This window comes from Schistocerca nitens, chromosome 2, assembly GCF_023898315.1.
Source record: "Schistocerca nitens isolate TAMUIC-IGC-003100 chromosome 2, iqSchNite1.1, whole genome shotgun sequence".
NCBI lineage: Eukaryota > Metazoa > Arthropoda > Insecta > Orthoptera > Acrididae > Schistocerca > Schistocerca nitens.
In genome coordinates this window covers 660,109,249-660,181,337 of record NC_064615.1, presented here as the reverse complement: position 1 = coordinate 660,181,337, position 72,089 = coordinate 660,109,249, and positions in this window count along the sequence as shown.

The following is a 72,089-nucleotide window of genomic DNA, read 5'->3' as shown; positions in this document are numbered from 1 at the left end:
CTCTTACATTCAAAACTTCACAGAAGCACTTCTGCGAACCTGGAAGAGCTTCTGTGAAGTTTGGAAGGCAGGAGACGGGGTAATGGCAGAATTGAAGCTCTGAGGCTGTGAGGACGGGTCGTGAGTCGTGCTTGGGTAGCTCAGATGGTGGAGCACTTGCCCGCAAAAGGCAAAGGACCCGAGTACGAGTCTCGGCTGGCACATAGTTTTAATCTGCTAGGAAGTCTCAAATCATAATGGTTTTAATAGTTTCGACGTTGTCAAAGGCCACACTGGTGTAGATTATTTGCACCAGGCTTAAATTCTATGTACCACAAATACGAGGATAGTTCAGTAAGTACTGCAGATAGACCATGTGCCCGCGAAAGGAAATGGTCGTGAGATCGAGTAACGGTAAAGTACACAGTCTTAAAGTGCCAGGAAATTTCAAATCAGTGCGCACTCCACTGCAGAGTGAAATTTCGTTCCGGAGTACTGTAATACGTTAGTATTTGGAAATAAGCAATATCGTATTCAGGGTGAAAAGTATTTAAACCGACAAACTCTGGGAGGATGTAGGGGACATCAAAACAAATATTTTTCCCTAATGTCATTTTTTCCTATGAGGATTATTTAAACCGGTGGAGGCCGTATTACGCTCTTCAGTTGTTAGAGGGCGTGTTAGCTCTTCAGTTGTAGGCAACTGCTGTCCACCAGTGCAGTAGTGCATTGTCTCTGTTTACTAATGTAGCGATACACCTGGAGTGAGTACACTGATATGGTTAGTGCGTACTACATAGCGCACCACAACGGACGTGCTGCACAGCGGGTTTATCAACAACAATATCCTAATCGCCGTATCACGCATCATACGACCTTTGCTGCTGTGTAACAACGTCTGTGTGAGACCGGGTCATTTAGCAGATTACCTGGACATGGACACCGTCGCACGGTAAGTACGCTGAAAGTTGAGGAAGGTGTCTTGCAGCATGTGGAGTGGGATCCCTCAATCAGCACTCGTGCAATTGTACGTAACATGGGGACGAATCAGACGAATATAAGAACAGTCCTTCGAGAGCAATCGTTACGTCCATTTCACTTACAGCGTGTCCACAACCTGGAACCAGTTGATTATCCACCCAGAGCACATTTCTGCCTCTGTTTTGTTTATCGATGAAGCAATGTTCGGGGGTGATGGAGTCTTCAACATGCACAATTGGCATGATTGGAGTGAGGATAACAGACATGCCACAGTTACTAGCGCTCATCAAGTGCGGTTCTTCGTTAATGTGTGGGTCGGTGTTGTTGGGGGCTGTTTAATTGGGCTGTATCTGCTATCTAGTTGTTGTCACTTGGTCATAAAAAATGGAAAAGTGTTGGTTGGTTTAATTAATTTGCCGCCAGAGAAATCTTCCTCTACCGGTTTAAATACTCCTCATAGGACAAACCACTTTAGGAGAAAATAATTGTTTTGATGTCCCCTACAACCTGCCAGAGTTTGTCGGTTTAAATACTTTTCACACTGTATAGCGCCTAATGATCAATTGCTATACATGGTGGACAATAATAAAACCAACAAATTGCAGGGTCCGGTTCCTGACTGGAAATGGAGAACAAAAGGTCCTGTTAACATTTGTTTGGAAATGCACCGTGGCCTCAGTAGAAGTCACTGACGAATGACAGTTCATCTGACCACGTGCTGTGTGTTCCTTCTGTGTTACAGGCTGTATGACTGACGCAGAATACAGTAAGCAGCATTATGGTCCGGTATTCACATCGGGAACAAGCCGAGACGGTGTTTCTCTACAGATGAAAACGGTCGAGAAGCTGCACGGCTCTACCAAAACAAGTACCCTCATACACAGCATCCACGTCACAGGAAATTCCAAGCCCTTTCTGCGTGTTTATGTGCGATCACGGGACCTCTCACACGGAAGAAAATGTAAGGAGACGGCGGGCTATGTGTGCACCAGATCTGGTGGACCGGGATCTGTTACAGGATATTGAGAGGACGCTCCAGGCAAGTGGCTTGGCGACGTGGTGAAAGCTAAACTACGATTACGTGCATCCTACATGATAAGCGCTACAATCCCTATCACCTGCCGTCCCATACAGGCCACTCTGAACATCTATTGTGTCTTGGATTCGATGCAGTTCTGTAGTGTTTCCCAGGACGATTTGTTATTGTTGCACGCACACTGTCCATATCCAAACACATGTTCATAGGACCTTTTTTCCTCCATGTCTAGTCAGGCATCCGTCCCTACAGTTTGACAGTTTTATTAGTGGTTAACCTGTATAATAATTTATTACACCGTAACTCGTTTCGGCAAATTATTGCCTCCTTCAGATGCAGCTAATACACTAATAACTTCGTCTTGCTATTTTTACCTTGTCCACTCACACTGATCTGACCGCCAGTCAAAAGCCTGAATAACCAGCTTCTGCAGCACGGCCCACTGTGGGACATGCAGGAAGAGAGGCAGTGAGTTTCTGGAAGATACCGTGGCGACTCCAGTGCCGTGGCTGCCTGAGCTATATGTAATGGTTGAGGATCAAGGATGCGAACAGTGCGTTCACGGCGGTCCCACAGGTTCTAGATTGGGGGGGGGGGGTACCTTGGTGGGCAGTGGAGTGCTGCAAATGCATCCTGGTTCTCTTCGAACAACGCGCTTACACCGCGAGGTGCGACACGTTGCATCGTCCTGCTGCACCCTTCCGACGATTGTTGCAGAGTGTTTGCTTTCCGTCCGATGGAACATAAGACTTGATTCATCCGAAAATGGGACTCAGTGGATGTCCAATTGCACTATTAGGTTACAAAGGCCAGCCTTTGTCTCCAGTGAACAGTAGTAGGATGGGTGCGTGAACCAGGTAGCTGCTGCAGAGACCCATACGCAGCAAACATCGCTGACGAGTCGTTCAAGACACTGCTGGTCTCTCTGTTCATTTCGTTAGCTGCTCAACAGTTGAACGTCTCTTCGCCCCTACTCCTCCTCGCAGCCGTCTTTGCCTCGGTGTCAGTTTTGGAACGCGCCATTTTTCCGTGCGCGGTATACTTCAACGACGGCGGTATGCCAACAGTTTACAAATTTAGGCGTTTCGGAAATGCTTTCAGCCTTTCCCAAAAAACAATGAACATACTCATTTGGATTTAAGGTGAAACATTCCGTTGCGGCAGTTTTTACTGCTTCTCCCTAACATGCTTTGTATACCCCAATGATGCTACCTATCGTCTGTGAGTGGTTAACGCACGTTGACTTCGAACATAGGCGGTGGGTACATTTATGTGACTTGATCGTGTATATTACGTGACGGAACTGTTAGTGGATTAATCGAAACTGAAGACAGCACTAAACTGCGTAATCCGGTAACGAGAAACTGTAGTTATCAAGCGATCTTAACGTAGTAAATTACTGTATAACATTTATTAGGTCGCATACTTCTGTTTCACAATATGTTATTTCTTAAATAATTATCTACTGTTCTTCAGAAATTCAGAGATTCTCAGCGCTAATGCTTCCGACAAAATAACGCTGGAAATAACTGAAAATTGCAAGACACAAGTACACTGTGTACGTCTCATAGTTAATAAGATTATACGATGTTTTATAGATCAGTTTCACTATTGCTGTTGGGTACTGGATTCGTTATTGTCATATTACGTAAATCATTTGCATGAGTGCTATCGTAATTATATGGCACGCGTTAGTTTACAAGCTGCGAAACATTATTTGTTTCTGTATGTGACAACAGGCTGTCCGTGTACGGAATACCCTATAGCGCATCGGCTTTTATTTAATAACAAGAATTAAGATATTAGTGTTTGGCAAAGGAAACAGAACGCTACCAGTGACCAACAGAAAAATGTACTTTTCCGAACATCTCTTAATTTTTTATCAATGGTCCATATGATAGTGGCCATGTACAGTGCCTGCGCCTTCTACCTATTGGAATTTCAGTTGTTTCACCTCGTAACCAAAGAATTTAGGCGGTTCTGGCAATTCGAACTCCATCTTAACGATGGGAGACCGTGTACTTTACGGAAGCAGTGTTAAATTATTTATACGCCTGAGGATGCGATTAAATCATCCCGAAACCGGTTGAACGACATCCTGTAATAAAAGAACTGTTAATAGGTAATGCGAGTACCAAAAATATTTTTAGAAGATTTTAATAGATTTAGACAAATGCAATGCATATCACTTTCAACATTGGCTTCGTAGTGTTGTGGGGTTGGATGCACAATTGGCGACTCAGTCTCAATTTAACAGAATTGCAGGGGGGTCACTCGTACAATGTATCATGCCATGAAATAGAAATCACGATGCACAATTGAATTCCGGCCGGTCTCGCCGCAACAGAGGGCGCATTTGTAGGCAAAATGAGGTAGGCTGCGCCACGCGAAGCCGTGCTGAGGTGCCACAAAACAGCTGTTGACTACCTGTCGATACGACACGAAGGTGACTACATCCTGAAACCTGCCCCGGGCCCGATAGCCAGCAGCATTGTACAGGACCTTGCATGCAGTACTGTTCCATGCAACGTGTGCCGCTGGGTCCTGTTTTATCCTCAGGCTGGAGATTTGCTGCCTGACGTCTGTAGCAGCTGGACATTAAGTCTGCAGTACGGAGCGGAATTATCGATATCATCTTGAGTCATCTTTTAGGGGTTGGGGTGGAAGACGGAGGAGAGGCGTTCTCGGTACTAGCGGACACGCCTTGTGCTTAGCTCCGGCTTGTGATCGTCTTTGCTATGGGCGTGACTGGCTACAGAGTTACACTGGAGTCATCATTGGAATAGTGACTTTACGCCGGAGAAAAGAGACATACTTTGGAGAAGAGCACATTGTGTGGAGGCAGCAGACGAATGGGACTTAATATGTCAACACGGAAGTTACATGGGCATCGTTTGGCTGTAGCAGACAGTACTTCCAAAAGTTAAGGTATCTGGCAGCCATGAAGGAATAGCGGGAAGAGTTTCTATTACGACGATTCAAAAGCGGTGCATAAGAGTAATTTGCGTCCTTGAGTATGCAGCCGGCCGTGGTGGCCAAGCGGTTAAAGGCGCTACAGTCTGGAACCGCGTGACCGCTACGGTCGCAGGTTGGAATCCTGCCTCGGGCATGGATGTGTGTGATGTTCTTAGGTTAGTTAGGTTTAAGTAGTTCTAAGTTCTAGGGGACTGATGACCTTAGAAGTTAAGTCCCATAGTGCTCAGAGCCATTTGAACCATTTGAGTATGCCCCCAACTGCATGTGTGGTCGCATTAGATAGTGACAACAATTTCCATTTTCATAAGGAAGCGGGCACGTGTTGCGTGTGTATTGGTACAACTGTGCTTATATAACGGTAATTGAATTACAAGAACACGCTGAGGCCGTGGTGTGGTCTGATTGTATTGTAGTTCTAATTGAAGTGACGAGGCACAGCCTGGCTGGTGGAGTGTGTGTAATTGCGTTACAGAGATAAGATTTGTACATCTACAGGTTGTTACAAAAAGGTACGCCCAAACTTTCAGGAAACATTCCTCACACACAAATAGAGAAAAGATGTTATGTGGACATGTGTCCGGAAACGCTTAATTTCCATGATAGAGCTCATATTAGTTTCGTCAGTATGTACTGTACTTCCTCGATTCACCACCAGTTGGCCCAATTGAAGGAAGGTAATGTTGACTTCGGTGCTTGTGTTGAGATGCGACTCGTTGCTCTACAGTACTAGCACCAAGCACATCAGTATGTAGCATGAACAGGTTAGTGTTCATCACGAACGTGGTTTTGCAGTCAGTGCAATGTTTACAAATGCGGAGTTGGCAGATGCCCATTTGATGTATGGATTAGCACGGGGCAATAACCGTGGCGCGGTACGTTTGTATCGCGACAGATGTCCAGAACGAAGGTGTCCCGACAGGAAGACGTTCGAAGCAATTGATCGGTGTCTTAGGGAGCACGGAACATTCCAGCCTATGACTCGCGACTGGGAAAGACCTAAAACGACGAGGACACCTGCAATGGACGAGGCAATTCTTCGTGCAGTTGACGATAACCCTAATGCCAGCGTCAGAGAAGTTGCTGCTGTACAAGGTAACGTTGACCACGTCACTGTATGGAGAGTACTACGGGAGAACCAGTTGTTTCCGTACCATGTGCAGCTGATTGGCCTCCACGGGTACACTTCTGCGAATGGTTCATCTAACAATGTGTTAATCCTCATTTCAGTGCAAATGTTCGCTTTACGGGTGAGGCTTCATTCCAACGTGATCAAATTGTAAATTTTCACAATCAACATGTGTGGGCTGACAAGAATCCGCACGCAAATTGTGCAATCACGTCATCAACACAGATTTTCTGTGAACGTTTGGGCAGGCATTGTTGGTGATGTCTTGATTGGGCCCCATGTTCTTCCACCACTGCTTAATGGAGCACGTTATCATGATTTCATACGGGATACTCTACCTACGCTGCTAGAACATGTGCCTTTACAAGTACGACACAACATGTGGTTCATGCACAATGGAGCTTCTGCTCATTTCAGTCGAAGTGTTCGTACGCTTCTGAACAGCAGATTCGGTGACCGATGGATTGGTAGAGGCGGACCAATTCCATGGCCTCCACGCTCTCCTGACCTCAACCCTCTTGACTTTCATTTATGGGGGCTTTTGAAAGCTCTTGTCTACGCAACCCCGGTACCAAATGTAGAGACTCTTCGTGCTCGTATTGTGGACGGCTGTGATACAATACGCCATTCTCCAGGGCTGCATCAGCGCTTCAGGGATTCCATGCGACGGAGGGTGGATGCATGTATCCTCGCTAACGGAGGACATTTCGAACATTTCCTGTAACAAAGCGTTTGAAGTCACGCTGGATCGTTCTGTTGCTATATGTTTCCATTCCATGATTAATGTGATTTGAAGAGAAGTAATAAAATGAGCTCTAACATGGAAAGTAAGCGTTTCCGGACACATGTCCACATAACATATTTTCTTTCTTTGTGTGTGAGGAATGTTGGTTGGTTGGTTGGTTTGGGGAAGGAGACCAGACAGCGAGGTCATCGGTCTCATCGGATTAAAGAAGGACGGGGCAGTAAGTCGGCCGTGCCCTTTGAAAGGAACCATCCCGGCATTTGCCTGGAGCAATTTAGGGAAATCACGGAAAACTGAAATCAGGATGGCCGGACGCGGGATCGAACAGTCGTCCTCCCGAATGCGAGTCCAGTGAGGAATGTTTCCTGAAAGTTTGTCCGTACCTTTTTGTAACACCCTGTATAACCAGTTTGTGCTTGATTGTTATTTAGCTTGTTGGGTAATTGTAGACTGTGGCGTCAGGGTATGTTGTCTGTCTGGTGTGTAGATAAGGTGTTGGTTGCAGATGAGTGTTGTTGAATTTTCTGATATGTTGGAGTTGTTTTACAGTATTCCGTCAGTGTCTCTAGTAAGTTTAAATTATGTGGGCCAAAAAACAATTTCTCAGCCATGAGTTGTATACATGTGTCTTAGGTTCAGTCAATTTAGTAATCTTAGTGCTCCCATTGAAGCCATAATTATTTCTGTTTAAATTTTAATTGTAGTTTGAATATAAGTTAGTTAATCTGAAAATCGATAGGAAGTAGTGCTTGCCTTGTTCATTTATGTAAGCGATCTGGCACTGTAATTGTTGTTAATAAAGCGAAACATTTGGTCAAAAGCCCACGCTTACACAATGCCCAGCAGTATCCACGCCCACTGAAATTCTGTAATGCAGCGTATAAGTTCGCAGACATATGTGTACGCTCAGCATCTTAAAATAAGCGACTGTTCTTATTAGTTTCTCTTAATGCACTTTCATTTCTGTTGCACTACTGGTTTATTAGTTAACATACTGAGCTTCTTTTCCTGAGTTCCAACAAGTCTTACGTGATAGATACAAACTCTCACTCAGAATAGTTATAAATAGTAAAGGGTTGTATGAACTGCTCCAAAACGTTTTAGCTGCACGTGCGTCTCTAGGAACATAGGTGAACCGAGACTCAAAGGCGCAGAAAATGAAAAATTATCCCATGAACTTAACAACAAGTAGTTTTCATAGTAAAATAAGTGCGCGGGCTAGGCGCACGGTGTAGTCGCCTTGTCATGGTTCGCGCGGATCTCTCAATCGGAGGTTCGAGTACTCCCTAGGGCATGGGTGTGTGTGTGTTGTCCTTAGCGTAAATTTGTTTAATTAGTGTGTAACCTTAGGGACCGATTACCTCAGCAGTTTGGTCCCATAGAACTTACCACCATTGTATAATGAAACATAAAATCCTAAATTCAGACAGTGTGTTCGAGAGGCCACCTTTTTTACTGAAGTTCTGGTCTATTGCTGCTTAACATCCAGTAGCACTTTCCTCCATGCCTGTTGTGAAAACTGCTTGGCATGTGGTCCGTCGGGTGGTGGTACACTCTTCGACGGTGGTTCTGTTGATGTTTATGAGAGTTACAGTGACACTGAAATGTAAGATTTAAAAGTTCCCTAACATGCTGAATCGGTTTAACGCCTGCAGACACCACAGGCCATTCGCTTCGGTTGATTCCTGTCCCATAGTTGAAAGTGGTCACTATAAGGAAGCTCTCTTTTTGTAGGTTGGTATCTTGAAGAAGCCAGTGACAAATGTTGACTATCGAACTGTACGTGTTGACGATCCGGTCACGGTACTGCAGAGGCCTCGGATTACCATGAGTAGTGTTGAGAGGCGTCTGACATTAATAAATGATACTAGCCCAGAACAACATGGCATCATCTCCCCTTTGAACTATGCGACATGCATTTGTACGTGTGTAACCTCAACTTCACTTGTCGACCTTAATGAAAGTGGAAAATTAAACCGCGTGCACCTAATGGAAATTTGGGAAAAGCAATCGTCACCGAAGTTAATTTGTCGGTAAAGAGGGAGGAAAGGGTTACATATAAATGAAAGGAAAAATGCAAATGAAATTGGTGGAAATTAATTTTGAGAAAATGGTAAAATTAATAAAGAAAGTAAATGTGCGGTCGTTACATTAACAATTAATTGGCGTTAATTACATATTTGAGATTTGGGAAAAATTACGGTCGCCAGTCCTATGGACAACTACTATAATAACTGAAAATGAAACATTAATGCACATACAATTAGCACTAAAAGTGTGGCAATTGAAGGTTGACACGTGTTGTGTGAAAACTGAATGTTTGTCAGAAGTAATAAATTTCGCTACACTATGACTTAATTTAGCAAAAGAATTAATAAAACAGGAAAATTGAAAGTTAATTTAGTGACTGATATTAATAGTGAACTTTGTTTCTGAAGCACTATGAAATTCATTAAAATAAGGTTAGTCTTGGGCTACCTCAACAATCATTTCAAAACCTACTTGAATCTACGCAATTTAGAAATAAGAGAGTTAACTTTGAACTTGAATTAAATGATTATGAACAATAAACAATAGTAAAATTTAGTACGTACCAGGCTGAGCTGCAGTCACAGGTAAGCTAAAATATGGTAACAAAGCTCGCACTCTTAATTTGTGCTTGTGTAATCTAAATATTGTAGCCAGCTGTGAATACTTTAACTGAACTTTGAAATTAAAGCAGTGAAATGGAATGATATTACTTTAATGCTGGCGTTTGAATGTCAACGACACTTGGGTTCCTTCCGGAAAACGAAGGGACCCTGTTTGGTAATGCAATTGGGACAATGAGCAACAAAGGTTCATGCTACGTTGCTGTAATTTTGTGAGGCACATTGAACAGTTTGAAAAGCTGAGGTCTGCCATACAGTTCTAAAACTTTACGTGCTTCGAGTCTTCCTTGTTGGTCACACAACACACCTGATCCACCGCCCTATTCCAGCCAGATCCCCTCTGCCGCGCTTCTTGTGGCAGAGTTAACACTCCCAAAGATCCTAAATACTTTTGTTCTCCACACGACCTATCGATGTAATCGTTCGATAGCATAGTTTTCCCTAGGCCAGACCCAGTGTAAAAATACAAATAATATTTACAAAACAAACCAATTATACATCCACACACACACACACACACACACACACACACACACAAACACACACACACACACACACACACACACACACACACACACACACACACACACACACACACATATATATATATATATATATATATATATATATATATATATATATATATATATATATATATATATAGTTACAATACATAAAGACACAGAAACGACATATCTTCAGGTAACAAAATAAGGAAAATAATTTATACTACAATAGATGGAAATAGGAGGATATGCATTTCCGTTGTTACACGTGGGTACCCTCACACATATCTATGGACAAAGTCTACTAGTCTGAATATATAGTCAGTAGACATGCATTTTTGTTGTGAAACGCGGGAAACTATTAGAAGAAAAATAAGAAAGATATTCACTGGTTTGTGTCTCATGGCGTTGGTAGAAATTTGCAGTGACGCTGTGACACATTCCAGTACCGCGCTGATCGTAGCATTTCTATTCACTTCTCCAGGTGTAGTGACTTTTAAATAACATACGAAAACTGCATCGTTCTGTTCGCAATTGAAATGGTTCAAATGGCTCTGAGCACTATGGGACTTGACTTCTGAGGTCATCAGTCACCTAGAACGTAGAACTACTTAAACCTAACTAACCTAAGGACATTACACACATCCATGCCCGAGGCAGGATTCGAGCCTGCGACCGTAGCGGTCGCGCAGTTCCAGACTGTAGCGCCTAGAACCGCTCGGCCACTCGGGCCGGCCGCAATTGAAAGCAGCGTTTTTCACAGAGCAGCTTTGAGAAAGGAGACTTACCTTTAATACCAATACATAATTGTCTGTATTTAACTAACTTTGCTACGGACAACAGGGGGTCTAAAAGAAGTTTCCTGTCAAAAATGCACGAACTACGTGAGCCTTGACAGTGGTGAAACATTTTTAACTATAAATGTAAAAGCAAATATTTACTGTTGGCCGTTAAACTGACAGCGCTGTGATGATGACATACGGGAAATTTAAAACTGGCGTGTAGTGTAATACAAGCAAACGATCAGCAGTGTAGTCTTACAAAGCACGTATAAGTAAGCCGTCCTGTTCATTTTAGAACGAAATATTGCACAGTAGATTTCTCATTCAGGTATCGAATATGAATGTTGATTAATTGTGAAAAGTTTGAGTGAGACCTCTTGTGAGAAGGATGAACGTCTAGCAGCAAGTGTGGCAGTCGCCTATCGATACTGTGGTTTATCGTTTTGCTATACTGCTGCTTGCGCTGGCTGGACGCCTACGACTATCAAGGGAATATGGATGCTTCAAATGGCTCTGAGCACTATGGGACTTAACATCTGAGGTCATCAGTCCCCTAGAACGTAGAACTACTTAAACCTAACTAACCTAAGGGCATCACACACGTCCATGCCCGAGGCCGGATTCGAACCTGCGACTGTTGCAGTCGCGCGGTTGTGGACTGAAGCGCCTAGAACCGCTCGGCCCCCGTGGCCGTCGAGAACATGTAGTTGAAGAGTCCAGGATGGTAACCATGCGGGATCGTAACAGACGACAGATTCCTGGACAATTTCCGTTATAACTTTTCATAGTATAGTCGTAAGGACCATTGTTTTTTATAATATGTTTGTGTCATGTAAAGTGCATACTCAAACGGAATCGGTGGTAACATGTTGCTATTATGTAATAGCGTACAGCTAAGACTCACTTTGGAGGAGCTGATGAGGAACCTCCACTGATCACTTTTATAGTCAATGCCCAAAGGTGCTATGGGCCCTGTACATTACTACAAACTGTGAAGTTCTTTTCACTTTCGAAAAATGGAACATGTCGCTTAGGATCGCACAGATATTTATAGTCAAGTGTTGTAGTTTTGACGCCAACAGTTAAGCTTCACCAATTTGCTACTCCAGATATCTCACTAGATCACTAGGTTCATACTGTGTTACATTGTGAATCTCTGTAGACTCATAGTTGCACATAAAATCAGGATCTTTCGAAGAACCAGGTTATGAAGGTGCAGCACTAGTATCACTACCGCCCTCGTAACCATCATAGTCAGATGGGATAGGAACAGGCAGCTTTGTGAGGCATTACTCGCATGGCCTATGGTTTGTTAGGATGTCTTCCTTCTTGCAAATGCCGTCTATTAGAGAAATTGCCTTACAAAAGTGATAATCATTTACATGCTTTGATGATTCTCGCAGATCATGGATATAGCAAAGCGTTATCCTGTTCCCATTTTCACAGCCAAAGTACAGTCTGTACACGCTCCTAATATGAGGTGTTATTGGCCGCCTTTGCTATTTCACTGTAGCCTGGATGCAAATGTACCAAAAATTGTCAGCACTGTTTACGTATTTTCGAGACGCATTTTAGAGGTACACTGAATCACAGGAATTACAGTAACCACACGGATCGACTAAACATCAGTAATAGCAACGAGCAGAAAATAGGTTGTAACAGACTGAAACTATGCATAAATTAAACATCCCCCGCTCCTAACTTCCTCTTTCCCTTCTCCTTCCCCTTGTTGCTATGAGACCATAGCAACACAGTACATACATTTGCTGTTGCCTGAAACTTCATTTTTCTGTCTACTATCAGCAGGGTTTAGGAGCCCATATGGAAAGGGATTGAAAATGCATGCTAATAAAATATATTTATAATTAAATGCACCCTGCACCCTTTAAATTTCAAACGAGAGCTAAATCGAAGTTTTCATTGTCGCTTCGTTATGAGTGTGGTCGATATGGTTAACAAACATTTATTTAATCCAATTTACATTTTCACTGTGTGCTAGTGTACTCGTACTCCCAACGACAACACTGGACACTTCAGTGCTATCAAGTCGTCCTTTCATGCGATTCCCGCTTCTGTGTACAGCATCACAATGCGCTAATCAATGAATGGAGGCTACGAGAAGAGCGGACACTGTCAAATTTCATCATCAAATGCTCCCAAAATTTGGCGTCATGGGATGGGATGCCATTGGGTATGTCTTGGTAACCTGGTTATTAATGTGGGTAGCAGTCGTTACATTTATGGTGTTTTAATGACCGTGCAAGTCTTATTTCGAGGTCAATGCGACGTTGTCTTTCGACAAGATAACGCAAGACTGCATTTTGCCCGTGGTGTGCTGACCTAGCTCCAAATGGAGGGTGTACGATGTTACAGTAACCAGCTTGATCTCCAGCTCTCTCTCATCCACTGAAAGTATCTGTTCATGTGTTACTGAGAGACTGGCACCCACTAAAAGGGATCTGTTACAATCAGTGACGTACTCTAGCACAGATTTCAAGCAACTTGGGAAGACAACTCTACATATGTTATCCTAGCTGATTTATTTTCTATTTCAGCAGCGTTAGAAACACTATTGCTGTCAGTGATAATGTAAGGACTAAATTTCGCATGCTCTATCCCCCTAATAAATACCTACAAATTCAATAATACACTGATGGAAAAGAGAACTTGTAGCACCAAGAAGAAGCGGTGCAACGTAAACGAAAGTTGGAGGGCGTCTTTCTAAATCATAATGTCTACCCAAATTTAGCACCAGTCCCTTAAAGAGGATGCAAATCTGGTTTGCCTTTACACGTTCGCTGCCGTCGGCGCAGGAGCGCGCCCGGCCGATACTGGTGCACATGCCGTGGACGTGGGTGACTGCGCGGAAAGAGACTGAACTGTTGCGAGGCACCACGGTTTAGTCGGGTGCGGTTCGAAATTTTTCCCTACAGTTTTTCTCTGTTGTGGGACTGAAAATGGAAAAAAAAATTCTTGACACGGCGTGCCCTTCAGAACCGAAGAAATGCAAAATACGGGACACAATAAAAGTACAAAAACTAACGTATGCTGAATTATTACGAATATTAGAAGAATGCGATTCGGAAACGGAATTGGCCAGTGGAGACGACGGGTGGGAATCCAGTGAAGAGTCTGAAGGAGCCGAGTTTGCTTTAGATGACATTGTAGAAATGGCTGTGAATCCAAGCGACAGGGAAAGGGCAGAAGGAGTGGCAACAAGTGGTAACGCAGCTGATACAAGTCTTACATGGGAAAGCGAGCCAGTTGGAATGGTAAATTGCCCGTTTATAAAAAAATGAGAGACTGCAAATTCAACCAATGGGAAACACCCCCGTAGATAATTTTCGTCTTTTGCTGACGGACGAATCTCTATTGAGAGTTGTAGAAGGAACAAATTGAAACGCAGTTGAATTATTCCTTTCTGTGGGAACCAAAGAACAATCACGAATAAATTGTTGTAAAGATGTGATGGTTGGCAAATTGTTAGTGTTCTTGGGAGTTTTCCTGCACATGGGAAATGTAAAGATGAGGAAGTTGCAGGACTATTAGAGAAAGGACCCTTTATTTCACGTGAAAGGAACTGCCAATAGTGTTTCACGAAATCGTTTTCTGGGAATACTACGTGCATTGAATTTTTCTGAAAATCCAAAACAGTGCCAACCAAAACCATCCGGCAGGTTGTATAAAATACGTCCAGTCGTCAATTTTTTTCAATGAAAGGATGCGTCAAGTATACTGCCCTGGCCGGGGACTGTCACTAGAAGAATCAATGATCCTTTCGCGTGGATGATTACTTTTCCGCGCCGGCCGAAGTGGCCGAGCGGCTCTAGGCGGTTCAGTCTGGAACCGCGCGACCGCTACGGTAGCAGGTTCGAATCCTGCCTCGGACATGGATGAGTGTATCGTCCTTAGGTTAGTTAGGTTTAAGTAGTTTTAAGTTATAGGGGACTGATGACCTCAGATGTTAAGTCCCGTAGTGCTCAGAGACATTTGAACCATTACTTTTCCGCCAATGTGTCAAAAATAAAAAGCAGAAATATGGTATAAAGCTATATATTTTGGCAACTCCCACTGCAGTGGTCCTGAAATTCGCGGTATACACTGGCATGGTGGACGATTTAGAGAAGAGGCCATGCGCAAAAAATTGTTCTTCAGTTACTGAATGAAAAGTTGAATGCTGGTCACCACGTGTACATAGAGAATTACTATAACAGCTTCGCATTGGCTAAGTTGCTCCTGGATAAGAAGACTCACTGCACGGGGACTCTGAGGGCGAATAGGAATGATACCCCGAAGGAAATACAGAAGGCAAAATTACGAAAAGGAGAAAGCGTTGCCAGATTTGCGGAAGGCGTTATGATAGGTAAGTGGCGTGGTAAGAGGGAGGATTGCTTCATTCCTAATGCATTTACAAATGAAATGGTTGAGGTTGAAAACAAAAAAAAGAGAAGAAATGTAAGCCCTTGGACATTGTAAACTACAATAAATTTAGGTCGGGAGTAGATCGGTACGATCAGATGTTATCATATTACCTCTCGGAACGTAAAACCATACGCTGGTACAAGAAACCTTTTATCCACGTTACGGAAATGATGCTGACAAACGCACAAGGCCTACACAATAAATATTCTGGCACAAAAATGTCCCTCCAAGAATTCAGACTCAGTATTATAAGAGCACTATTGCCACAAAAGCAGGTAGAACGGCCAGTCAGAAATCCCCACAGTTTGTGGTTAAACGAGAATCAACTGTAAAATCAAAAACACCGAGAAAAATGTGCAGATCATGCGCCAGCCGAGGACAACGAACAGACACGATTTACGAGTGCCCATATTGCCCAAGTAAAACAGGGTATGGTTTGAATTGTTATGTTATTCACCACCTCTAAAAGCAGATAGCACTCTCATTGTTCTTTCATTTTTAGACAGTTATGTGTAAGTACTATTCTTGTACTACGTATTAATTTTATTTGTTAGAGTGTAATCGGTATTGTTTTTGATTCTACCTTTTCTGAGATTTGACATACAGTGTATTTCGGAAATTTGTTCAAGATGTTGTGTTTCTTTTTGAATGCAGTTTCTAATATATTTTTGGTTCAATAAATATGTTGTTTGTCAGAATGATGTCTCATTTTATTTTTTAATATAAAACAAACATGTAGTACTAGTACTCTAAAATGTCATAATTTTCTGGGAAAGTAAACGAGACGCACTAGCGCGTCCATGGCCACTCGCTACAGAATATGGCGTTATATGCCACTGACGCCTTAGTGCGCACAAAAAAAAAATTGTTTTAGGACAGTAAATTTTATCTTTTACTTATGAAATAAATACATTTTATATTACTCTTAGCAATACAGTTTGAGGTTCTATTACAAAAATAATTGGTTACGTGGCAACGCCAGGGGAATTACAGCGTCAGCGAACGTATTAAACAAACGCTATAACAGTCGAGAGCATTAGTTGCGTTTGAAATTGGACGTGGTGAGTTGATAGTAATGCCTTTAAGGCGACAAGGACGCTGTTATCAACACCTCACTGAGCTTCAAAGGGGTTGAGAGAGGTTGAGTGATATGGCTACGAGAAGCTGGATGTTCCTTATAAGATACTGCAGATAGTTATGTTACGAATGTAGCCACTGTATGTGACTGCTGGAAACTGTGGTCGTTTGAATGTACAGACGGAACAAGACCACGTTCCAGACGGCCACATGGCACTATCGAGGGGGAAGATACATAACTTTATCTGCAACAGCAACCTGAGTAGCAACTGGCTCCAGAGTCACACAACGAAGTTAAAAATCGGCTGCCTGTAGGACAGCACCGAAGCAGACGCCCTGTAGCTCACATTCTGCAGAGCCAAAACCAGCGCCATTTGCGACTACAGTAGTGGCAAGTGGGAGTTCATTGGAGGGCAGGGTGTGCGTCCGTTGTGTTTTGTATTGAAAGGTGGTTCTGCCTCGGTGACAGTGATGGTCGTGTGTTAGTTACGAGGGCATGCAATCATGCTTCCTGCATGCTGTACACACTGAACCTACACCTGAAATTTTGATCTGGGATGCAATTTCTTATGGCAGCAGGAGCACTCTCGCGGTCATCCCACAAATTCTGACTGCAAAACTGTACGTCAATCAGATAATTCGACCTGTTGTGCAGCATTCCAGGGTGTGTTTTCCAACAGAGTAACGCTCGCCCACATGCCGCTGTCATCAACCAACATATTATACAGAATATTCACAGGTTGCTGTAGCCTTCTCGATCAGCTGATTTGTCTTCAATCGAGCGGATACGGGACATCATCGCAAGGCAAATCCAGCGTCATACCCGTATTGACTGAACAAGTGTAACAGGCATGTAAATCCATCCCACCAACTGACATTCAGTACCTTTGCAGCCTGTATTCAATATTCTGGCGGCTACACCGGTTATTAATGTGCCACAATTTCACATTATCAGTGGTCTATCTTGTGTTTGCATTAACCTGTGTTCTTGCGAGATCAATCACACACATATGTCACATAGACAAATGTATCCCCATAATTTCGTTACTGAACATTAATTATTTTCTTGGTTTTAGTGATTTTCTCGTCATCGTACATAGCGCCTTTCAATACTATTTTGCTTTCTCCCTCTCGCCTTGTGTTGTACTTTTAATGGCTAGCAGTGTCTGCGATTAGAGTCACCCTTACATTAAGTATAAGTGTGGGTGTTAAAGCTATGCAACGTAAACAAATGGTAGTGTCCTCACAAAAGAGCTCTTTTCGCAAATGCAAAATGAGTACCTAAGTTACCATATTAATCGTAATGTCACATACCAGAAACGTTTGATAGGACATACATGCGTATGTTCATTGCACGTGTCAAAGACAGACACCAAAGCAGCGTGCGTATTGAGCTATTACTGACAAGGCTTTAGACACGACACCTAACACGCACAGGCGATAGCCAGCGCCCCGGTGGCGTCACTGCTCGCATTCAGCCGGTCGGGTCCGCTATACAGCGGGCCGGCGGACTGGCCGTCCCGCTCCACATGCACGCACTCACACTGAGACGTACACTCACACTAGAACACACATCGATTAGTCGACGGGCCGCGGAAAGAGGACACCGCCTCTGATAAGGGCAGGAGCTGCAGCCCGCAGTGCAACCGACAGCAAGCTGTGCGTCGCTGGATTGCCTCTGCATAAGGGGACAGCTAATAAGGCCACGTTTGCAACAGTGCGTTTAGTAACTTAAGACGTAGATAATACGAAGAAACTTGGGTAACATTGATTTAGTAGGTAGATTCCATAAGGACAGACAGTGCTCAGCGTTTGATTTTATCAAAAGTAGAGATAGAGTCAGCAGTTGGTCGCTAATAATCTAATTGTGGCAGATCTAGATTTCAACTTTTGTGTGACTATCATCAGTGCTAAAAACATATGGGAATAGAGTACTATATGATAAGTGCATGAATCTAAAAATATTATTCAGCAATTGTACACGTGCTGAAAAGTAGTGACCACGATTAATTTATACGAAAACTCTTAAAGCTTCCTAATAAAACAGACAATATTAACATGTTACATCTTTATTCTTAATGTCTGAAGATTCGCAGACCTCTGCCGCTAGAGGGCTACAGACTACAGAGTGTAAATATCGGTATGTAACTTAATTACCTCGGTGAGTGGTCCAATCGAGTTTCGAATTCGAAGAATTCGTTCACACATAGAGCACCGTCTCCTTCAGCTTCACAATTCCAGAGTATACACGAGAACTGCGACATCTGCTGCAATCCTCTACACATTCCTGACTTGGGCTCATCCGATTTTCATCTGTTTCCAAAACTTTAAGATCTTCCACGATTACTCCATAATATTGATAAAGCATGAAAGTTACATGTTCATATAATTTTTTTTTATGTTGGCTATTGACCTATTGATTCCGCTGTTGCGTGCATACGCAAACTCTGAGTCTGCAATATTATTGTCACCAGTAGTGGCGAGTGAACAGTTGTTGAAAGTTGTCGGAGGCAACCTGGTGTGAAGCCACGCGTTAGGAGAGATCACATCCTGCCATGACTGTGCTAGTGACGCCACAGCCGATTTTAATATTACTCGAGGATATTTGGTAACTTGTCTTCTTACAACTAGTAGTTGTTGCTCGCTTGCGCACTGTAGGGAATTTTTCTGATTTGTGTTTGCATAGATAGTAAAATTTGTATATTTGTTGTGTACAGATACGTGTTTATAGATTAGAGACGTCGAGGAATAATTAAAGTTTTTTTCTGACAAAACTATCCTATGAAAGAAGTTTTGAGCAAAGACTTTCAGTGTGTGAATCGTCAAATTTCGGAATACAGTAAATAAAAAGTTTTTATTGATTCCTTTCATTTTTTACACCTTAAGGCTTGTTCACTAAACTCCTCCTGCTCATGTAATATCTACAAAAAAGGAAAACGGGAGTTGTAGCATCAATAGTTGTGACCAGGCATTGCACTCAGCGTGGAACGCTGTATTTTTTTAAATTATTTTAGCAAATCGCAGAATATTATTGCAGTTGTAGTGGCGAGACGAGGTAAGCTGTCTGTTGGATGCAGGAGCATTGCACTATAACTGTTAAGAGACGTCAGAGAAAGTTTAAAAAAAATTGTTTGCTGTCAGAATACTGACATGTTCGATAGTAAGAAGTTCCAGAAAATGTTTGAATACTGACATATCGGAATAAGGGTTTTTATAGAAGAAGATATTCGGCTACATATCAGATTATTATTTATGTAATTAAATTTCAGTACATTGCCTAGCAATTTTTAGAGGAAAAGGATATATATTGATAATAATAATCTGGAATAATATGGGATAAGTTCACAAATATGTGAATGGGTCGAAGACTTCTCAAATAATAGAACCAGTGTTTTCGATGGCATTTGTTCATCAAAGAGAAAGGGATCGTCAGGATTGCCCTAGGGAAGTGTACAAAGACTACTGTTGTTAGTTGGCGGTGGCGTGTTTGTTGCTGTTAGAGGTAGATTATCTTGGAATGAAATTGAAGCAGGTAGTTCCTGTGAGTTAGTATGGGCAGAGGTCATTCTTAGCAACCGGAATAAAATAATAACTGAATTCTTTTACTGAACTCCCAACACAGATGATACAATTGCTGAGATGTTCAAAGAAAACTTTAGCTTAATATCAAAAACGTAACATCCTCAAACAATTATAGTTGGTGGTGACTTTAACTTAGCCTCAATATGTTTGCGAAAATATATATTTAAATCCTGAGGTACACATAAAACATCATCCAAAATTGTGTTACATGCATCCTCTGAAATTCTATATGGCTAGTTCTCTACTTGTTTCAGTCACAGATTGCTTGTTTATAAACTTTGGATTGAATTTAGTCCCTCTTTACCAAATACTTTTCTACCTGACATGAATTCATAAGGAGTTCACTAGCAAACATTTCTTCACTGTCCTCTGAATCAAAGAAATTACTATTTTCATAGAAAATGATCTTTCTGTCAATAATTTTTTATCAGTGAGCACAATAGACAAACTATGGATCCTGTTGCACTGGTAATAAGCACTTTCAACACGTATGAGGATCAAGAATATAGCAAGTATAGGTATATAACATTCAATAGAGACAGTTTTTAACTATTACTGCAATGAGACACAAATTGACATAGTTATAAAACAATGACTTACCTTTTTGAACTATTTCAACAGACTGCACAATAATTGTTTACTAAGAAGAAGCCAAACTTTAGTAATATTAATTTTGGAACTAACCTCAAGTGGTTTATTGTCTGTCTTTCTTATCACAGTCTTTTACTTTAAACTCAATGATTAAATAGGTAACTTTGAATGTCCACAAAAGTTTAGATTGTATTCTTTCAATAACTGGGAGGGTTTCACAAAGCTACCTTTACTACCTCCTACAATTTTTACAAAATCCACACTAAATATGAATACTCCCATCTTACCAAATATCAAACAACATTACGTAATTAAATGTTTGGCTTTCACACTCATTTTTACGCAATAAAGACACTCGGTACTCATAGTTCAAACGAGGAGGAAACTGAGAGGTGTTGTGATAAGGAAAAAATCAAGATCGGTACATACATTCAGGTATGATTTACCTTATATTTCAGCATCCTAAAACATCCCACGAACAGATCCTTCACTTTACATATCTACGATTGCTCCACTCCGTTACAGTGATTGAGCAATGTGGTGGCAAGTATATCTTGGCAGGTGGATCAGCAGTTGATAAAGTTTTGTCATTTGTATGTGGCGATGAAAGATACCTCTTCCAAAATAGAGCTAGCTTACAAATCCATCCATCCGAGGCTCTGGCACACCAGCACAGTCCACTGCTGTTACATGAGCTGTTGGCGGTTCAGTAGGTTGTGTCCGACTGACTCGTTGTCCCACCTCTTCCTTCATGCCAACCACAATTTTCGCGCACTGCACAATTCCGTTTCCCAGGGGAACCACAACACCTTTTATACATGTAAAGAACTAAGAATCATAAGTGAGGATCAGCAATTACATAACAGCAACCGAACATACTAAATAAAACTGCACATTTGAACACATTGACTTTTCTACAACAAAATAATTTACACAAATTCCAGTTATATATGAGAAGTTTTGTCTCCTTCCAATTGAGGCACAGTGTTTAACTAATAAAGACAATACATTGCATGTGTTTTTACCAGGACATCAAAGTTTTTACAAAGGAAAAAGCGAACACTCTAGTGTTATCGATATAATCAAACAATATTTACAACAGTTTAGCTACAGAATGTTACATAAAACACAAACGGGCAAAGCAAATTGATAGTACCTTAGAGCTATGGTGTTACAGGGTACAATAATTATCATGTTGGAAATCACAATGGACGCACTAATTTTGGTAATGCTGATTACTTCTGTAATGAACGTGATATGTTTGCCGGACACAATGACTTGAATGCGAATTATGGTATGAGACAAAACCCATCCATTCAGGGAAACGATTAATTTGATTACAAACATTGTCTCACAGATAGGAACTTCCCAGATTTTCGCAATCGAAGCAGTGAAATTCACCCAAGGGAGTGGTTACAACAATTTCACTATTATTTGTCACCAACGTTGCAAGTTGACCCAAAACTTGAATTCATTTGCAGTTATCTCGAAGGAGATCTTGCGACGAGAATGAGCTCGATTGCACGTGGATTTTACACCTATGGTGATTTTTATCAAGCTTTCTTGTCCGCTTAGTAGTCCGAAAAAACTCAATATCGTGTGAAACATAACATTATCATGACACAGAATTATGAACAATCGAATTTCACAAACCTGTGCAGTACTTTGAAAACATAATGCGCATGCACAGATATTAACTAATAAGTATAGACCGTCGGAATTAATCAGCATTAGTTGAATAAATTACCAATTAGATTACGTCACGCAGTTCTGGCATGACGTTGTAAAGATAACGTGGAAGCTTTCCAAGCTCTTTTGCAAGAACTTGAATGAGGCAATAATGATCTCACACACAGACTTAATAGTAATCAGTATTGGAAACGTTACTGGCTGCGGCGTAAATCAATGGAATTGGCGTGAAGGGAATAATGATGGATTCGACAAAGACAAAGAAGATGTGACACATCAGCTCTACAGAACAGATTACGGACGCTCGAGAAATGATTCTCGTAACCATCGGAATTATCAGTACTGGAATACAGGTCGCGGATCTCCTGAACATAAACGTTATGGCAATGAAGACAATTTAAGACGCAATGACAACAAGTAAATCATAACGAATCCAACTCCCGTTGTTCAATTTTCTACTGCTACTGATGTTACGCAATAATAGTTTGACGGGAAATTCACGCCTTCTTTTCATTTCACTTCACTGACCCCCATTATACCTTCACTGAGCCTTAGGATATCTTTTATCAGGTTTTCTCGGTTTCTTACCACGTTCAAATTTCTGAAATTCTGTTCCCTGACTCGTAGATAGTTATCCAATCGTTAGTTATTCAATCTTTTTCTTCACGGTTACCTCCCCTGGGCAGTCCCTTCCGGAGGTTCGAATAGGCGATTAGTCAGGAATATTTGGCCAATGGAGAGAGCATGATAACACTTATTCAGTTACTGGCCTCATGTCGTGTTGATACTCTTTATGTCTTCAATGCAGTGATTTCCATTGACTTTTGCATCCTCATGCCGTTGATCATTGTTCATTCTCCCGCCTTTAGGGTCCGTTTCCCTGAAGCTCTGTCACCTCCTCTGCCCTCTTTGACAAGACCACTGCCAGATTTTGTAGTCAAAAGCTATGTATTAAAATGTACGTAATATCTTCATCTACATCTACGCCTATGTTCTGCAAGCCACTGTAAACTTTTTTGCAGAGGGTACGTCTCACTGTACAGTCATTAGGGTTTTTTCCCACTATATTCACATACGTAACGCGGGAAGAATGATAGCTTAAATGCCTCCGTGGGTGTGTAAGCAATCTAATCTAGTCCTCAGAATCCCTACGGGAGCGATACATAGGAGATCGTAGTATATTTCTAGTGTCATTATTTACTGTCCCTGCCTGAGGCCTTATTAATAGGCTTTCTGCAGGTTGTTTACCGCTGTCTTCAAGGGTCTGTCAGTCCAGTTTCTTCAGTATAACTGTGACACACTCCCACGGTTAAAGAGAACCTGTGACTATTCGTGCTTCACATCTCTGTGCACGTTCAGTATCTCCTGTTTGTCACTGTATTTGGTTCGCTTCCACAGACTTGAGCAAGAGTTTACGATCGGTTGCGTGAATGATTTGTAAGCAGTCTCATTCGCAGACTTATTTTTCTACCTCTGGAGTGACCTATTGAGACGAACATTCAAGGAACAATAAGTTATAATACGTAAGACAACCCTACCGTCACTTGGTCAACTCCAACATCGATAGCAGACAAATGAAAAACCCGATGCGGTTTTTTACCGTACGCGTGGCATTACTCCTCTCCCCTGCCCTGACAATCAGTTGTGAATTTTAATCAAAGCCGTGATGTACATTTATTCTATACCATTTAGTTACGGAAACATAATCCAGAAATAAAACATAGAACACAATAGTTCCAGACGATGATTAAAATAATATTTATAATAATTTCTGGATGACAGAGGAATTATTTAATAGTAAATACGTAGCAACAAGTGGAAAACATTTAACTGTAAAAAAATTATGAATGTCAAAATTATCTCTGAAACTTCTTACTGTATTCACTCCTTCCGTGTTGTGACATGCACATGATTGTGTGTGTATGTTTGTGATTGAGTGAGCATATGAAAAAAGGAGGACTATAAGAGCAGTCATCTATAATATAAGCGTTTGACATATTACAAAACTGGAAAACAGGAGGAACTGAAGAAAAATCACTTGTCGTGCCAGACAGTGCAGACGTCATAGCAAAAATGCGATTTCCTAAACTGCTTTTCTATACTCGTCCTTTCCATATCTCCAAAGATGCAAACTTAGTCTATGAAGCAGAGTAACTCTCGTACTCTCTCTCTCTCTCTCTCTCTCTCTCTCACACACACACACACACACACACACACACACACACGCACACACACACAATTGCGCGAGAGCTAAATTCTGTGCCCCGATTTACATAAACTGACAAAATTTATTCTGTACTTTACGGTATTTTATATAAAAAAATCTACGGAGAAACTAAAGTACCCCAGGTACTGCTGAGAGCCCATATAGACTCAGAACAGCCGAAACGAGAGTACGTATGTAAGAATGTGCCAGCTTAAGAAAACAATGCACTTCATTTAAGGAAAATCTTGCTGATAGTAGCCCTTGATCCGCAGAACCCTGAAACAAGATTTCTGTAGCATAATGTGGATATCTCAAGAAATAGAACTAAGCTGCCGATATTCGCAGAACTCACGGTGCAGATCCTAAGAAAATCTTTAAAATGTTCTAACCTAGTGCATGGAACGTATTACGACCAAATAAAATTTTTCTTGGTAGCATTTTACTTGCTCCAGTGTATTGAATGACTTACAATTGTTTCAGCACTAAAATGCTTATAACATTGACATTTAACTCCTTTCTCTGAACGCTGTCAGCCGGCCGAAGTGGGCGAGCGGTTCTAGGGGCTATAGTCTGGAACCGCGCGACCGCTACGGTCGCAGGTTCGAATCCTGCCTCGGGCATGGATGTGTGTGATGTCCTTAGGTTAGTTAGGTTTAAGTAGTTCTAAGTCCTAGGGGACTGATGACCTCAGATGTTAAGTCCCATAGTGCTCAGAGCCATTTTTTCTGAACGCTGTCATTCTTATTCCAATGATGTGCACATCACTGTAGAAAGTGTTAAAGCTTGGTTGTACTGCGCAATTTGTCTTTCATTGGTTACCTTGAAGCACCGAAGGACATTCTATATGACATTAGTAAATTTAATAATAGCATACTGATCATAATTGAATGTGTGTCCAGAACTACGGAACTGCTACAGCTACAGTGCCACAAAAGACAGTGTGTGTGTAAAGAGTGTGTTCCTCATTAAACAATAGCAAGGACTTGTGTTTGTTCATCCTCATGGAGATTATTAACACGTAGCTCACAGTCAGTTGAATAATTTTCTGGGAGATTGCTACCCCTTCTTCGGTAGATACGATGACTATAAAATAAATGAACATTATGATTATACATCATACCTATGGAAGTGGAACACACATGCGGCAAGTTTTGAACTGACACTTGGTGGAGGGGTTTGCTGATCGTCAGTAGCAAATATTTGACTGATGAGTTTACACTACAGTTCGGTCCCTGTTTATGGAGTGACAACAGTAATTACGAGTATGTTTGACTGGTGGCAGCAATAAGGCAATATTTGGTGTCGTCTCAGGGGAATCAATTACATTAATATGCAAACTGTTTTTGTGGCGCGTCGTGCAAGGAATCTGGTCACTAAATCAGCCATGCAGACCGATCAACCGAAATTAATTACTTGTCACGAATGTAGCTGTGTCAGACGTTACCTGGCGGCCATATTCAAACGATCAGGAGATACAAAAAATTCTTCTTCCTTATAGTGTCACTGGGATCTGCTTGTTGTGCATCGTCGACAATGTCTCTAAACCGCAAAAACAGTGTATGTAAAGCTCATGACGCTTATAATTAAATTACCGCTACTTGAGCCAGTGTACAAGGAAAATTATTTACCATATGGGTAGCCAACTTTATAGGAACGATGTTTAGACTGAGCTCCAGGCCTTGCACGCTAAGTAGTGTTAGTGTCATGACTTGTCGTTAGGAGACGTTAATGGTACGGTGGCGTAGCAATGAAACACAAGCATCAGTGTTTATTACCGATGCTGACAGTTAGCAGGGCTTCATTCGTAAAGCAAATGCATCAAAATAATTGCATCAAAAGAAGAGAAATAGTGCTGTTGCTCCTCTCGAGTATACGAAGGTTCTCTTTCTGTATCGGAGTTGAATAATATGATAGGGATATTCGAATTAACAAGCAACTTGAGAATTGCTTCTGAGAGAGGTCGACGGCCAGTTTCGGTACAAATTGTGGAAGACATTGCTACTGTCATGGCTGAGAATGTGGTCGCAATGTACGATGTTAAAACAGTGCACGAGCTATGCCACGACAGCTGAACTTTCCGTGTTCCGCCATTGGGAAAGTACTGCGAACAACTGTGAAATGGTATCCGGACAAACTTCAAGTTACTCACCCTCTTTTGCGATGTGTAACAGACATTCGAATAGACTTTGTTCTCTCTTATCTTGCAAGGGTTGATTTGGACGACACGTAGCTTTGGAACATTTTGTGGAGTAATGAAGCGTTGTTTCAGGTTATCGTGGATGCATATGGTCATCATACCGACCAATGTTTTTTATGTGGACGGTCAACATGCTACACAATTAACAAATGTTACTGCATCATGTAGGAACCACTATGTGTTCCTGTCGATGGTTCATTCTTTATATGTCTTCGGTACATCGTTACAAGTTTTTCCACAAAGTCTCATTGCCCTTCTGGGGATCCTTTCAAGTGAGGAAAGTTTAATTATAACCGCCCTGTATAATTCGTAATTATGTGCAGTCACTTTACGTAAATCCTTCTTAACGTTCCCTGAAGTACCGGAATCAACTTAAAACGGTGTCCATGACTACGTGCTATACTGTTTGCATATTTTGTGGCGTACCTGTGGCTTTAGTCAAACACTGAAAACAATTTTAAGTACTAATGATTCTAATGATTTTACGAATTTACAGCATGCTGAAATAATTGTAGGTCCCGAACTTCTGTTAATCAAGACAAGGAAAAATCAACCAAAGTCTCAAATTTCACTTTTTTTATACACTCGATGACTTGTTTCAGGTCGGGACCCATTTTCAAACTATCGTAACAGTCAAGTTCGCATTTCCGAAAATGCCAAAGACCATGTTATCTGTATGCGCCGTAAATGTTCATTTGAACATTTTTTTACAAGTATGTTGCGTTTTCGGAAATAGCAATATCATTATCGGTTACGATGATCTGAAAATGTGTCCCGTACCGAAATTACTCATCGAGTGAATAATAACAAAGTGACATTTGCAACTTTGGCTGGTTTTTAGTTGAACTGGCTAATGATTTTGTTGTACACCATACTGCAGTCTAATAATGTGGTGACGGATTTATTACACAGTCCAGCTTGGGATGTAAATATATAGCAACAGTGTCTATTCATTACGAAAATTGTACTTGAACGTGGAATTTGCAATCAGTATCTAATAAAATAATTACGTCCACTATAGGAATTTGCTTTTTATTCCCACAAAAATAATTATTTGATGGATGACAGGTAAAGTATTTACAGTTACACCTTGCAAAATCTATTCCGGAACAATGAAAGACATCCGACTGCGTTCTAAGATTAAAAGGAGAATAATAGGTCCATTATTTTAATTACTATCCCATGGGTATGTTCCTGGAAGTTGGTCACTTTGAGACAAACAAAGTACAGGAAGGTGAGGTATTTGTGTACTAGCGTCTTTCATTACCAGGCGGTTCATGATGGCGTACTGGAAATATCTAAGTCGACAGTATTACGTTTCCGCTGTTGATCATGTAAGGCTGCCAGTGCATAATCTGGCCACCACATTTGTGTGTATGTTTGAAGGCCAGGTACAGCCCCTGCCTCATACAGGAGGTTATTTTTAAAAAGAAGAGGCAAGATAGTGAGTACAGCGAAGCCGCCAGCAGCCGACACATTGTCCGGGGGCGCTAGTATTGTGCAAGTCTCAGCACACAGCGCTGCAAATGCGATAACTGCAGTAGTGGCAATTAAAATTGCTACACCAAGAAGAAATGCAGATGATAAACGGGTATTCATTAGACAAATATACTAGAACTGACATGTGGTTACATTTTCACGCAATTTGGGTGCGTACATAATGAGAAATCAGTACTCAAAACAACCACCTCTGGCCGTAATAACGGCTTTGATACGCCTGGGCATTGAGTCAAACAGAGCTTGGAAGGCATGTACAGGTACAGCTGCCAATGCAGCTTCAACACGATACCATAGTTCATCAAGAGTAGTGACTGGCGTATTGCGACGAGCCAGTTGCTCGGTCGCCATTGACCAGACGTTTTCTATTGGTGAGAGATCTGGAGAATGTGCTGGCCAGGGCAAAAGTCCAACATTTTCTGCATCTAGAAAGGCCCGTGTAGCACCTGCAATATGCGGTCGTGCATTATCCTGCTGAAATGTAGGTTTTCGCAGGGATCGAATGAAGGGTAGAGCCACGGGTCGTAACATATCTGAAATGTAAGGTCCACTGTTCAAAGTGCCGTTATGCGAACAAGAGGTGACCGAGACGAGTAACCAGTGGCACCCCATACCATCACGCCAGGTGATACGCCATTATGGCGATGACGAATACACGCTTCCAATGTGCGTTCACCGCGATGTCGCCAAACACGGATGCAACCATCAGGTTGCTGTAAACAGACCCTGGATTCATCCGAAAAAATGACGTTTTGCCATTCGTACACCTAGCTTCGTCGTTGAGTACACCAAGGCAGGCACTCCTGTCTGTGATGCAGCGTCAAGGGTAACCGTAGCCATGGTCTCCGAGTTGATAGTCCTTGCTGCTGCAAACGTCGTCGAACTGTTTGTGCAGATGCTTGTTGTCTGGGAAACGTCCGCATGTGTTGACTCAGGGATCAAGACGTGGCTGCACGATCCGTTACAGCCATGAGGATAAGGTGCCTGTTATCTCGAATGCTAGTGATACGAGGCCGTTGGGAACCAGCATGGCGTTCCGTATTACCCTCCTGAACAAACCGATTCGATATTCTGCTAACAGTCATTGGATCTCGACCAACGCGAGCAGCAATGTCGCGATACTATAAACCGCAATCGCGATAGGCTACAATCCGACATCTATCAAACTCGGAAACGTGATGTTACGCATTTCTCCTCCTTACACGAGGCGTCACAACAACGTTTCACCAGGCAACGCCGGTCAGCTGCTGTTTGTGAGTGAGAAATCGGTTGAAAACTTTCCTCATGCCAACACATTGTAGGTTTCGCCACCGGAGCCAACCTCGTGTGAATGCTCTGAAAAACTAATCATTTGTATATCACAGCATCTTCTTTCTGTCGGTTAAATTTCGCGTCTGTAGCACGTCATCTTCGTGGTGTAGCAATTTTAATGGTCAGTATTGTACTTTACGTCCGAACGTCACTTTCTCGGGTTATACTAAGCACGCACCTTTCCACAGGCGTGTACATAAGACGTCACTTCGCCCGCAGGGAACGCCAGTTACCTCCAGAGCCCCGAGCAAGCAACAGCCGCCTCAGGTCAGGTCTATGGACCCCACCTGCTGCTGCCACCTCGCTATCCGCCAACGTCTCGCCCTCGTCCTGAGCCACGTCTGACGCTGCGCTTCCACCAGCCGCTCGAAGGCACCGCTTCGCAGTATTTGTTTTGACTGCCGACGTGCCCATAGCCTTGTGGGACCGTGCTGTTACCAGTAGACTACCTACGATTTCTCAGTCCCATAGGACCGTGTCGTCACAGCACCTGTTGCTCGTCAGGACACTGCCTATGAGTTACCAGCCTCGTGGAACTCTGTCTGTAAACCTCTCTGCTCCTCAGTTCATAGCTGTTCTCAAGTTTAGAAGACATTATCATTTTCCCTGTTTTCCGTCTTATATTAGTTGCTTTAAAATTCGTGGAGGTATGTTGCATCTACGCAACCAATTGAAGGCAGTTTGTATATTGCCATACGCCTTTCGCTTCTTTTATTTGTGAACCATCTTCAGTGGCCTCTGATACATGTTCCTTTCTATACATACAATAAACATATTATGTGGTAGTTACAGCATGTTGCTATGTTACACTTTGTCGTGTTTTCTTCTTGTTTTTTATGTGGATCAAGTGTGAACTTGTGTCTGTGGCTGCTGGTTTTCTGAAGATTACAAATGTGTGTTTATTGTTGTCTCTGTTTATTGTCGTGCCCAAGAAATGTATTTGCTTTTGTGTTTCTCTTTCCATGGTGAACTGAATATCTTTACGTATATTATTTAAGTTTGTATGCAGTTTATCCATTTTCTCGGTTTGTTCATCTTCCGTACAGATTATGTCATCCACATATCTGTGTCAGTAAACAATTTTGTATTCTTCCTTTGTGATGACTGTATCAAAAATTGTGTTTTCTGTGTGACTGATTAATATGTTTGCCATTGTTCCTGGTATTCGGGATCCCACTGGATCCCACTGGAAGCACTTCTTCTTGTAAGTAAAATTCGCTTTTTCTTTAATTTCATGAGCGCACCATCATACCATACAGCACAACACATGAATAAAATCATAATGCAACATTACGAAATGAAAAACAGCAGAACAGTGAAAACACAATTGAACTCATGATACAAGTAAAGGACTTACACATCCCACAGACAACATCACCCATCTCTTTCGACACAGAGAACATGTACACCTCAGTACCCACTGCAGATTCAATAAAACTCATTCAAGAAAACTTTGTGGCATACAACAAAATACCTGCAGATAGTATTAATGAAATAACTAATACCCTCAAAGCAGTCACATCCCAAAGGTACTTCCAGTTTGAAACGGAATTTTACTTACAAGAAGAAGGGCTTTCAATGGGATCACCAAAACCACGAACATAAAATGTGGATGAATGAACGCCAGAAATGGACCAGATGGACCATAAAAAATAACGAATACATGTGTAGAACCACACGCATGAAATCGTATACATTATTCTCAGAGGGCCTATTTAGGTTAGTCCTTGTAATAAAAAGTTGTTATTTCAAGTGTATGTCTCACTTCAGCGAGTACTGCTACTCTAGAAGAGGACACGACATTTAAAGCCTATACTGGGCCGCACTCAAACGGCCTTGCGTTTTACTTGTTAGTAATCACGACCAAACTCTCTAGCAATCTGCCAGCCAATGTGGAAGTAGGTCACATTAGACTTAATATCAAAGTTCTACACAGGAAACGGCATTACTCTGTTTTCTCTCTTCCCTGGCACTGTGCGAAGATTGCGCTGTCCAACTCGGACAACCTTTTTAATTAATTGAATTATATTAGCGATTTCCGTTTCTTCTTGCATACGCTAAATTAAACATACATTCGCTATAGTATGTTGGTCTAGAAGTGTAAATATTCTGATTAGTTGGGGGATGTCAAACCTGGAATTTGCAAACTGCACTAAATGTCTTAAGTAGTTTCTCCTTGACCCGCACCTACGCCGGCCGTCTGGAAAACGACTGCCACCTTATTGTCTGTGTGCGAGATGTTGCTTTGTGCCTCGGCGACTCCACGTTCGTATACATAATATTGTCGCAGTGTAAAGCAATAATGCACTGCGATACTCCTCCGTAACTAATAAATTGTTATCTGTCCTCCTTTCAGCACTCATTGTTAGTGTTTGCTTTAGGAATGGGGACGAGAATGACTGTGTGCAAACATCAGAGCCCAGATTACCGCGAGTACGTTATAGGTATATACTGATCAGCCAAAACATTATGATGACCTCTCTAACATCCAGTACGTCCACCTGTGGCACGGATAGCACCGATGAAGAGTTGTGGCATGGAAACAATGAGGCTTTGGTAGGTCGCTGGAGGGAGTTGGTAGCACATCTGCACACACATGTCCCGTATAATCTGGGGAAGGAGGTGGGGGGGGGGGGCTGGAGGAGGAGATCTGATGCCACGTTCGATCATATCGCACTGGGTTTAGATCTGGCGAGGTGGAGGGCCAGCTCATCAATGGAACCACTCCATCATACTCCTGGCCTCGTGACATGGCACATTATCTTGTTGATGAGTGTTACTCCAGTCGCGAACCATTATCGTCATGACGGGACGTATGTGGTCTTCAACCAGTGTACGATACACCTTGGCGATCATGGAGCCTTGCACGAGCTCCACCGGACCCATGGATGCACATTTGAATGTTCCACACAGCATAACGGAGATGTCGACTGTTTCCCTCCGTCCCACAGTACGGATGTCAAGGAGCTATTACCCTGGAAGACGACGGATTCGTGTCCTCCCATCAGCACGATGAAGATGGTGTCGCGATTCATGGGGTCATTTAACGCTCTGCCACTGCGCCAACGTCCAGTGCCGATGGTCACGTGCCCATTTCAGTCGATATCAAGATGTTAAAATTGACACATGCAGAGGCCCATAGTAGGAGTGTTCGGTGCGCTATGTGTTCAGGCACATTTGTACTCTGCCCAGCAATAAAGCATGTTAGTTCCGCCACAATTCGCCGCCTGTCCTATTTTACCAGTCTGCGCACCAACGACGTCCGACATCTATAATGAGGGGTGGCCTCCCAACCCTCGGCGTCTGCACGTGGTTTCACCTAGTTTCGCCACACGTTGGAGTAACTCATCGCAGCACTCTTCGAGAACCCGACAAGTCTTGCAGTTTCCATAAATGCTCGTGCCGAGCCTAAGGGCCATCACAGTTTTCCATCGGTCAAACTCAGGTACATCACGCTTCTTCCCCATTCTACACACAAGCAGCACGATCGCTGATACTACATGCACCGTCCCTGTGTCTACCTAGCAGTCATTCCTCGCCGGCTAACGCTGCTATCTCTGGACGGTTTTATATCGATAGTACGTCGGTAATCATTATGTTGTGTCTGATCAGTGTATAAAGGCGCTTAAAACTTTTTCCGGAGAAATACATATCACATGATATACATTTTTGATGACAACAATTATTTCTAATTTCCTTTATATTAATCGTCTGACACTGTAGTCTGGTGTACCTACAAATGTTATGGAGTGGCAATAATAATATCTTTAACTACGTTCCAAACTCAAGACTTGACACTTATTCCATTGTAGGTTGTAGTTTACTCTTAACCCACCATTAAGAAAGAGTGGGACGTTATAAAATGTGTCAGTGAAATAAATAGGTCTGAGGGGTTCAAGGATCCACAGAATCCATTTTCAAAGAATTTATCACATATATCCATCGACGTAAGCACTGAATGGTTTAAAGAGTTTTATAATACTAATATGTGAGTTTCTCCAACGTGAGACAGATGTCTATGAACCATCAGGCCATGTCAGTGAAGCAGTCTTCAGAGAGAGTCAATGAGAGCCAGCTTCATCAGTTTTTGTTGTTGCTCGTCACATTCTATAATATGCTGCTGTTTAAGATTTTAGGTATAGATCTCTCTGTTAACGAATGTGGCAATGAGTATAAATAAGGAAACTTAAAGCATGTTTTACTTAGACTTCGTAAATTCCGTTATTGATTGTGTACGACGTGTAGAGGCTGTTGGACAGATGGTTCAAATGGTTCAAATGGCTTTGAGCACTATTGGACTTAACATCAGTGGCCATCAGTTTCCTATAACTTAGAACTACTTAAACCTAACTAACCTAAGGACATCACACACATCCATGCCCGAGGCAGGTTCGAACCTGCGACTGTAGCAGTCGCGCTGCTCCGGACTGAGCGCCTAGAACCGCGAGACCACCGCGGCCGGCGCTGTTGGACAGATGTTGACTTTAAAAAGTATCGATATCCGCCAATGTACCATGTACGCAAAACGAAGTTGCCAGCTCGCATCCACCCACTGACTAGAAGAGTGACAGTAATATATCATACTGTAGTTTTGAACTTATTTGTAAAAGAACCAAGCAGCATGCGAAAGCAGCACCCAGTGCTGAGGCAGTTATGTAATGTGTAATTTTCACATGTAAGGTTGCGCTTTCGGTGTTTCTTCTTTTCACTGCCCGAATGGATCACGGACCTAAGCTGCAACAGCAATATGGGAGTCAATTTCTCCCTCTCTCCGATCACGCAGAGTGGAAGACTTCTTTTGACTTGTTTGTTACTGGAACACTGAATAAAATCGTACCAGGAAATGAGTCCCTGTTTCAATCAATTGTTACAATTACTAAACTACTTACAGTAGAATTTTGTAGTGGAATTTCATTGAAAACTAGGGGGTGCGACGTGTAGACGACCTTCAAGATGGTGCATTCCGGGCAAAGTCCTTCAAGAAAAAGACGTCGAAAAGTCTACACAAAGGGCGAACGTACTGGATCAGCGATCGCTCACGGTCCTCGCCGGCAGCATTGAAAACAAAACAAGAATGGCATTTTTAAACGCCAACTGACAAGCCACTTTGGCCCCAATTAAATATCTTGCAAATCAATGTAGAATGAATCTCCATAGACAAATGCGAATACCTAATCAGACTGGCAACTGATAATAGCATCGACATAATAGCTCTTCAACGAACTCACCAGCCACCAGAAGCTCCTGAAGCAAGAATTAATATCACAGGATATAAGGTGATAGCACACATACCATCCACTAACCATGTGTCAGCTGTATACATTAGGAACTCTCTCGGTCACTATAGAGTAATTAAAGAAGGACAGCAACATTACGTTGAAACAATAGCTATCGAAGTTAATGGTGTATCTATCGTGACTGGTTACAAACCTCCGAAACAACCTGGGTAAATTCTGTACTTCCCACCTTCCCTCACACACAAACCCCCCCCCCCACACACACACACATATATATATATATATATATATATATATATATATATATATATATATATATATATATATATATATGACTTTAACAGCCGTCACATTAATTGGGGCTATAGCAACACTGATGAAAAGGGTGAAACACTATAGTGGATAGAAAAACAAGATATACATGTGAGCTACGATGCAGAGGACCTGAAAACTTTCCGATCCGCATGATGGAACACAAACACCCACCCAGACTTCTGTATGGTTAGCAAAGACGCTAATAACATCCCTTTACCCGATACAAAGAAAGTATTAAAGAACGACCTAAACAATCAACTCAGGCCTACGCTAGTCACCGTGGGTATAGAATCTCCCTAGTAAACTCCATCAGTAAGCCACGATGGAACTTCAACAAAGCAAAATGGCCGCAGTATACGAAAGAAATCGAAGACAATATTCGATGGATCAAACGTAAAGTAGAAAACTATAAACGATTTATCGGGATGATAAACAGTGCTGCCAAGAGAAACATACCCAGAGGGTATCGTAAGGAATATTTACCTTGCTCTGACGAGGTCACTGAAAGCTATTCCAAGAGCACAATGAGAGCGGTCATAATGAAAAGGGAAGACAAATACGAGAATCATTAAACCAAAAACGGAAACAAGCAAGGAAATCATTAACATCAGAGCTGAATGTTACCCACTCCAGGAGAAATGTATGCACACTACTAAGGAAATTGGGCTCTTCTTCTTCTAAAACCATTAGTGAACCAACCTTGCGGGCCTCACATATAGCACAGCACATTAAGGAACTAACTGAAAATGTTCCTCCGCACCGAACAGCTACAGCTGAAGAAAGAATTATACGAGACGGCCAAATATCTGAAACCTCACCCATATTACTCGAACACCTATCCAGAGTTTGAAATGGAAGAAGCTATTAGGAGCCTCAAAAATAGGAAAGCTGCTGGCACGTACGGGATTTTCCCAGAATTCATCAAACATCTGCGAAAGAACGGCACAACTTGGCTAAGAGATTTCTAAAACAACATTCTCAACACCGGGAAGATCCCACAACAGTTTAACAGTTTAAGTTAGCTCACACTGTACCAATACTCAAACCAGGTAAGCCACGCAAGGATACAGCAAGCTATCACCCAACAGCATTACTGAGCGTAAGCTACAAATTGCTGGAACGAATCCTATACAACCGTCTCTATAAGGATGTAGATGAAGTGACACCATTATTTCAGGCAAGCTTCCGCAAAATACGTAACTGCTGCGAGCAAGTACTGGCTTAGACATCATACACAGAATCTGGCTTTCAAAGAGGAGTGAAAACATTAGTGGTATTCGTGAACCTAACAGCTGCCTACGATATTGTTTGGCTGGATGGACACATGCAGTAACTGAAGAAAGCTATCCCATGCCTTCGGCTCACGACTCTTCTGAACAACATGCTCACCAATCGCTGCTTTAGAGTGACAAGTGTAATGTAACTCTTTTAAGATCAAGAATGGACTACCTCAAGGCTCAGTCCTAGCATCACTACTATTATACCTCTAAACCAGTGATATGCCTTAACAGTGAGCAAAAGATTCGGATACGCTGACGACGTGCAGTGCAAAGCAAATCTCTCGAACAAGGGACCAAGACTGTAATTGATGACGTTGAAGTTCTTAACAAATATTACAGAAAATCGTATCTGCACTTAAATCCTTCTAACACAGAAGTCTGCGCTTTTCACCTGAACAACAATGCCGCCAATGAAAGGCTCACCGTGTTTTTTGAGCTACATAGGGTGAAACACAACTTCCATCCTAAATAGTTGGGCATAGCACAAGGCAGCACCCTAAGCTAGAAAGAACACATTAAAAATATTGGTCAGATGCCCAAAACACTGAAAATATTATTAGGAAATTGGCGTGTTGTTCCTGGGATCCAGATTCATCAACTCTAAGAACAGCAGCAACATCAATAGTCTACACTACTTCAAAATACTCTACTGGTGTCTGGCAGAGAAGCCACCAGACCAACATGGTAGACCTGCAGCTACACGAGACCATGCGTATCACCGAAACATTAAAAGCTGCACCAATGCTATGGTTCTCCGTCATCGCCAACATAGAACCGCCAAAACTAAGACGGCAGAAAACATCTATTAAGGAATGGGAAAAATAACACAAATAGATAACGCAAAATGCCTACCTATTCAAGATGTCATTATAAATTTATCAAATCACCGGTTGAAGTCACGAAGCCCGATGTGGAATAACAGTTACATAAGAGGAGAAGATAGCTTGAAACTTACAGAGGCTTGGAAAAGGGAATGGGAGTACCCGGGCAGTAATTATAACCTTATAACTGGTCCCTCAAAAGCACTAAAAGGGTGCGAATTTGCCATGAAAGACTGGGTTAAGTTCAATCGTAACCGTAGTGGCCACACTAAATGCAAGGCCACCCTCTATATATATGAGGGTTCGTAGATAAACCAAGCTGTGACTGTGGAGCACCTGTGCAAACTCTCATCACAAAATTGTGCCTACTATGAAATTCAGTGGATCAGAAGAGTACTTTATAAAACCCACGCCTCGAGGTATGAAGTGGATCCAAGATCTGGACATCTGTGTGTAACCAATAGCCCATTGTCTCGCATGATACATGTCATATCTCTATATATCATATCACATTGACCACTTGCATGGATATGTTCATTATTTTAAATATATTTATATATCCTTTTGCATTGTAATGATAGTTTTTGTATATATGCTTTGGGCATGTCATACGATAAATACATAAACAGAAAGCTAGTATAATGGTGAGGATGTTCCTTTTTAATTCACAATAATTGTGGCAGCTAATGTAATCGATTATAATGGTACCCAGGAAAAACTGAATATGAAAATTAATGATCAAAAACAGTCCTATGATCTGCACTATGATAATTATGACAGCACTTCCAAACTATAAAAGAACTATTAATAAAAGTGTAAAGCTGTTAAACGAGGAGGTGTCATAATCTAAGTTCGGCAGGAGCCGTCATATGGTTTCGGGGTGAATGGTATGCTTTCTCATTGCAGCACCTACATCACGTTACAGCTGCACAAGCTGGTGGTGACTCGATACAACTGTGGCTGTATGACGCATAAATTACCTCGCCATACTTCCGATGATATGTTGAATAATCCTTTGAAACTGATAGTGACTGCTCATATAAAGGATAAATACAGATGACTGCAGACAGTTTTTACAGGGAATTACTTATTATTTATCGTATAAAATTTTACTACGTTTCCTATTCATTAAAGTTACTGATAATGTATTCGATTTTTCCTGTCAGTTGATGTTTTCTATTCATTGATAAATTGCCATAAATTTCTTCTTTTTGGGAGGTTAATGCCTCAAGTGGCGTTCATTTAGTCTCTTGCTGCCAATTGACCAGTTACTTGACTGGGAAGTAACAATTTAAAGTCGGTCGCAGGTTCGAATCCTACCTCGGGCATAGATGTGTGTGATGTCCTTAGGTTAGTTAGGTTTAAGTAGTTGTAAGTTCTAGGGGACTGATAACCTCAGGTGTTAAGTCCCATAGTTCTGAGAGCCATTTTTTGAACAATTCCAAGTACCGGAAAGCTGATAACGTGCGGGAGAGCGGTATGCTAGTGCCATGGCCCTCCATACCACATCCGAATGACAGCATGCCGCAGGGGACTGTGCGGCGATCGGTCGGCAGCGAATGGTTGCCTGAACCTGTAATCCGAATGAAGTAGGTTCCCATTACTGAAATAGCCGGTATTCAGTTTCGCTGACATCATGAATTACGTTCTTAAGTCATGTGATTAGTTGTAAATCTTGAGTTAGCACCTGCTGGTACAAGTGAACATGTGTTGATTGCATTATGTCATATATGATCCCGCGTACAATAACGGAGTGGCGATAATATAGGCCATCTATTAAATGAACCATGCCAAATCGTTGTGCAGCTTGTGAAATACCAACATCAGCCAACTAACTGGGCTCTTATTCGAGATATTTCTGTTTCATCTGACAGTTTTTGGTTCCTCGAAGCGCATTTGCCAATATTGAAACTTCCGAATGATGAATTGTGACGCTGCTTCTGCTTCTTTCTGATCTGGATGAGAGCCACGTATCGATTAATGACTCGTGAACGATCCGTAAAACAATGTCGTAGTGGGTATTCCAGCTACACTTCGAAAGTTCTAGGAAGCTTTCAGCGTAATAAACGGATTTAAGCATCCCACTGCGGAGGGCAGAGAGCAACGAAAAAGAAAGGTAAAGGCGAGAAGTCTGGAAAAGGGAACTTATTGGCACCCGTTCGTCTTATTACCATTAAAAGAAGTCGGTGTGCGGTCATTTGTCTCGCAGGGCGAACAGCGGCCGTCGCTCCGGGCTGAGGGACTTTCCCTTCGCAGGGCTCACCGCTTCTGACGTAATTGCCAGCGGGAGTTATTACCGGCTCCTTTGGACGCTGGCCACGGCGCCTACCCCACCCCTGCTCACCCGCACCACGCCCAGCCCACTCCTCTCTGCTCTCACGCCAACTCGCCAGCCCCCACCAGTTACCGCAGTCGTAATCTAAAGAAAACCAAGCCGCCGGTCGCCTCCCACTGAACGGCTATTTCCTGCGAGCCAATCACGGCCAGCCGACGGGGTGGCTTGCGACGCCGCTTCTTGCAGTTGTCCGCTCGCTGAAAAGGAAGGTAATTTCCCATCTCCCGCGATGACCAGCGCCGGACTGACACTTTCCCTCCGGAACTCTGCCCAACGACCTCCGAAGAAGACCTCCAGAGACGCGGACCAGTCCGGCTTCAGATGGATGGCTGTAAGGACAAGAGTGGAAATGGACTTCTGTGCACATTCACTTTGGCGCCTTAGGAATGCTTCGCTATTAATTCTTGTGCGTGTCTGGGAATTCAAAGACAGTTTCAGCTAGGATTCTATCACGTAAACTACCGGACGTCTACACGCAGGTATTGTAAAATTTCGGTGAATGAGAACTGACACAGTCAACTATTCCGTTCAGAGGTGGAAACAGTCTTGTTCACGTCACTGCGTCCCGTGGCGTACTAAACTCGTTACATCCCTCTTCAGTCATGGAAAATTATAGATGGCAATGTCTTACCTTATAGGCATGACATTTAATAAATGGTGTCATTGGAATTGGTGTTCATGAAACGGAAAAATAATTGTCAAGTTATAAGTGGACTGTTTAGGTTTTTATGTTGGTAACCCCTCGTAGCGCTCTGTATGAAAATCGCTGGCTGAGCTGTGTGCAGTCTGTGGCTGGTTGGCATTGTTGGAATATTTAGCTCTTGTAGTCTCGGGCAGTTGGATGTGAACAGCGCGTAGCGTTGCGCAGTTGGAGGTCAGCCGCCAGCAGTGGTGGATGCGGGAAGAGAGATGGCATAGTTTTGGGAGCGGACGATCTGGACGTGTGTCCATCAGAAAGAGTAAATTTGTAATATTGGACATATATATATATATATATATATATATATATATATATATATATATATATACGATGACTTTTCAACATTATTAAGGTAAATACATTGTTTGTTCTCTATCAAAATCTATCAGTAGTTAGAGTCTTCCGTAGTTAGAATCTTTTATTTAGCTGGCAGTATTGGCGCTCGCTGTACTGCAGTAGTTCGAGTAACGAAGATTTTTGTGAGGTAAGTGATTCATGAAAGGTATAGGTTATTGTTAGTCACGGCCATTCTTTTGTAGCGATTATTGAAATTCAGATTGCGTTGCGCAAAAAATATTGTGTGTCAGTTTAGTGATGATCAGAATAAGTAAAGAGAGAAATGTCTTGAGTACGTTCATTTTTGCTCAGCTGTTTGAAAATCAAATAACGTAAGGGGTTTACCAGCACAGTAATTCATAAATTTTTCTAAGGGGAGGTTTCAAGCATTTACGGAGTACGTTGAGAATATTCTTCCTTTTCTTGTGCCTTTGTCTCGCATCGGCACTGAGTTCGCATGGTTTTATTAAGGATTTGGCATAGTTCATTTAAGAAATGGCCTATATTATCGCCACTCCATTATTGTACGCGGGATCATATATGACATAATGTAATAACACATTTTCACTTGTACCAGCAGGTGGTAACTCATGATTTACAACTGAAGTAAAGAGCGATAAACATTTTCTAGCTGTGTGAGTTTAAGGCTCTGCCATCGAGAGACCGCTGTGGATGTCAGAAATATCTGTACCTGATGACCTTAACGATTAACAAATCGCCCCAAGCGATCACGTAAATTTAATTAATGTTGTTTCGGTATGGATAAACTAATGAATTGAGTTTATTAAACAGGGGTGACCTTAGAGTACGTGAAGCATGGGTGCTGTAACTCATAAGACGATGAAAGGATTTAGTACACGAAGACACGCAACTACTTCCTTCACTAACCCTTTCATAACTCAATTAACCTAAATGTCACATGTTACTATTATAACTGGTTTTCTCCTTGTGGAGTGGATACTGAGTCAGCCCATGTTTCGAAATTTCGGTTGTTATTAATAATAAGAGTAGAGGGGCATGAAAGGGAAGCAGTGGTTGGGAGGGGAGTGAGACAGAGTTGTAGCCTATCCCCGATGTTATTAAATTCAATATGTATATTGAGCAAGCACTAAAGGAAACAGAATAAAAAATTGGAGCAGGAATTAAAATCCAAGGAGCAAAAATAAAAATTATGTGGTTTCCCGATGAAATTATAATTCGGTCAGAGACAGCAATGGACCTGGAAGAGCAGTTGAACGGAATGGGCAGTCTTGAAAGGAGGATATAAGATGAACATCAACAAAAGCAAACCTAGGATAGTGGAATGTAGTCCAATTAAGTCAGCTGATGATGAGAGAATTATGTTAGGAAATAAGACACATAAAGCAGTAGAAGAGATTTGCTATTTGCGAAGCAAAGTAACCGATGATGGTCGAAGTACAGAGGATATAAAATGTAGACCGGCAATGGCAAGGAACGCGTTTCTGAAGAAGAGAAGTTTGTTAACATCGGGTGTACATTTAAGTCTCGGGAATTCTTTTCTGAAAGTATTTGTATGGAGTTTAGTCATGTATGGAAGTGAAACATTGTCGATAAGTAGTTTAGACAAGGACGTACAAGTCCCGCCGTAAATAACCGTTTTACAGCGGACCAACATCTGTAAAAAGAAGAAAGTAAGTACCATTATTTTTCACAGCTTAATAGTTTTATCTTGCACAGGATAGGGTAGAATGGAGAGCTGCATCAAACCAGTCTCAGGACTTAAAACCACAACAACAACAACAACAATAGTTTTATGAAATTTTATAAGAAGTGGATGAATACATAATGTACTTTGCAGTAGACAAACATGAAATTAGTCCTTATCTGTCGCTTATCTGCTGTGTCTTATTTGCATTACATCCTCGTACTCCCTCTTGGAAAATGATTTCATGTGCTGGCCGTTGTGGCCGAGCGGTTCTAGGCGCTTCAGTCCGGAACCGCGCTGCTGCTACGGTCGCAGGTTTGAATCGTGAATCGGGCATGGATGTGTGTGATGTCGTTAGGTTAGTTAGGTTTAAGTAGTTCTACGTCTAGGGGACTGAGGACCTCAGATGTTAAGTCCCTTAGTGCATAAAGACTTTTGACCCAAAAATAGTTATTTATAAATTTTGTTGCCTCTGGGTAACGTTCCTAGCACTTCCGAGTTTGAATGCAATTTAGTCTTTTCCCTTGTGTTTATGACTGCTCTTAGGATGTATGTTACCTGCTTGAATTTCACTGCTAAATTAATAGACATACACAGCTTAGTCTCAAGAAAGTCTTACTTTTTAATTTCCTATGTTGCTGATGAAAAATGGGAGACGTGCAATTCACTATTCTTACTATGTCGTGTTAGCAACAGTTTTCTATCTTTGCCAGAAGGTGATGAGTATGTCACTCGTCGAAACGTCGCAGAGTGAAGACACAGCCACACGGCTGGAAGCCCGAGAACTCTTCACCAGCTGTATACGCCGGGAAAGCATAAGAAAATTGTTCAAATGGCTCTAAGCACTGTGGGACTTAACATCTGAGGTCGTCAGTCCCCTAGACTTAGAACTACTTATACCTAAGGACATCACACACATCCATGCCCGGGGCAGGATTAGAACCTGCGACCGTAGCAGCAGCACGGTTCCGGACTGAAGCCCCTAGAACCACTCGGCCACAGCAGCCGGTGGGAAAGCATACATTCACATTTAGTTTTTTATCTTTTATTTGTGTAAAGGCTACAGAATTGCTTCCTCTCTATTTGTTAAAATAAAAAGCTATTGATCTAAAATTCCCTTATGTCAATATTAAACGTGGAAGCCATTTGTTGAACTGCCTACCACAAGGTAATTGTGACTAATGCTGCTGGGTAGTTATGGCCACTGTAAATCTTCTCTAGATTTTCTTTCGTTACGTTTCTCCATTTCCGAGTTTTTTAGCACTGAAGTTAGCCATTTAGGTCGTTGTGAGCACAAATTCAAGCACGGGCTAAAATGAGGAAATGCACAGACGTTTGTAGGTCTGTCAGTTTTTTCTTGTTTTCTTCATCAGTCTTCTGACTGGTTTGATGCGGCCCGCGAAGAATTCCTCTCCTGTGCTAACCTCTTCATCTCAGAGTATCACTTAAACCTATGTCCTCAATTATAGGTTGGATGTATTCCAATCTCTCCTCCTCTTCTATTTTTGCACTTTACATCTTCCTCTAGTCCCAAGGAAGTCATTCCCTGATGTCGTAACAGATGTCTCTTCTCCTTATCAGTGTTTTTCACATAGACCTTTCCTCTCCGATTCTGTGCAGAACCTCCTCATTCTTCACCTTATCAGTCCACCTAATTTTCATCACTGACCTGTAGCATCACACCTCAAATGCTTCTATACTCTTCTGTTCCGCTTTTCCTACAGTCAATGTTTCACTATCATGTAACGCTGTACTCCAGACGTACATTCTCAGAACTTTCTTCCTCAAATTAAGGCCAATATTTTATATTAGTAGATTTCTCTTGGCCAGGAATGCCCTTATTGCCATTGCTAAAATGCTTTTGACGGCATCCTTGCATCGACCGTCATTTGTTATTTTACTGCCTAGGTAGCAGAATTCCTTAACTTCATCTATTTTGTGACCATCAGTTGTGATGTTAATTTTCGGGCAGTTCTCATTTCTACCACCTCTTATTACCTTCGTCTTTCTTCTGTACTCATTGGAGTGTTTATTCCGTTCAGCAAATTGTGTAGTTCTTCTGCAAAAAAATAGTTCAAATGGCTCTGAGCACTATGGGACTCCCCTAGAACTTAGAACTACTTAAACCTAACTAACCTAAGGACATCACACACATCCATGCCTGAGGCAGGATTCGATCCTGCGACCGTAGCAGTCGCGCGGTTCCTGACTGAGCGCCTAGAACCGCTAGACCACCGCGGCCGGCAGTTCTTCTGCACTTTCACTCAGGATAGCAATGTCATCAGAGAATCGTATCATTGATATACGTCCACCTTGAATTTTAATTCAATTCCTGAACCTTTTTTTATTTTCGTCATTGCTTCCTCGATGTACAGATTGAACGGTAGAAGGGGAAGGCTACATCCTTGTCTTACACCCTTCTTAATACGAGCGCTTCGTCCTTAATCGTCAACTCTTAATATTCCTTCTTCGCTGTTGTACATATGGTATATGACCCGTCTCTCCCTATAACTTACCCCTACTTTTCTCAGAATTTTGAATATGTTGTACCATTTTACTTTGTCGAAAGCTTTTTCCATGTCAACAAATCCAATGAACGTGTATTGATTTTTTTTAGTCTTGCGTCCATTATCAACCGCAACGTCAGAATTGCCTCTCTCGTGCCTGTACCTTTCCTAAAGCCAAAGGAATCGTCACTAGCAATTCCTCAAATTTCTCTTCCATTCTTCTGTATATTGTTCTTGGAAGCAACTTGGCTGCAAGAGCTGTTAAGCTGATTGTGCGACAATTCTCGCACTTGTCTGGTCTTGCCGTCTTCGGATTTTCCGGAAGTCAGATGGTATGTCACCAGACCATACATTCTACCCACCAACGTAAATAGCAGTTTTGCTGCCACTTTCCACAATGATTTTAGAAATTCTGATGGAATGTTATCCATCCCCTCTGCCTTATTTGACCTTGAATCCTCCAAATTTCTTTTAAGTTCTGATTCTAATACTGGATCCCCTATCTCTTCTAAATCGACTCCTGTTTCTTCTTCTAACACATCGGACGAATCTTCCCCCTCATAGCGAATATAAATGTGTTCATTCCACCTATCTGCTCTCTCCTCTGAATTTAACAGTGGAATTCCCGTGGCACTCTTAATGTTACCACCGCTGCTTTTAATGTCACCAAAGGATGTTTTGACTTTCCTGTATGCTGAATCTGTCCTTCCAACAATCATATCTTTTTCGATGTCTTCAAATTTTTCCTGCAGCCATTTCGCCTTAGCTTCCCTGCACTTCCTATTTATTTCATTCCTCAACGCCTTGTATTTCTGTACTCCTGAGTTTCCCGGAACATGTTTGTACTTCCTCCTTTCATCAATCAACTGAAGTATTTATTCTGTTACCCATGGTTTCTTCGCAGTTACCTTCTTTGTATCTATGTTTTCCTTCCCAACTTCTGTGATGGCCCTTTTTAGTGATGTCCATTCCTCTTCAACTGTACTGCCTACTGAGCTATTCCTTATTGCTGTATCCATAGCCTTAGAGAACTTCAACCGTATCTCGTCATTCCTTAGTAATTCCGCATCCCACTTCTTTGCGTATTGATTCTTCCTGACTAATGTAAACTTCAGCCTACTGTTCATCACTACTATATTACGGTCTATGTCTGTTCCTGGGTACGCCCTACAATCCAGTATCTGATTTCGGAATCTCTGTCTGACCCTGATGTAATCTGGAATCTTGCGTATCACCCTGTATTTTCCAAATATGCCTCCTCCTCTTGCGGTTCTTCAGCAGAGTGTTCTCTATTACTAGCTGAAACTTGTTGCAGTACTCAATTAGCCTTTCCCCCCTCCCTCATTCCTTATCCCAAGCACATATCCTCCTATAACCTTTCCTTCTACACCTTCCCCTACAATTGCATTCCGTTCTCTCATGACTATTAGATCTTCATATCCCCTTAGATACTGTAATACCCTTTCAGTATCCTCATACACTTTCTCTATCTCTTCATGTTCAGCTTGTGAGGTCGGCATTTATAAGTGAACTATCGTTGTCGATGTTGGTTTGCTGTCGATTCGGATATGAACAAGCCTATCACTGAACTGTTCACAGTAACACACTCACTGCCCTACCTTCCTATTCATAACGAATGCTACTCCCGTTATAACATTTTCTGCTGGTGTTGATATTACGCCACGCACATCTGACCAGATATCCTTGTCGTCTTTCCACTTAACTGACGCCTACTATATCTCGATTGAGCCATTGCATTTCCCTTTTCAGATTTTCTAGTTTCTCTACTACGTTCATGTTCCTGACGTTCCACGCCCCGACCCGTAGAACGTTATCTTTCCTTTGATTATTCAGTCTTTTTGTCATGGTAACCTCCCCGTTGGCAGTCCCCTCCCGGAGATCCGAATGCGGGACTATTCCGGAATCTTTTGCCAATGGAGGGATCATCATGACACTTCTTCAGTTATAGGTCACATTTCCTGTGAATACACGTTACGTGTCTTTAATGCAGTGTTTTCCCTTGCCTTCTGCGTCCTCATGCCGTTGATCATTGCTGCCTTTAGAGGCAGTTTCCCACCCCTAGGACAAGAGAGTGCCCTGAACCTCTAACCGCTCCTCCGCCCTCTTTGACAAGACCGTTGGCAGGATGAGAGGTGACTTCTTATACCGGATGTCTTCGGCCGCCTATGCTGATAATTAAAAAAAATTAAGTAGCGGCGGGGGTCGAACCTGGGACCGAAGACATTTTTATTATGAATCAAACACGCTACCCTATTCTCTCTCTTTTTCTTTTTTTGTTGATCTCATTTTGTTCTATATTGTTCTTGGAATTTGTTTGGGGCGCACGTCTGATGACACCTGTTTAGGTTCTTTGTTGATCCATTCACTCAGTTTTTTATTACAGAGAGTAGCTAACCCTCTGACCGAACCCGCTGAGTTACCGTGCCGGCACCTCTAGGCCAAGGGGTAGTAGAGGTGTGAGATACCACTTGTTAAAATGTTCGTTACCAGTTAAAATGCGCATCTTTTGGAAGTGACAGACTTAAGGTAGGTGAATAAAAGTTATGTTTGTTCGGTTTGAGGAAACCGAACGAAGAAAATAGACTGCTTGAGTATGCACGCGAGACGACCTAATTCGCTAATTTCAGTGCTAAAAAACTCGGGAACAGCGAAAAGTACGCAATTTCTTTTAGCAATTATTATTCAGCACATCTTCCCGTGCCACCTACTTACAAGTTTTTCAGACCGTTTCTGACCATCCTGCATAGTCTGTTGAACTAACTACGTGAATGATGTGAGTTAAAGACCGGTACCAGGGAAGAACACCAGTGCTTCTGGATCTTTATACTTCTCTGTTTGATGGGTTTCCTGTGACAGTTATCCTATATTCTCCACTAGGTAGAAGTTATTCCTCTTTTTAATCCCGAAATAAGTAGGTTGCCTGTTCCACGTGTTTACCATTAGTGCAGTTGTCCTCTTTAAGGAATACTGGATTTATTCAGCCATCCAGTATAATAATACAGTCTGCCTCTTTGTAAGAACAGGAATTAAATGTGGTAACTAACAAAGAAATAGTGGAAGGTAAAATTTTCTACGAAAAACGCGGGCTTAGTATTGTGTAGAGCTAAGCATGCAACGTAAAAATGAAGTGAACTGTCCATTTAGATCGGCACCCATATGCCATCCAGACAACAACCTTTATACTGTCTTATGTACAGATGGTGTACTATACATTGCAGGTCTGGAGAGTTGCTATAGTAGAGATGTGATTGCTTATAGCACATTTCAAGTGAACGAGGTGTACAATCGGACATGGGTACGATGCCATTTGTTGTTAGTACCAGATATCATCATAAATTAATTGAGTCGGGGTCCGTTGCTGCATGGTTTAAAGTTGATGGTATTTGTAAAAGTATTAAACTTTCTGACGACGTTACGTTTTATTATCGCAATTAAAATAAAGTACTATACACATTATTCTGGTCAAAAGCCGAGAAGCTATTCTTCTTAGCGTTACAGCTCTCAGGGGCACCCATAGAGCTCTCTGAGTGAGATGCAACGTTAGTCTACAGTTAAAAGAAACCATGTTGTTTCTGCGTGTGTTCTATCACCCCCATCGCTTATCCATATCTGCATGGGTCATCATTCTTATGTATTGAATTACTTTTAAAAATAGTGTCTTCGACAATTGGATTTGTTGATTGTTTTTAGATTATTGGCCATTACAACTGATTGCTTGAACAATCTTAAACTGTAAAACTTTTTTTTTTTTTTTTTTTTTTTTTTTTGAGGCGGGGATGGGGTCGAGGAGACGTCATCAGTCTAGCTGGTTTAATACAACGTGCCACCAATGCTTCCCCTGCACCAAATTCTTCACCTCAAAGTAACAATTCGGTAATCCCTACCGCTTTTATCTTCTATATCTCACTTCTCATGGAAGTTGTTGTGTGTGTGTGAAATCTTATGGAACTTAACTGCTAAGGTCATCAGTCCCTAAGCTTACAAACTACTTAAATTATATTACCATAAGGACAAACAGACGCACCCACACCCGAGGGAGGACTCGAACCTCCTCCGGGACCGCCCTCACAGTCCATGACTGTAGCGCCCTAGACCGCTCGGCTAATCCCACAGGACATGGAGGTTGTTCCTTGACGCCTTAACACTTGTGCGGTCATCCTGTCCTTTCTTCTTGTCAGGATTTTCCATACACTCCTCTTCTCGCTGACTAGTTCCTACTTTGAATACTTCATGTAACTGCTGTTCATCGTTGCCTCTGTTACTACATGTTCATTATGCCATCTCAGATTCCCACGAAGACAATTACAAAAGGTTTTGTGAAATAGCCATCACCTACCAAGTTTCTGTTAAATGGCTTGGCATTTCTAATAGTTGCCTTATTGCAATTCAGATTTTCTGACCATTTATTTTACTTTCATCACGACTGTACCTGCTCTGTTTACTTACCTACCTTACATGAAGAAATGTTCGTTTCGTCGATGTCTGTATGATTTGTGTTGCTTATTTGACTGTGTAATTTTTCATCTCTATAATCAACATTGAAGACTTCAACATAAGGCCTCTGTTCATTTCTAGCTTTGGAATTCTAGTATTTTGCAGCCAGTAGTTCTATGACACATTTAATTAAAAACATTTTTCACTCTCCTATTTAATTTCCTCGTTAACTGGATGAAGACACTATTTTTAAAAGTAATTCAATACATAAGAATGATGACCCATGCAGATATGGATAAGCGATGGGGGTGATAGTCAGTATCACTTCAGTTCTGGTAGTTATTGTTTAATTTTCTGCATGTGCTGTCCAAATAATATGTCATGGACTATCACGTTTTACTTAGTCTCAAGTTTTAGTGGCGTATAACATCTGTCGTGTAAAATATCGTATACATTATACAATCTGTTTGCAGATCTCGAAAAATCTTTGCACTGAATCCAAACATTAATAAGTCAAAAATTATAAAATTGTGAAATGACAAAAACGTTAGTCAGTATAGTAAAAAATATCTACTGAAAGTGTACTGTACAGCCTAAAAATTCTAAGAATAAAAATTGATCTTTGACTTTGGTAATTACGGGGTTTGTCATTTGTATTGTGCTTTATATTGGGTAATTATCGGGTTTTTCGATAATCTTTCGCTCTTTATAAATGGAAGAGACAAAATACATGATAAATAGTCACAATAATAGTAATGTAGGCATTTTCCATAACTGTGAGCGAAAACAAAAACATCTATCGTACTTCTCATATTGTGATAATACTATGTAATCAGGAAAAATAACTACTTGTGACAGTAAGTTATTGGCAAATCCAAATAGTTCTGGTGCTTGTTTCGAGTTTTTTGATAATCTTTCTCTCTTTATAAAGGGAAGAGACAAAATACAATAAATGGGAAATAGTTATGATAATAGTAATGTAGACATTTTCCGTAATAGTGAGCGAAAGCAAAAACATCTATTTACAATGAAATGAACACCCTTAGCTGCTTACAGGCGTTGACATACGTCAACGGGGACAGATGAAAATGTCTGCCCCGACCGGGACTATGTCAACGCCTGTAAGCAGCTAAGGGTGTTCATTTCATTGTAATTTCATTCTAACGAGCTGCTTGGTCACCGATGGTATCTGTTCATTCGGACAAGTCCGAAAGAACAGATACCATCTTAGTATAAAAACATCTATCTTGCCTATAATCTTGTGACAGAAAAAATAACTACTTGTGATAGTAAGTTAATGGGAAATCCTAATAGTTGTTGTATTCTAGCAGTACACTCTTAAAACACCTGTGACACACAAAGTACGTAGATTTAGTTCATGTTCAGTGTTATGATGTGATCGTCTATTAAAGTCGGAAGGACATGGAATTTTGATTCCAATACTTTTCATTGGGGTCATGCAGTTGTACCCATTAACCTTGATACAGACAGCAGCAGGTCTTTTAGAATTGTGGTTTGTTTTCTCGAAAGGCGGGAGGACGTCTTGTAGAGCATGTAGTCGCCCTAAACTTCTCTATTAAGAGGGCCTGAGTTAACGGACGGAAGCGACACTGTTTGAGTTGCCAGAACTCTGCTGGTGGGCTCAGGCTTAGCGCAAACAGCAGGAGATTACCGGCCCCTTGCGCAGCTTCTTGTTGCCGTCACCGGGGATCCGAGTCGCTCTTCTTGCTCGCTGTTGTGAAGTCTTCGCGTACTACGCTCTAAAACCAAATCCTAGCGGCGCGGTACTCCTCTTACGCTTTCCAAATTATACTCTCAAGTCTTCATTCGAGGGGGGGACAGACCACCTGACAGCCTAAATGTTACCAGTATATCCGGTGATTTTGTCTAGGACGTTGAACATCTGACAGGCTTACACCAAAAGGGCCCTTATCTCCGATGAGCATACTTATTTTGGATACAATGTGACACCATTTTCCTATTCTACAATCGTGTTACGACTATACTTCCAAATGATAATTTTTTTTTCAAGCTGTCACATGCGGTCTAGGAAGTGGAAATTTCCGTATCTAGCGTAATGATGACGCTCACGGTGCAGGAATCTACAGGAGCTCAGAGCCCTTGGCAACAGCTGTTCGGTTTCAGAAACAAAGAGTGTCACCGTCTAAAAGTACAATTACAGCTTCAGGGGTTGGGAAAAGTGCGGATATACTGCGAGAAATACATGCTTGAACATAAATGCAGGTGCTAAGCCTGCACGTTGGCGCTGTTGTACTGCGTCACGAACGGCACCGGCGCGACATCCTCCATGTGTCTCCATTGTCAGTCGTCGTCAGAACAGTGTTTACTGTGAAACAACGTTCTGAGGATGGCAATCACAGCTCAAAAACATTGTGATTAATAATAAAAACTGGCGATACTTCATAACTCTTTACATTACCACAAAAAGTATAACAATTAGAAACGTCATAAATGATGAGATGTTTTCGAAAGCAGCATAACTATATGAAGGTCCTTCGTTCGCAACTGTCGTTCTCAGGTAATTACAGACGCATCGTCGGGTTCATAATATTTATATTTTCATAACGTAGATGGACAGTTATGGAGTCAGAGCATTCGGAAGTTATCCACGTTAAGAATCGAAACCAACTGATTTGTAGTAATAATAATATTTCGGAATACTAATTTTCTTTATTGTTATAATTTTTATGATAAATAAAATGATTTTTGAATGTTTTTTTATTTTTATTCATCCTGTTGTGTGTGGGAGGTGAATGAATTCGAACAAGAAGGTAGGTGCTCGAATGGTGGGTACTACCGTAACCAAGGAGAAAGTATTTGGTGTTTCAGCAGGCACCGTATCGAATATTTATGCCACATACAGCGAAAGCAGAGAAACATCATCCGCTAAGTCGCAGTGTAAACGAAAGAATGTGTCGAGTGACCGTGATAGATGGTCACTGATTTTGACGAGATGTAATTGTACAACAGCTACAAAAGTGAATGGCGAACTTAATGTCTTACTCGCGGACCTCGTCAGCACTAAAACAACACGAAGTGAACTCCATAAGCAGGGAATCTGAGGGCGAGCTGGAGCTCCAAAACCACTGGGAAAAGGAAAACGTGATGCCCAAGCCATAAAGCCTGGACTTTGGGAGAATGATGGAAGTCATTTTGTCGGATGTGTCTTATTTCACAATCTTGTTGATTTCTGGCCGAGTTTACGTCCGAAGCAGTTGTCGATTGGTACTTGTTGCTACACACAGCAGCACGCACTGTGACTCCATATGGGACCGGCCCCGCACTGCAAGCCAGGCAGGAGAAGGAACGGAAAAGACAACGTGCGCCAATCAGCGAGCGGTTACGGTGCACTGTGGTGGTGATCCTTACAACATGCCCCGGAGGCAACACATGAGAGACTTCACACAAGAAGAACAGTAGAGACGAGGTATGACGAGTGTAGCCCAGGAGCTTGGTAAGTTCATAGCATTGTTTCATGTGGATGCGGAGCGTTCCGAATCACACGCGTTGCTGCCCGAAGAACAGGACGATATCCACCAGGATCCAATAAAGCAGCAGGTGTTTCCTACATTGTTCAACAGGTCAGAAGCGACCCACGTGAAACAGAATATGCAATTGCAGCCACATTTTACTGGATCACAAGACACGCAATCCCTCGCACCACAGTGGCACAGTAACTGCATGGGGGTGGGCTGTCCGGTGACCAGTACGTTGTGTTCCGTTGACACTTGCACATCGGCGACACCGTTTGCGATGGTGTCAAGAGCATAGAAACTGGAGCAATGGGGAGTGGGTTCACGTGCTCATCTCGGATGAGAGCGGATTCAACCTCAGTAGTTATTCTTAACGTACCCTCATTTTCCGTTCCCACGGTAAATTCGGTGTTTCGAATTAAATTATTTAGATACCAAAAGAATTCTTCTAAAGCCACAGATCCACAAACCGACGCTATCAAGATGATTATTTATTTAATTTTTCCAGACCTGATTGGTAGAATTTTTTCATATAAAAACTAGCGGTCGTAGAGCTCGTTGGTTCACCATCGCTACTTTCCAAACGTAGTGGCGTCACACTCCGACGTCCGACCCGTCAGTCGAGAAGACCCAAACGAACCAGGAACACCATTAGGATGTCCAGGGCAGCTTAGAACGAAAGACTAAGTGCGGAAGAGTTTCATGGACCACGGCCATACAACCAGCAAGATACACCAGAAGGTACAGGGACTAGAGATAAAAATTAAAAATGAATCTATTCCAAATAATAACAAATATTACAGAAAAGAATATAAAGAACAACAAACACCGCTATAGCAAGTTTGATCCCGACTCTCTTCGTAATACCAGAAGATTGTATCTACAGAAAAAACTAACACCATATGTGGAGACTCCTTTGGCTCTGAGCACTATGGGACTTAACATCTGTGGTCATCAGTCCCCTAGAACTTAGAACTACTTAAACCTAACGACATCACACAAATCCATGCCCGAGGCAGGATTCGAACCTGCGACCGTAGCAGTCGCGCTGTTCCGGACTGAGCGCCTAGAACCGCTAGACCACCGCGGCCGGCGGAGACTCCTTTTCTGGCTTTGATCTTCCAATACGTCTTCGGTGGTCGCCATGTAAAAATAGACTCTTGCTCATTTCTGATGTGTAGCTACGTTACTTCTTTAGCCTCGTACTTCACTCGCAACCGCCTCCCTCCCATTTTCGACCACTTACGTGTGATGTCTTCACCCAATGAAGCAGGTACCATACAGATAAACAATAAGCATGACTTTTGATTCGGCACACTCATTCTATCAAAAAATCTAAACTGTTTAGAGGACGCAATGGCTGTCAGAAAATGTACCTTTTGAAGTGGAGTCGGTATTGGGCATCAGGAGTCTCCTTTAGACAACGACCATGACGACCATCTGTCTTATGCTTCAGTATGCATGACCATTCGGTCGTATTGTCCTGCACAGTAACTAACATATGCGAAGTCCGCATGGTAACTAATGGATAGAAGGCCCGCATATTAACTAATATATGGAAAATCCGTACCAATAGCTCCATTATAATCATTTTTATCATATTTTTGGGTCATATGTCTTCTGGCTTGGTATGGCCCTCTACGGGTGCTTCTGCTGTTACAACCGTTTCATCTCAGAGTAGCATCAGCAATCTGCCTCTTGAATTATTTCATTCGGGAGGACGACGGTTCAATCCCGTCTCCGGCCATCCTGATTTAGGTTTTCCGTGATTTCCCTCAATCGCTTCAGGCAAATGCCGGGATGGTTCCTTTGAAAGGGCACGGCCGATTTCCTTCCCCATCCTTCCCTCACCCGAGCTTGCGCTCCGTCTCTAATGACATCGTTGTCGACGGGACGTTAAACACTTAATCTCCTCCTCCTCCTCCTGAATTATTTGCTGGACGTGTTCCTATCTCTGTCTTCCACTACACCTTTTCACCATCTGCAGCTCCCTCTAGTACAATGTAAGTTATTGCCCGATGTCTTAACAGGTGCCCTATCACCCTGACCTTCTTTTCAGTATATCCCATACATTCGTTTCCTCGCCAATTCTGCAGAAAAATTTCTCATTCTTTACGTTATCAGTCCGCCTAATGTTCAACATTCTTCTATAGCACCACATCTCAAGTTTTTCGATTCTGTTCTGTTTGGGTTTCCCACAGTCCATACATGCTATGCTCAAAAAATACATACTCAACCATTTATTCCGCAAATTACGACTAATGGTATATACGAGTAGATTATTCTTGGCGATGGACGCAGTTGCCAGTGATAGTCTACTTTTTATGTCCTCCTTGCTCCGTCCATCATGGGTTATTTTGCTGCCTACGAAGCAGAATTACTTAGCTTCTTGTGCTTCGTGATCCCATTACTAATGTTAAGATTCTCGCTCTTCTTATTTCTGATACTTCTCACTACTTTCGTCTTCATTCGATTTACTCCAGAACCACATTGTGTACTTATTAGACTGTTCATTCCGGTCAACGAATCTTCTAATTATTCTTCACTTTCACTGATAGTGGCTATGTAATGAGCAAATCCTTTCATTCACCTTGAATTTTATCCCAAACCTTGAAGCTTTCTCTTATTTCCACCATAGCTTCTCCGATGTACAGGTTGAAGAGTAGGGGCGAAAGACTGCATTCACGTTATACAACTTTGTTATCCGAGCACTATGATTTTGATCTTATTGTTTCATGTTGGTTCTAGTATATATAATACTATCCGTCTTCTCAGGTACCTTCACACTACTTCTTTATTACGACGAAGATATTGCACCATTTTACGTTGTCGAAAGCTATATCCAGGACGACAATTCGTGTAAAAGTGATTTTTCTTCAGTGTTCCATTATTAACCGCAACGGCACAGCTGCCTCTCTGGTACCCTCACCTTTCCTAGAGCTCAAGTCATACTCATGTAACAGATCTGTTTTCCATTCTTGTGTATATTATTTTATTCAGCAATTTGCATGCATGAGCAGTGAAGCTGATTGTGCGATAATTCTCTCGTTGCCGTCTTCCGAGATAATAATATTTCTACGGAAGTCAGATGGTATATCGTCAAACTCATATATTATACACACCAATGTGACCAAATGTAACTGGGTAACCTCTTTTGATGATAGTCAATTGTCAGGATGAAAAACACTAAATAAGTTAGTTTTTCTTTCTTAACAACATGTGGGCAGGGTGGGTTCTTCCTTGGCTCGGGTATGAGGTAGAATGAAACAGCATTTTTACACAAGATAACTATTATTGAAAGATTTGTACAATGGTTTCCTTACTGGATTGTTCTGGCTGGGAGAGCGGCAGCTGTGTCGTTTGCGAAGCCTCTGCTGAGTGAGCGGCGGCGTCTGATTACGCCTGCTGTGTGTATATCGTGTCGCTGTTTCGCCCAGTTGACTGGAGACGCGCATCGTGAGGTGGCCCATTTAATTATTGAGTACGAAGTCGTGAATCGGACGGTGATACCTTGGATGTGGCGTCCCAGTGTTTCTCTTCTCTATGCGGCCGCGTGTGTTAGTGTTGTGCGTCGGGCAGCGGAGCGGCGCGGCGGGGGAAGGCCAGTGTCCCCGACTCGAACGACGGACTCCAGCTTGCCAGTCTTCGGCTGTCAGATCTTCATCACCAGCTCACAGGTGACTGCTGATGTGAGGCCGTCTCCTTCCCGTCCTCACGAGTCACCCGGCTACGTAAAAATCAGTCTTCAAATACCTTCTAACTTCTGTTTTCTGGCGGCGAGGCTGCTGCTTGCTATTCCATTACAGCGGCAGATTTGGTGCTTCTGTGTACGATGTAGTCTGCATGACGGTCTTCAAATGGTTCAAATGGCTCTGAGCACTATGGGACTCAACTGCTGAGGTCGTTAGTCCCCTAGAACTTAGAACTAGTTAAACCTAACTAACCTAAGGACATCACACACATCCATGCCCGAGGCAGGATTCGAACCTGCGACCGCAGCGGTCTCGCGGTTCCAGACTGCAGCGCCAGAACCGCGCGGCCACTTCGGCCGGCGCATGACGGTCTTCAGCACCAACTGAACTGTACTGTAACTCAACTCGAACCGAATCTGAACTGAAATCTACTAGTTTTGTTGGCAAAAGCCCCCATGATTTTAGGAATTCAGATGAAATTTTATCCATCCTTTCTGCCTGATTTGATTATTTGAGTTTTAAGTCATCCATAGCTCTTTATAATTTTGATTCTAATACCTTATTCCCAAACGTCTGCATGTATATCTGGACTATTGTTGTCGGTGTTATTTTGCTCTAGATTCCTATGAGAATAGCACTGAACTGTTCACAGTAGCCTACACTCTGCCGCATCTTCGTGTTCATGACGAAACCTGCTCCCATTACATCATTTTCTGCTGCTCTTGTTATTACCTTACACTCGTATGTCCAGAGATCCTTGTGCCTAATCATCCATTGAGGATAAAGGAAAGCGGCTACTCAAATATTTACCAAGGGAAATCGTTAAACAGTCATATGTGCTGAGAAGTTATTTTATTTAGACAATCAGTTTCGGCATCTCGTTAATGCGAGCTTCAGATCCCTATGCACTCCCTGTATAGAAATCAGATATATCGGTATCTGCACAACTGGACTCATCGGTATCTGGATTCCGTGAATTAGTTTTTGGAGAGCTTTTGAAGTCTTCGAAGTAAAAACTTCGAAACCAAATTCACGGAATCCAGATACTGATGGCTCCAATTACGCAAGTATCAATATATCTTATTGTCTATATACAGATCACAAAGGGGCCGTAAGATGGCATTAATAAGATTTAGAAATGGCTGCTCGAATAAAAAAACTTGTCTGGCGATTTTTTTGCTAAATAAAGAAATCGTTGTCTCTTTTCCATTTCACTTCACAGGTCCCAAAAGCAAGAGAGTGATCTGAATCACTGTCTACTCCTCCGCCCTCTTTGACAAGGTCGTTCGCAGGACGAGGCTGTCTTATTATGCCGGAAGTTTTTGGCCGCCATTACTGACAATTTCGATTCAAAATTTAAGCAATTGCGAGTTCATAACCAGGATGGAGTAATTTTTTATTACTTGTCAAGGACGCTACCTTTAGACCCCTTGACCAGAGACGATGCATTGTACACACCAAAATACGTGTTTCTCTGGTTCATTTAATGTACTCTCTCTGATTAAGGTGTCCGCCTCCTTAGCTGAGTGGTCAGAACGTCTGACTGCCATGCAACGCGTCCGATCACCGGATGGTTTGGATATTTTCTCCGCTCGAGGACTAGACGCTGTGTTGTCATCACCGTAATTTCATCATCACCAAAATGCAAGTCGCCCAATATGGCGTCAACTGAAAAGACTTGGAACTAGGTTGCCGGGTGGTGACTCCAGGCTGTCAGGTGGCGTACTAGTGAACCTCGGAGGCAGCTACCGATTTCCCGTTTATACCTCCTGTCACCGGAAAGAAGAAGCGCGGCCATGAGATGCGTGGTGAGAGTTGGTAACTTGGCAGCCACGGAGCCGGCCCGGTGTGCGAGGCGCGACATTGATTTGTCGCAGCGGGAGGATCGCCGCAAATTGCCAACGATATTTTCCACAAAACCTGTCCGTGCAGCATGACGTATGAACATATCAGACACACGCGCCATGAAAAATACTTCTTCCGGAAGAGGCACGGTTGTTTTATTCTCTGCGGATGCCTGTAAGGAGAGCGTATATTCCATTTATTTGAAAGCGTGAAATTTATTGCTCACATAAAAATCCTTAGATGAAATCTAGGCTGTTTTTATGCAGGCCACAATGAAAGGAAAGAAAGAATAAATTGAGTACACGTAATAATGCTTCTTAACTGTACACAGTACACTGACCTGACAAAGGTCATGGGATACCTTCTTGTACCGTATCGGACCTCATTTCTCCCGGCATAGTGAGCAGCTCGACGTGGCCTAGACTCAACAAGTGGTTGGAAGTCCCCTGCAGAAATATTTTGCTATGTTGCCTCTATAGCCGTTCATAATTTTGGAAGTGTAGCCGGTGGAGGGTGTTGTGCACGAACTGATCTCTCGATTATTTCCTACAGATATTCGGTGGGATTCAAGTCATCGTGTTATCTGGCGGGCCCAACCATTCGCTTGAATTGTCTAGAATGTTCACCAAACAACTCGGGAACAGTTGCGCTCCACTGAAACGACATCATTGTTTGGGAACATGAAGTCCTTGAATGGCTACAAATGGTCTCCAAGTAGCCGAACATAGCCATTGTCGGTTAATGATCGGTTACGTTGGACGAGAGGAACCAGTTCATTCCACGCAAAAACAGCCCACGCCATTATGGAGTCACCAACAGCTTGAACAGTGTCTTGTTGACAACTTGGGTCCGTGGCTTCGTGGGATCTGCGCCGAACTCTAGCTCTAGCGTGAGCTCTTACCAGCTGAAATCGGGACTCATCTGGCCACAATAGGGTCTTCCAGTTACCTATGTTCCAACAGGTACGGTCACGACACGATCCCAGGACAGACGCTGTTGTTGGCAAAGGGCACTCCAGACGACCGTCTGCTGCCATGGCCCATTAACGTCAAATATCACCACACTGTCCTAACGGATACGTCGCACATTGATTTCTGCTGTTATTTCATGCAGAGTTGCTTGTGTGCTACGACAGACAACTCTTTTCAAACACCTCTGCGCTCCGTTGTTAAGTGTAGATCATGAGCCACTTTGCTATCAGTGGTGAGAGATAATGTCTGATACTTGGTATTATCGGCACACTCTTGACATTGTGTATGTTGAAATATTGATTTCCCCAACGATTTACAAAATGGAATTTCCCATGCGACTAGGATCAACCAAAATTCCGCGTTCAAAGTCTGTTAACTCCTGTCATGTGGCTAAAATAACTTCGGAAACCCTTTCACATGAATCAACTTTGTTAAAATGGCAGCTTAGCCACTGCACTGCCCTTTTCTACCTCGTGTACTTGACACTACCACCATATGTATATGGGCATATCGCTATACCATGAGTTTTGTCACCTCAGTGTATTGTATACCTTTACCTCCTAAATGTGATCTAACTGTGGTAGAGCAGTAGCGTGTTTGACTGATAATCAAAACATTCTGCCTCCCGAGATCGAACTTAACCACTGTCAAATGGCTACCGAACACATCCAGCATAGGAAGCCATCCTCGTTCTGCCAATGGCTTCATGAATAACAGCGGTGGAGGGGATATATGTTGAGGACACTTTCTTACCCTTGGGTGGGAAATTACTCCTAAAAGGCAGAAGAAACAGCAATGATCAACTGCAGGTGGATGCAGAAGGCGATGGAAACAACTACATTAATGAAAGCGGAGATTGACTTACCCTGAACAGTTCAGTGATAGGACTGTTCTCATTAGAATCGACAGCAAACAAGTCCCGCCGCTACCTGTTTAGGTGTATCTGCCGACGTCACACGCAGAGGATGAAGAGACACATAAATCTTTTCTTCTGCATGCCTCTACGCGGCTGAGAGCGCCTTCCGTGGCGAAAACTCTTCTCGTGGATGACAGATTGAGCGTTTTCACGCTGTAACATTACAGAACGGCGCCGGCTATTCAAAATACGATATTTGTTTGACAAGATTCCACGCATAGTCTCATTGGAAAATGCCGTCCTTAGTAATAAGAACCTCATACAATCGAATTTCTACTGATTCATAATAATAGAGTTTTAGCAGTTTGAATTAGGAGTTACAGTTTGTATTTCATTTTATTTCATTGAATGACCTGTAGAAATATAGTGCCTTGCGTTAGAGGATATGCTGGTGGCTTGAACGTGGCGATTATGCCACTGGTTCTCCACAATGCCCTAGTGAATAGTCTGTTTCGTTTGCCCTATACGTATATGATATACCGCAGTCACACAGAATCTAATAATCACTTGCCTTGACAACCTTGAATACCTTTTCTCCGATCCCTTAAGAGCCAAAATTTTTTGATTCAAAACGAAACATTATTTTAATCTTATTTTTTCCCTCTGCCTCTGTTCCCATAAACATTCCAATATATGGTCGACAGAATGTCGCCTTGAAGGCCTCAAATGATTCAAGTAGTTCTGAGCGCTACGGGACTTAACATCTGACGTCATCAGTCCCCTAGAACTTAGAAGTACTTAAACCTAACTAACCTAAGGGCATCACACACACCCATGCCCGAGGCAGGATTCGAACCTGCGACCCTAGCAATCGCACGGTTCCGGACAGAACAGCCTAGAACCGCTCGGCCACCGCGGCCGGCTTGAAGGCCTCATTCTCATCATTATCCTTCTGCGACTTACATGTGTGTAGATCTCGCCGTATCTGATGAGATGAATATTCATATACCAGGAACGAAGTTGGTTCTAGGCGCTACAGTCTGGAACCGCGCGACCGCTACGGTCGCAGGTTCGCATCCTGCCCCGGGAATGGATGTGTGTGATGTCCTTAGGTTAGTTACGTTTAAGTAGGTCTAAGTTCTATGGGACTGATGACCTCAGCTGTTACGTCCCATAGTGCTCAGAGCAATTTGAACCATTTAATCAAAGTAGGAAGGTGTCTCTTGTCGCTTGCAAGTTGCTTGCATCTTAGATGGTATCGACTCGTTGTATCAAAGTCTTCAGTTTTGTTACAGGCGGTGGCAACTACCACCACAGCTCATACCTCGCATTAAAGTATCCTAAAACGCCAAACAACTCTCTCTCTACATATCCACAGTAAGTTTTATGTTTTCATGTATGGTGTTTAGATATTGCAGGAACTCTCGGGGATTGTCCCTGAAATAATAAAATTACTTACCTTTATCCGCCGCAATGGTAACGCTCTTTGCACTGCTCTCTGTTATTACTTTAAATTCTGTAGCCAGCATACAGCTATTGTGCAAGGATGTTGCTTACCATACGCTTCAATTAAATCGAATATGACTGAGACAACAAGTACGTTAGCAAAATAGTTTTTCAAAAACGGCATGGATCTGGTAACTGATATTGACTTGTGGTAAATAACAATATGACGGTGACTTTAAAACATGTCTTTTGACTCTTAGAAAATTAATAATGCTCACAGTTAATACATAATAAACTGATTATACATTAACATTCGCTTCACAATATCATTGAATGTGAGAGCTATACATTGTCTCAATCTTCACTTATTAATAAGCGCATTGCATTGGTAACAAACAACTTTTCTTAACTTAATTATTTCCAATATGATATCTTGCAAATAAAAAATTATTACTGCCCGTAGCGAGTATGTATATATCCTGCACACATCGGGTAAAACGCGTCTTTCCACTTGAGGGTCCTCTATACATTTCTGCATCTGAAGTTATTCTTACACGTTATCCATAACACATTTAACCAGCAATCGCTGTTTTTCAGATATGCTACGCCACAATCGATACTACATTTCATCACCTCTGGTTCAATATAAAATTTTCTTACAAATTTTACCCTGTGCATATAGCTTTCATGAAGAAGAAATGGTGGTCGATATAGACGACGTATGAAATCCATATTTATAATACGACTTTAACCGAGCTTGGGAAGACTTGCGATCAACCAAGGCTTATGGAATTGGTATCATTACTTCGGAATTTCTAAACTTGTTGAGGGATGTGACAACTGATCGTCTGTTCAGTTCGATATGTTGAATCTGAATGCGTGGTCACATAACGTCAGACTTTCGGAAACGAGTCAGTGCTGAAATTATCGAAGGGAGGAAAGTGCGAAAACTGTTTAACGTGTCTTTCATGTTGTTGACAATATTAACATATAGGAGAATGCAAAATAAAATCGAGGATCTGACTGATAACGATAAGTTTGAGTTTGGAAAACTTAAAGGCACGAGAGAGGCTGATACGACGTTGTGGTTGATAAGGAAAGGATGACTTAAGAAAAGTGAAGACATGTTCATTGGATTTGTAGAAAATATTCAGGAATGTAAAACGATGCAAGATGCTCGACGTTCTGAGAAAAATATGAGTAAGCTGTAGGAAGATGGGGTAATGTTCATTGTGCATAAGAACCCAGAGGGAGCAATAAGAATGGAAAATCAAGAACGAGGTGCTCGGATTAAGTAAGTTGTAATGTTTTGTCTGTTTTGTTCAATCCATAGGCAGGAAAATCAACAACGTAAATAAAAGAAACAAACGAACGGTCTTCAGTCACGATAAGTTTCGAGTCCTGGAGTCTCAAGTCAGGTACTTGATAAGTCTATATCATTTTTTGAGTTGAGGTTACTGCGGGTCCTATTGAGAGTGTGCGGGTATGTTAAAAGTAGCACGTTGCGACTGCAAATTTTACAAAACTAAGACAAAACAGAAAAATTCCCATATACAGCCGTGATTACATTGTTTTTAAGCATGTCATAAATAGAAATATTTATATACTTATTGAGAAATGGTGAGTGAGTGAGTGAGTGAGTGAGTGTGTGTGTGTGTGTGTGTGTGTGTGTGTGTGTCTGTGTGTGTTTGTGTGGGCGCAGAGATTGGCTTTTTATTACCACCCTCAACAACGATACTCTTCTGCTCGCGTATGCCTTACGTAGGGGACATGAACAAGGGGGGACGTGGATTGCGCGCTAGTGGGGGACGAAACCGAATATTGAGGTCCACTCACTGATGCGTGCCTTTTACGGAATTTAAAATAAATATTTATATCAATGGAATGCTAGTCCTAACTGAATTGAATAGCATGTACGACCGGCGTTCAAAGTCTAAGTCGCATAACGGATAATGCGTAGGTGAATTTACATCACTAAAAGTTACTCAAAGTGAGGCACTCACTGCCTTACTTGATTGTCCACGACTGTCTTATTCCACGTACTGGCCTTGCCATGTTCTTTGCAAATTTAGCTGGATTCCTCTTCATGTTCTTAGCGCACCTTAAATATTCATGTATTCTGGCACATGGAGTTTTCAAGCTCGCTAACCCCAAATTTGGAGGTTTACTTTGATAACTCAGTCCGTGAAAAATACCATTACTCTGAAACATACTCTATCAGGGCAATTTCATTCACGTTCACATACCCATTTCTAATCGATATACAATAAATAATCAGTACAGCAAAATATTCCTGCTTCAGAAGGAACGATAAGTTCATTAAGTCACTCGCTGAGTAGTGCAAGTTAAGATTACACTCGCCCACCTCGACCATATAGGGATCAAGCACACTTTCAGTATATTACCTGTGCAGCCGGAGACCCCGAGGTCCACCAGGGACAATGAGAATTCACTGTTCTCATCATTTGCGCGCCCTTGACCGTAAAAAAAGATTTGAAACGCACATAATCTCAACTTAACAATCTACACACGTAAATCCCACCTGAAATCCGATGAAGCACGGTCTGTCCCCATTGTGCAGCCAGCGACAACGATGTGCATCGGAAACAATGGAACTTCTAAGTACTTCTGTGGTCAGTTCAAAAGAACTCACACCCACTTAATCTCCACTTAATATTACACTTTAGTCGTATTTAATCTCAACTTAAAACTAGCATTCGCAGATATCATTAGCTACACTGTCGCAAAGCATACGAACTATATAAAACAAAGGCACTTTGTATTATGACGTGCCTACTCAATTTTTCGAAGACAGTAATTAAAGTAAAATCACCCTCCCATTTACCTGCAATATTTCTTAAAAAGGAACGAATTACAGCATAACTGAGTCAAACTATTCCACACACAATACCGTCGTCGACTGCAGAATTAGTGGAGCACATACTACTCAGCTATCCATCTCCAGTTCCATCGTCCGTGTGCCTACCTTGGTGACACCAGAGACCAGTTCCGCTTCCGGTAAATGGTGGAGGGGATGGATTTTCTATCAACCATGGCGTACAACACCTGCAGAACGGAACACATCTTTAACCCTTCATTCCTGCTTTGGTACTCACTGAAGAAAATTCAAGTTGCCAACAGCCTGGCACTGCACACGCAGCTTCTATGAAGACTTCTAACATCCGAGCAGACGGCACAACCCTTGCCACTCAGTACTCACACCAACATCCAGAAGAAAACAAAAAGGAATCACAAAAATACAACCACTGGGATAGTGAGGACTGTTGAGTGTTACTGTCGGATGTGCATAGGAAAATAGTTTCCATTGCTTCTCCATAGCTCATCGGTACGACTCTTCCGTTATATACTGAAATTATTTGTACAAATCACTACCTACCGCACCATCTGCAGCTAATGAAAGTGAAAGGTGAAAAGTGATACTCTTACAATATACGCACTCCATCTCACAGCCCCTTTGTGAATACGAAGGGCGTTCAGTAAGTAATGCAACTCTTTTTTTTTCTGGAAACACGTTTGTTTTGTTCAAGATTCCAATACAGTACATTATTCCCTACTCTTTTAGTTACAAAGCCCCTTTTCTCCACGCGGTCTCCTCTCAATGCGACGGCCTTATGCCTTTATGTCTGCATGATATCAGTCTACTGGTCGATGTCGGATCGAACTCACGAACCCATGTTTAATCGCCTGTGACAATGTTCGACACAATATGGTCATGATCGGCCTCGTAAGGGGCAAACAATTCCGCATGATGTCCGCAGCTCGTGATCTAGTGCCCAGCATTGCTGCCTCTGGATCACGGAGTCCAGGTTAGATTCCTGGCAGGGTGGTAGATTTTCTCTGCCCGGGGCTAGGTGTTTGTGGTGTTCCCATCATTTCATCATCATCATCATCATCATCATTGGTGTCAGTGGTTAGATTGGACCGGGTAAAAATTGGGACTTTGTACGGGCACCGAAGACCGCGCAGTTGAGCGCCCACAAACCGAACCTCATCATCATCAATTCCGCACAACGGACCTTTGTTACTCTTTGTGATGTACTGCTAGATGCAGAGGAATCCAGCGGGCACACACACACCTTGGAGGAACAGAAACGATGGGCGAGTATGTCAACACTACCAACAGAGAGGTCCTGGTGTATGATTTTGATCCATTGGTCACCTCGAGTGAGGGATTCCGCACTTTCTAACATTGCACGCGAGAGATGGGAGAGGTTTGCTCGATCTGGCTGCGATGATGACAGACGACTCGCCCAACAACTCGCCGTGTACTTGTTCGCTGCCAGGTCACTGTAGACATTCAGCAAGCGCCTATGAGTATTATGATGCTCCTCCAACAAAAGAAATTAAGTGACAGTTCTCTGCTTCGAACGCTCGTCCGTTACAGACGCTCTTTTGGAGGCTACCTATATCGCGGCAGCCTATTGAAAGTTCATGAAATTCAGGAAATATAGCCCTGCTTATTGAACACCCCTCATATAATGCAATAAATCACAAATTATTCAGATGTAAAGATTGTACATTACCCTGGTGATGCTATTTCTAATACCGTACAAAGATGTTACATTATTATGATACATGTAGATGTCATCTGTAAGACTCTTAATGTCACAGATAAAATGATTGTACCAATTGAATTTTTGATTCTTTAAGAGATTTCTGAAAAACTGGTCTGAATTTTCGTGCGAGAAGTTCATAATGTTTTGCTGGTGCAGAAATTTTATGAAAAGCGGTCACCGCAAACAAAAACCGCCTTTTCTTTAGTGACTGCCAACCCTGCTCGCGTATCATATCCAGACACTTTGCCGACTCCGCGATGGTACAAAACTACTTGCCTTTCTCTTATCTTTTTCCTGAGCGCAGTTCGAGAAGTATTGGGAAAGTGGTTGTTCGATGAACTTTATGTCAGCCACGTAAGTTTGAATTTACTGCATTTGTCATCTTAAGGACTCTTATCGATGGCACATCAAATGAATTTGAGGAACTTCTTGGTTATTTAAAGTTCACTGTAGAAAATTAAACAGTCTGGTCCATAAATGTATTACAAATTATAATTTTTAATGAACAACGGGAATACAATTTTTATATCTACAGGAAATTAACCTAGGCACATATCACAGTTCACAAATAAATATACCATTCAAAAACACACAATATTTTGCATTTAGCTCCATTTTAAACTGGGTAAACATATTATTTTTAAAACCGATAGGTCTAACAGAAGGTGCAGATACCAGCATAGAAATTTGCAATGAACAATGGGTACTCAGTGAAATTAATTCACGAAATCTTCGTTTTCGATCTCTAAATTCTCTTAATTTGTTATGTCGATGTCTCTTGTGATGTTTATGAGAAGCAGTATCGATATTTCATAATAATGAATCTATTTTTTGTAGTTAAGTACTGAGAAAGGCGTTAATGGAGATGTACGAATCTTGAACGTATTTCAAGTACATATATATGGTGTTATTGATAACAAAACCATATCTACATGAATGAAAAATTAATTTACCGTTTCAGAGAACTTTCCATACACGATACGAAGATAAATCTGCTGCTTTCGGGCCTAACAACTTTGCTTAACTGTAAGTACCGAACCGCAACATCAGCAACAACATAAATGGACTCCTCACGGATAATAGTCGTAGGAAACGTGATATACTAGAACAATTAAAAATGCTGTAACACAGAAATTTATGAAAACAAACTGACAGACCAGAGTATAAAGATCATGAAAATCTATTTTTATTGTATCCACTGATCTCAGAGATTAAAAACGTGCGGTACAGCGCGAGCTTCAATTAGTATTGTTGGTCGTCATTTGCAAGACGGTATCTTATTTTTTTACTTACTCTAATATTAAGTTGCGTAGATCCAAAAGAAGAAAGTTTAGAATAAATTTTTTCAATAAATAGATTAAAGCCAAGTTAATTTCATTCATTCTGGAAAGAGTAGTATCCATTTCAAAGTGGATTCTTGTGGTTGCCGCTTTATGGTTATCCTTTGTTGAAGGGTCTTGATGTTTTGTAGTTCAGAAAGAGCACAGTTTTGAATTAATAATAAGTTTACCATGCAAGAGGTTTTTCTCCACATTGGCACCCACGTGGTGTGGAAGGAAAAAATAAATGGTACAAGAAACAACATTTTTATTTTATTGTAATTTGTGTTATAATTTCCAATGTTGTGCAACTGCGTATATATAAAATCCGAATGAATGATTTGTGTATACTGTAATTGTAACGTATATAAGAAATTGTCTATTAAAGAGATATTGGTTAATTATTTTTATCACAGATCTTCTTACAATATTTTAAACTGTGGAAATGTTGACACAGGCTTATTGCATCCAACACTTCGGTTGGCTAAATAACTGATTGTAACCATTTCCTTTTAGTGAAGTTATGAACGAGATCTCTTTAGTACCAGGGGTTGAAACTTTAGGGTTCAAATGTATGTACATTTCTTAGCAGAACAGTGGTTTGTTGATTTTAATGGCATCAAAAAAATATTTAGTTCTAGATTTCTCTGGAACAGCGCCTATTTGAAAAATAAAGTACATGACATAACTGACCCAGTATCGCAAAATATGCATCAGAAAATTAAAATAATTACTATTTTTATAAATGAATAGGTATTACCAATAATATCTGGGCTGGAAGAGCCGTGATTACCAAAAACACTTGTGTCGACCATAATGGCAGGGCAACAATAGGGTACGATCGTAACTAATAAGACTTTTAATAACTGCAGGAAAAGGACACAATTCTTCTATTAATAAAAGATGGTTTAAATAGTAAGAAATAACAAATTGTATTCTGAAAACGAATTATATATGTTAACAATTAATTCGGTTATTACTGACCTCTGAATATAGAATGTAGAAAGAGTGAGTCTGGGTAGGTCAGTGGTACTACTCGAAAAGGTACAATGTCTTGTCTTTTATCAAACAAATGAAAGTTAACACAGTAAATACTGTCTTCTCTATTTATTGTCCACACAGATAATTAATCATGATAATTGTCTTTGTCCTTTTCATTCGATGCACTTCGCATGACGAAATGTCAGTGTCGTTCACATCTTACAGAAAAATATTAAGTCTTTTTTTTTTCAACTATATTCACAAGGAAGTATGCGTCAGGAGACGACACATAGCTCCTGGACTGTTTAAGACATTTACATGTAATGTTATGGCTTAACCGGCCGTGCACATCGAACTGGAAGAAGTTCATTTCGTATATTACGCATAGTCGCATCAGTTTTCATACATGAGTACAATGAATTGCAACTGTAAGTTTTACATTACTTGAGGTTGCAAGATTACATAAGTTTTGTATTTCATTGGGTGTGAAACAGCTTCGTGGTCACTGCAGAAAATATTTTTATTATTGCTGTGTTTACTAGCAGTGTATTTTACTATGATTTGTGGTGAAGGTAGATGTAGTCTGGAAGTAGTGTTGAAAACCAAGGATCGTTAGTGAAATCTGCAAAATTCATTGCATATCATCGATTCAGTCCAAAATTTTGCTTAAAAGTCGTCATACATGTGAAAAACAGTGTAAATGTGGTTAAAAATCCATTCGTTTATAATGTTCTGGATAAGCTCAAAGTTTTACTGAAAATAGATGTCAAGTTTATGTAACAAATTAGTAATGCTTACAGTCTTCATTCTTGCTTTACATAATTACGCGATGTTGATGGTAGATAGTTCACGCCGCCCGCTTATCGGGAATGCCCCTTTCGCGGTTACAGGGTGATCCGACTGCGAGAAAGAAAGGCAGGAATCTGCGACGCTCACCGCTCTAACGAATCCAGCTGCCTATGGAGCCCGTACCATCAAACTGCATGAAGGAAACGAACAAGCGTAATCAGTTCAAACAGGTCATACTTTACTAGCCTGCAAGGAACAAAATTAGTGTTTGTTCCCGTACACACCTCACCCGCTCGTAGTCATTAGTATTTTAATGTTTTTGTGTTTTTGTGTTAGCACTTCGTAGTCTAGCCCAATTCCGGAAGAAGTACTGTAACTGATAATGTACATTGCACCACAGGTTACTGTTTATCCAGTCTATAAGCGATGCACATGATTGCATTTTGTTACGTCAACATTCATTTATATTTTACTGCACGCTGCTACGGCCCGACGATTTCAAAACATTGATTGTTGGCCGTTGCACTGATACAGGGCGTGCCATAAGGTTTGACACGGCACACGCTTTCCTACATCAGTTTCTGTTGTTATTTTGTTTAGCTCTAAAATTACTTAATAAATGAACGTCTTTTTACTCACGTAAAGAGTTTGAAAGGCACTCGCTGAGCGCCTTTTTTCATCAATGATCATATTAATACGAAATGTTTTTACAGTCCACTTACAGATTTGCGCAGTAAACGTCGTTAAAATACAGTTCATGTTAATCACAAATCAAGTAAGCACTTTGCTTTTTCTACGTACTTTGACGTGGGCACTAACACACGTTTATACAGTCTTAGAGAATTTCATTAGTCACATTTGCTTTGTGTTGGAATACATCTTTTGAAAATTTACAGTTGATGCATTCTCACATTATTGTCGATTACGAAAAGTTTCCTCTGCAGAAATTAAGACCACTTCATGTCACTGGTTTACAGGTGTCGAGAATGTTGTACAATGTTGTTTTAATTCATACGAAATCATACCGTCAGCCTTTGCCTTTGACATGATAAAAAAGGACCCACATGCTTGTGAATGTTTCCTGACAGGAAGCACACACGCGAGAACAAAATGAGAAGCAGGCGATTTTAAACGAGTATAAATACGACTTGAAACAACAAGCGGACAAAAATCGTCCCGAATTGTGTCTCTAAAATCGGTAAACATCGATCGGTACCCACTAGTCTACGGTATATGCGCCTAGCCCAAATGGTAAACATACTCGTAATCATAGTATAACTTTCGTATAGTCATAGTATAACTTTAGTATATTTTTGTTTAACATTCAGGTAATGGGTTTCTTTCATAACACATTCAGATCATTGCAAAAATACATAAAAATAAAAGAGCGACGGAATTACATACGAAAACAACTTCGATATTAAATTTATAAAGTGAATGACCACAGGCAAAAATATTAATTTAATCAAGGCTCTTTAAAGAGTCTGATGGGCACGAATGTTTCTAATAAACAACGTTTTGCACACTTGAAAGCGTTCATTTCCACTTGGGCCATGTTTTGCACACTGCTATTCTGCTCAGCCTCATGGATTTGGTTTCGATTGCCCTAACCTATGTCCTAAGCTATTATTAAACTTCACACGCAATACACATAAAATACACAATATACAAAAAAGAACTTATGACTAAAGACAGAAATATTTGCACAGAATTGTTTGTTGACTGCTCTTAAAGTCGCTGTAACAGTTGAAGACTGTCTCGCAGCTTATTTTTCGCTCGTAACTCGCGCTGCGTTTATCTACACAGAGTTGAGAACATGTGCAATGCACATTTAGCGTAAGCTTACTGGTAAACGACCTGAAGGTGAACACATGCATAAAAATCCATACGTGTGATATCTTCTGTGACTAACACTGTGATATAGTTTAGCGTAAGTGGCCAACTCCAGTTTATTAGATCATTTGATTTTATTTCCTTTACTTTTCTTGCCGATCATTGTGTACAAGGTAAAAAGAGATTGGCAAGACAATAAACTAAGAAAATTTGTTGCTAATAAGATCCTAAGCAACCCTATGAAACTGCGTAACATACAAGGTATGGATACGGTGGCATGCAAAACGACAATTAAAGAATATAGGTAACATGTGTCTTAAGCGTCACGCGATAAGTGAAAATTCCTTTGAAAATTTTCAAAATTATTTTCTGTTGCTGCACAATTTGCAGTGATCTGTGGGAAAGTTATCGAAACAATAACCTTTTGTAGTTTATCATCTCATTGATTAGTAGTGGGAACGGCTTTTTATTATGGTTATTATCGTGTTTTCAGTGTGTTGATATTTTTTGTGTCTCGTATTTTTGTATGTATATTGTGCATAGTGTACTCAGGTATCCAACATGGGTAGGCCTAAGAGGAACGAAACGTTAGAGGAAGATAGCGTGACAATACACTAGACGAAGCTGATAACGTTCATGAATTGGCTTTTACCGAAACGGAGCATAATAGCACAAAATTGCAGACTCTGGAAACCGAGAAAATCCAGATAGGTAATCAGATGTCCGGTTCTACTGTGGAAACACTGGAACAACTGGCAAGCGCCAGAACAACTGGCGCTACGACTAATACTGGACAAGCCATAGCGGCAGATGAGATGCTGTTACCAGCGGCGACAGAAAACGATTTCGTTTCTCTGTTGCTACAGGAGCTGGACTTGAGACAAAGTAGCAAAGAACAGGAACGAGGAGAAAGGGAAAGGCTACAGAAAAAGAAATGGGAAGAAAGAGAAAAGGTAAAGGAAAAGAAACGAGAGGAAAGGGAAAGAATACAAGAACTCCACCGAACAATTAAACAACGTTCGCGATGTTCATGATTAAGGTATCGTGGACCACATAAAAGAGGAAATGGATAGAAAACGAACACAAATGGAAGTACTTGTTGCTCAAATATTTGTCTAGTAAAGGAGTGAATGGAACTCACAAGTAAAAAGAGAAGCAATAAATTTCGGGCATACAGCCGCGTAAATAAAATTTCTTCAACTAATATTTCAGCCGCGTATCGTAGGCCATCCTCATAGTGAATAGCAAGATATCATGAGTAAATGCTTTTACCGTTGCAG